Here is a 64,872-nt window from a genome sequence, read left to right as displayed (position 1 = left end):
GCCTCTTGCCCGGTTGAATGAGACGTCGTGGGAGTTTCCGTCGCAGAAACCCTGTCCTGTATCGTCCCCGGCCACGCTCTTCTCCGGCACATCACCCTGCTCTGTAAATCCCACCCGGTTCATCCAGCCACATCCCCTTACCACCATTATATTATCTGGTAAGGAGGTTTTGGAAGGTTCTCTCAGAAAATGAAGGAGACGTGTTCTGCAGTGACGTGTCCCCATAGCACTGCGCCATGAGCTCTGCAGGCAGCGATCGTGGGGAGGGAGGTATCTCCGAAGCAGGACGTTCGCCTTCAGTGTGGGCTCAGTTTCTTGCTCTGACACAGATTTCTTCATCACCTTAAAGTGAGACTAAGAGTCCAGCCTTCCTGCCTGGAGGGACGATGGGGAGCATAACTATGTTTCAGGTTGGAAAATGGTCTTCAGATAAAGGGCAAATCAGCCCATATGATACAGACCACGTGGCAGAAATGGTCTGCTCTCTCCCTCTTAGCACTGCCAGGGATCCCAGGCTAAATGCAGGAGCCCGAGTATCCATAATGCCATTCCCAGTTATAAAGAAGGAAGCTGTAAATGGAGGAGGGCAGGGAGGGGAACAGGCAGTACAAACCCACTTTTGACGGCTCGCTGTAGAGCCTCAGCCTTTGCGTTGTCATGACAAGCCTTGGAGTAACCAGGAGCTCGGTTCAGATGCTGAATTTTGGGGTTGTGTTTCAGTAGCAGCAGCAAAGTGATCTCTGGTGGTTAGGGGAGGAACGGGATCCGGATCAGAAAGCCCTGCTGAAGGGTCACAGGGTTGTATATAAAGGTCCGGCCCAGGAGACCGGAAGATGGTTTTGCATTTATTAGTCATTTAAAAAATAATGCTGGTTCTGTAGCAAAAGCTGTATCCTCATTCTCAGCTGTTGTCTGTTGCTTGCTTGGGGAGGATCAGTGTATTCCTGGGAGGGCTTGGAGGGGTATTGGCTGCACAGAGACACAACCAGGCTCTAACCAAAGAAGGGCAGATCGTGGCTCCTGAGGCACAGAGGGGCTGGCGGGGAAGATGCCAAGTGCTTTCAAATCCCACCAGGTGCTCGGTGAGTCATGGGTCCTGGAGAAGACAGTCTGTGTGGTTACACGATCAAAAGCTCTATGGGAAGTGTGGGCATATGGAAGGAAAGCTCAAGTCTTTCTGGTGTCTGAACTTTTCAGTGCTCAGCTTTCCAATTGTAGGACTCTCTTAATGCAGGGAATTATGGAGGCAAAACAAACAGCCTCAAAACTTCTAAAGATTTTTTTTTTAAAGGAAAAAGAGGGGAAAAAATCCCCTGAAATCTCTGGCATGTGGTGTCAAATTGATCCCACGTAGACCGTTGGCAAGGTTGGGAGTTTTTAATCTATTGCACAGACTTTGGCCACTTGAGCTCATGGAGAGACTCAGAGCTTGGTGAACGTCTCTGCCCTAGGTGGACCAGCTGTACAGAGGCCTAAGCCAACTCTTCTACCAGGGTTTAGCTGCGTCTGCCAACAGCAGAGTATCAACGGTCAGAAATCAGGTCTCTGCCCAGATCTGGAAGGGAGTGGGGATGAACAGCCAGTGCATCTGCCCGTCCCTTCCTCTCTGTCCTACCTTAGTTCTCCAGATGTGTCTGATATGGAGGTCAGGGGTAGCCAAAACCCTCAGACCCCACACTAAACCCATAGCAGGTCTATCATTTAGTCCTTCCCTAGCCCAAGCCTCAGGGCTTCATGTCTAGTTCTGGCCAAGGAACACCACCAAGCAAATCCTTCTGCTTGGCCAGAGACCATCAGGAGCCCCAACCCCTTCCTGGTCCTGGACAGGAATGTCTCCCAGCCCCCAGCAGTGAGACTGGGCCAACCCCACTCAATTCCAGCCCCTGGGGCTGTCCCTGGGTCAGTCCCTTCCAGCACAAGCCTGGGACTTCTTTCCACCCCCCTGAAAGCTCGTTACCAAATCAGTGTGTGTATGAGACGTGAAGCCATTAAAACAGAGACGAATATCGCCCCTGGGCTTGGCAAAATTTATCTTCAGCTCGGAGGATCAGGTGGAATATGCATGTCCAATCCTCTTTTTAGCATTTCCTAAACATGGCTTTCAAACAAGGGCCCCTAAATACACATTTTAAACAAAGACACTAATTTCTGTTGAAATGCTGTCCTCAGCTGTGATAATCGGAGGCGCCGGAACAAGGTGAGCAGCCGTCTGGCAGCCCTCCCCGCCGAGGAACCGCACTACGTGACACGGGAAAGCTCATCTCCTCCCTCTAATTAAGCTGCGTGTGGACTCCCTGACAGCAAAGTGGCATCCAGCAGCTCAAGAGCCCAAGATTTATTCGGGTTTTCTGGTGTTTTCATGGGGTTTCTCTTCCCTTCATGATTTACAAGGTACTCCACTCCTTTAGCGTGTGCCTTAGCCTGTCTCCCGGTAGGTGCCATGGAGCAAGGTCACACGTGATTTATATAAAATTATGTGTTTTATATGTTTCAGTAAGTCCAAGGCTTCTCCATCACTCCGTTGTGCCTCATCTCCAAATTCACCACAGATTTCTGTTCCGGTTCCCCGAGTTACAGGTTCAGGGACTAAAGGGATAATTATTACTGGGCCCCATTAGGAAAAAGAAAAAAAATCTGTAAGATTTTTGGCCATAGGTGATTATAGTTTCCGCAGCTGAATAAATCAGTGTCCCATAACTGACAGGGGATAATGGATTTAATAAATAGCTATGATTAAGTCTGATGTTATTTTTAAATAATTTCAAAAACTGTTACTCTAATCCCTCCGTGGCTGGCAGAAAGGATGCTGCTTAGAAGTTAAAATTAGCTCCTTAACGTTCAGCCTGGTGTGGAGTTACAGGCGCTCCAGGGTTGTGCTGGTTTTTCTGGGGCATCCGCTTACACCGGCTGCCTAATGGACATTCGCAGCTGCCTTTGGCAAGTGGGAAAGGGCTCCCGCTGCTCACCCTCTTGGCTCTTCTCCTTCCCGGGGCTCAGGGACCTCGGTGGGAGCTCCCACCGACTCCGGCCCAGCTGATGGGATAACCAGTTGGTGTTACACCTCGTGGTGTTATCCACTTTACAAGCTGCCTTCCCACACAGCAATTCCCTTCTCCTTAATTCCCAGGGAATTCCCAGCTCTGCCAGGCCTCTATCAATAAATATAGATCTCTTCTGTGTAATAGCAATGTGACTTTTTTTTTTCTTTTTTTACTTTTTTTCAGCACCTACGTTTCTGAGTGATGCCATTTCTTGGCTGGAAAAAGGCACTGCAGAACACTTTGCCTTGAGAAGCCCCACACAGAGGGACAAGTTTTCTTCTCCGCGTAACCTCGCAGAAGTTTTAGGTACGAATAGTGTATTTGTGCACCCAAATAAAAACTCCTGGCAAACTGGGATGGCGGGAATGGAGATGTCCCACAGTGCAGCGGGCGACCACGGCAGAGTTGGTTTTTCTCAAACCCACTGTAACGGACCAAATTATCAGGTATTTGGGAGAAAATCAAGCTGCCTTTAAGACAGGCTTCCCTTCCCTTGGTGCCACCCCACCGCAGAGCCCTGGTACATCCCTGTACCGACCACAGGGACAAAGCACTGGACTGGGACCAGTTTGCCATAACTGCTGGCCGTGGGAGATGCGATGCCGTGCCACCACCAGCCCCCAGGGCCACCTCTCCTCCTTGTCTACCAGCTCTAACAATCCCATGGTTCCAGCAGGAGCTGTTTCAGTCAAATGGATGGAAAACCACGCTTGTTGCTTCATTTTTGTGGGTCGCTTTCCTTTTGAATGAGCTGCCTGGACTGAGGTGTCCCCACGGCTCCCCCGCTGCAGAGGAGCTGGGGGAGAAAAGCAGGACCGCTTTTGTGAGACCGCTGCACTAAATTAGGGGAAACAACAAGATGCACCTTGAGCCTCAGAAAATCCAGCTGTGGAGCTCGGCTCAGCAGTAAGACGGGGATCACAATAAATCCCTTCTCCTACTTTCTGCGTGTCCTGATTAGACAGACTGTAAGGGATGGGGGCTGTCACTCATTCTGTGCTTGTTTAGTGCCCGGCACAAGGAAGCTCTGACCTCGACACAAACCCGCGGCTGCTGCACGAACCACAGGATTGAGAGGAATCTCCTGGCCAGCGGTGGAGAGGTCACCGGCTGCCTGACGTTCTGCCTCCCCGGCAGGGGACGGTGCCAGCTGTGGAGTCAGCGCTGCCTCCCTCTGGGATCATTGACCAGGAGGATGCATCCCAACTGAAAAAGGAGGAATTCCCAGGCTCCGTCCCTGCCACACTTGGGAATTGCCCCGCATCCACCTCGGCAGCTGGGTCAGGAGCCCACATGGGTATTTCCTTGGTGTTGCTGTAACTAATAAGTAAAATTAATTTGTTGATGTTAACTTAATGGACTAGATTAGAGCTGATGGAGAAAAATCTGCTGGCTGGGAGTAGGTGTTCGGGGTGTTGGCAGGAATCCCTACCTTTGCTCGCTCTCTGCCAGGTGAGGTTTTCCTTTCAGCAAGGGATCGCTCAGACCAGCTGCTGTGGCCGCACAACGTCCCACGATGGAGCCCGGGGTGTCCCTGCCACCGTGGAGATCCACGTGCCAACGTCTTCCCTCACCAGTGCCTTTTTCCACATGCAGTGAGAGTAAACCTATTAAAGAAACATAGAAAAAAGAACCAGAGGAGGAAAAATCAGTGCATTTATCTCAAGGCTTAAAACTGGTATTTTTAAATCTGCCACCCATCACTGTCAAACAAACCCGCAGTGCCCCGGTGGGGGCGCGGGGTGAAGGGTGGCCGGGTGGCAGAGAGCAGCCACGAAAACCTCTAAACTGGAACCGCAGCTTTTCATACCTGTCACGATGCGGATTTTCAGCTTGAGCACACAAGGCTGAGCTCAGGGGACACTGTCATGTAGATTTAGGGTTTTATCTCCTTTCCTCTCCATTAGCTGTGATACCCTCTTATTATGCTGAAAACCGAAACGGTTGGGTTTTTTTCCCTCCAGCGGTTGTCTCCTTTCCCGTTGGGCAAATATCGATCTGCCCGTGTCCTCGGTGTGGGGTTGAAATGGGCTCTGCTTCATCCTCTGCCTGCTCCTGGGTCTGAGCGCCCGGCGGTGCCACCTCTCCTGCCATCGGTGACCGAGGCGAAAGGCCAAGGAGGGGGGTTGCTCATCAATTTGCACGTATTTCTCTCTCCTCATCCTCTCCCTCCCGGCACTGGCAGCCGGGATGAACAGGACGGGTCTGATTGTGCTTGGCGGGGGGAGAGGGAATGGAAAGGGCAGAGAGGGAAAGAGCAGCCCAGGATAAGGATAAACTCACAGCCTTGTTCCACATCCATATCCTGCAGCACCGGGGGCGAGAGAGCTCTCCAGGCAGAGGAGCTACTCCTGGGGGGGCCAGGGGGGGAACCCATGCCAGAGGCTGCCCCCGCTTATCTCAGGGCGTGATTTTAAGCCAATTTAATTAAATTGCTTGGCAAGGTTGTGAGAACTCATCTATTTCAGCTTGAGCCAGGCCTGTTTTGATTTAACATTGGCTGATTAGGAATTAGCTGAAACAAACCGCTCGGGAAACAAAATTAGAGGGTGCACACTAACTTTTGCACCAGATTAAGTTGAATTAAAAAGCAATTGAAATGTAATTTTCCTGTCTCAAGCAGCCAAGAAACAAGATAATGCAACCGGTGGCACTTGAAGCTTAAAAATCCAGCATCTGGGATTAGCACAACTGGCTTTTTAATGCCCACAAACACCAGATTTATCCGAAGGTCTTCTCTCAAACCTCCCCCCCCCCATCACCTTCCACACAAAGCTCCGCACAATTCATTTCATTTGCCTTGAAAGGGAGAATTGATATGACCCCGGGATTTGAATCCATGACTTAAAACAGCGTCTTTCCGTAGGTATTGTTTGGAATACGCTGGAATTATTTGTTCCCTGTAACTCATATAACTTGGTTTGAAATGCTTCCCCTCTCCAGGGCTGGCGGGGTATGTGTTCCTGGGCTGCTGGGGGTGCTGAGCCCAGCGGTGGGTGCTGCTCCCTCCTGCCCCCCAGCACCCCCATGCTCCCCGCGGCCAGCCCCGGCCCCCCCGCCCCGAATGACTTACTGCGCTTCCCGTCCCCCTCGCAGAAAAAGGCGTCAAGAAAATTAAAATCGGGTTTTAATTAAATATTTCAATAGCCGCTTTCCCCACCCACTTGGCAAACGCTGCTCCTCCCCTCCCCATCGGCTGGACCGGGCTGGCACCTCGGCACACACGGAGGGGTACGGAGCGGGTTTTAGGGGCTTTGCCCAACGGGGCGATGGCTTGGGGGGCTTGCAAGAACCAGTATGCCTGCAGGACTTGAGGGTCCCCAAAACTGCTCGCAGCACTATAGCCAAGCCCCATGGCTGGTAGTTATTTTGAGGGCAGGGATGTTGTGGTCCCCGTTGGCCGGAGCGGTGGCACGGGCAGGAGGACAAGCTGCACAAGCAGCCCGAGCATTGGCCTGTAACTGGTGTTGGGACACCATAAATGCAAATGTTCTCTTGACAAAAGCTGCTGGGGACTGTGACAGCCACATCACGCAGCTTGAGAAGAGCTGCCCAGTAGCTCCTGGCCAAAATCTAAAGGACTCATGAAAAGAACAGGTTCCTGCTGGGTTTCTCTCCATCCTACCTCCTGCCACAACCCCCAGGCTCCCACCTGTGTCAGCAGCTCAGTCCCTGCTGCTGCTCCACGTTCCTTAATCCTGTCTCAGGCCTCTTGCAACCTCCTCATGGCTGATTCCCCTCTGCTCCCACCTGGCTCCATGGTCCTGGTCCCCACTAACCACAGACAGCTGCTCTCCTGCCCTGCATCCCCACCCAGAAGGTCCTTCCTGCTATCTGAACAAAAAAGGGGCATCCCTAGACTGCCCATCCCCTGCACATGGTGGGGAGGCAGTGCCCAGACTGTCCCCCATGTCATGGGACGTTGTATGTGTGCAGGATGGCATCTCCCGTGAAGGGTCTGGCTACAAACATGGCCAAAGTGGACAAAGCATAAATGTGTGGAGGAGATGGGGGGTGAGCAGGGTGGCCCAGGCAGGAGAGCAGCTCGGGAGGGAAGGCACCACCATCCATTCTTCTCCAGGTGCATCCAGGTGGCCATAGCAAAGGAGCAGCTGGAGATAACGAGAGGCTGTCCTGGGAAGAGCCAATCATGGGGGGAGCAGGGGGGAGGATGTGGCTCCGTGGGGGCAATAAAAGAGGCAGTTGAGGGTGATGGGGTATGAGAGAGAGTTTGGGTGAGTAATTTTCCTCTTCCTTGGAGTGGTGAGGTCTTTTTCCACCCTACGATGAGTATGGGGCTGCTGGTTGGACTCCCCTGGCTGTTTGGGGCTGTGCAGGGTCTCCTGCTTGGCTGGTGTCAGTGTGGGGGTTGTGGCGTACCTCTGCTGAGGTGGGGGTGGAGGAACCTTCCCCAAAAAGAAGAGGTCTTTTGGGGTGTTTCCCCTCTGTTGGAAGGGGAAGCAGAGCAAGGGAGGCTGAAGCAGACCTTGAGGTTTGAGCGTAGGGTTTGATGTGTAATTGGCTTGAGTGAAGAGGGGGCTCATCATGGTCCCACTGTGGGCTGGGGGGGTCTGTAGCTTGGTGGCTGGCTGGTGTGTTGGGGTAAAGAGTTGATGGTGCCGGTATCTAGCTTTGCTTGCTGGGGCAGAAAATGGGGAGAGAGAGGACCAAAAAAAAGCCCACCAAAAGCTTAAACTTAGAAAGCTGGATTAAGGGGAGCTCTTGGAGGCTGATTGGAGCCACAGGAGTTGGCTGTGAGCCTGGAGAAAGGGTGAAGATGCAGCACCTGTGTGTGCTTAGGGATTTGTGAAGCCTTTGGTGGTGTCTGGGTGCTCTGAAAACACCTCCACTTCTGCTGGGTGGAAGCCCTGCTTTTTCTGACACAAACTGTCTGAAGGCCTGTGCTTGGTTCTAGTTGTGTATATGTCTGTGGTCCTTACTAAGAGAGGCTTAGGGCAGGTAAAAGTAATTTCTACTTAATGCTTTTCACCTGGGAATCCTTAAGAGTAGCTGGGTTTCCAAGGGGAACCTCTTTGCTTGGTTGAACTTGGTCACTTCATGCCACTGCATGTGGCTTTGGGTCTGTCCTACTGGGTGGGGGGGGGCCCTGGTGCAGGAAGCCAAGCTGGGCTGTGTGGTGGGGTGAGAGGGTTGGCTTGGCTGTGGCTACTTCTCCTTAAATCAGACCTTAAGCTGATGCTGTTGGAGGCAAGAGGCCTTGCTGGGCTTGGGCTGCGTGTCTGAGTAAACCCCAAAAGCCCTGGGATCAGAATTGGAGGAAGGTGGTGTCACTCTAGGGATGAGAAGTGGTGTGTCTGCCTTCCTTGTGGGGTTACAGCAGCAGCTGTAATTTTTGTAGCCTGGTATTAAGTGATAGTTTGTGGCTGCACTTAGTTTGGTGGCTCAGCTGCACTGTGTGAGGATCCTACCGAGCTCTGCTTAGGGCAGGGAACCTCCAACATCTCCTGTGCTGGGGAGTTGGGGGGAGAAAATGTATGGGACAGGCTGTTGGTGGGAGCGTGGGGGGATCCCAGACCCCTCTGTGGATGGAGGTGGATGTCACTAGTGCGGTTATGACCTGACACTGCTCTGTCCTGAACCCTAAAAGCCCGTGAAGGTTTTCAGCTGACACCTCTCTCAAACCTGCCAAGATGCCAGTCGTGAACAAGTGTGATAAGAGGATGAGGAAGTTCAAGAACAAGGGCAAGAACATGGACGTAAGTACTGATCTCCACCACCCGTCTGTGCTGTCCCCTCTGGACAGTGGCCCCCACTGGGCATTTGCTGGTTGGCAGGACCTGGTGTGAAGGCTTCTGAAGGCCAATTGCCCCCAAATCTACCTGTACGAGGGAACAAAGGCGGGGGAATGGCTCTGCCAGTGAGGATGCTTGAGATGTGGTGTGGGGCTGGCTGGGCTGCAAGGAACATGGTGGCACAGGCAAGGGGGACATGAGCTTTGAGTGGGTGACTCTGAGCTGTGCTGGGGGAGGGAGATGGTTCAGCGCCAGCCTGCTGAGCTCTCCACAGCATTTATCCCTGCGGAGCAGGGGCTGGGCTGGGCTGTCAGACCATGGGATCTGTCAGCTTGCTTTAAGCCAGTCGAGCTGATGAGGGTTTGCCTTTCAGGTTCAGCAAATCTACTTTTTAAAAGCACCCACTGGTTGCTGCTCTTCCAGCAGCCCGTGTCCTTGGGAGGCACTAAGTGAGAGGCTTTACTCTGTCCCATCTCCTACGAAACCCTCAGGCCAGAGCAAGGAGTTGCCCAAGAGCAGATGCTGGTGCTCTGTACTCCTCTTGTATGGAAACTTGGGGCAGAGGGTTGTAGAGCTGAGCTTCTTGGTGAAGTGGGTGATGCAGACACCAGTGGGATGGTGGCCTTCTCCCCTCCAGGCCCTGCGGAGGCAGAGAGTGGAGGTGACTGTCGAGCTGCGAAAGGCCAAGAAGGATGAGCAGATCCTGAAGCGCAGGAGTATCTCGTTCAGTTTGATGGATGAGAGTCTCTCTCCTGGAGAAGACAAAAGAAATGAGGTGAGTGCTGGGTGCTCTGCACCCAGGCAGGATCAGTGCTGCGGCTCTCGTCTACCTGGACCACTACCAAGCCCAGCTCAAGTGACCTGGGTTAAATAACCAGTGCCATTCCTGACGGCCGTGCCCAGTGTTGGGGAACGTTTGAGGCTGCCTTGCCCTTTTTTCTGTGGTGTTTTGCATGGAGATGATGTCCCGTGTGGCTTCCCTCGATGGCAGGTAGAACAGGCTGGTGCTCCAGCTCGCTGGGAGCTGGCGAAGCTCCTGTCTGGTTCCTTGCAGGGTGAGGGGTAATTACCGAGCTCCTAGGCCCATTGTGGTGTGTCAGTGACTCTTTCCGTGCTTGATTATAAGGATTAGTTGCCTGGAAGGCTTTTGTGGATTCTCTTCCTCTGCCTCATCTCGAAACTGCGTTGCATAAAGAACAGACATTGCTTAGATATGAAGTGGTGACTGACTCGGGTCTAGACGGCTGATTGACTGCAGAGATTAAACCGGAGGGAGTCCTGGCTTGCCATCTGACTCTGAGTCATCCCCTGTGACACAGATTGTCCCGCTGTCCTTGGAGAAAATCGCCGAAGCTGTGAATGGGAGCAACACCAAGCTGCAGCTGCAGGCGACGCAGGCCACCAGGTATGCTGCCCGGCCGCCCTGCGCTGGGAGGGAGGTGGCTGGCGGAGCCGCGGTGGGTCCTGTCAGCAGAAGGCATTTCTTCCTGTTTGAAGAGCTTCTCTGGAGACATGACAAAGGGGGGAAGGAGCTTGGTAACCTGAAATGCCCTGAGGAACCTCAGCTGGTGCCTGTTTTGTGCCCTGTGTGCCTTGCTTGGCTCCATCTGCAGGGACCTGTGTGGTTGAACCTCACCAAGGGGTTGGCTGCGGCTCCTGGAGCTGCCACCCTGGCTGTGCCTGTGCTGGGGCAGGGACCATGCTTGGCTCCCACCACCTGGTGAGGTGGCTGGGGAAGAAACCAAGTGCCAAAGGCTTGGGCAGGACAAGGGTTGGAAAGCCTGGGTCTGTAAGGGTCACTGCTGAGCAGGGCTGTCCCCACCTGGGTGGGTGCAGCAGGGATGTCTCCTGAGGGTCCAGGAGAGGCTGAGTTGCTGCTGGTGCTCCTTTGGCTGGCTTGAGCTGCCAGATCAGTGACCTGCCCCTGTGCCAGGGGACCAGTGATGTTCCCGATGGCTCTGAGGGTGGTTCAGACATCCTGCTGTTGCTTCAGCATCTTCTTAGATATGTCTTCTGCAGGATCTTGTCTATGACAACTCCTCTGCCAGAGGGTTTGCTGACATAGGATGCTGAACTAGCATCTCTAACAGGTCCCGATTCCCTCACAGGCCACAGCCTTTACCTGGCCACAGGTTTATGGTGTATCATGGCTTCTTATGGTGGGCTGTGCTGTGTCTTCTCCTGCAGAAGAATACTGTCCAGGCAGAAGGACCCCCCTATCAATCAGATCATCGAGCTGGGGATCATCCCCAGGCTGGTTGAATTCCTGACCCGCGCTGACAATGCTGCTCTGCAGTTCGAAGCAGCCTGGGCACTGACTAACATCGCCTCTGGCACCTCCGACCACACCAAGGCTGTAGTGGAGGCAGATGCCATCCCAGCCTTAATCTCCCTCCTGTCTTCCCCGCACATGCACATCAGTGAGCAGTCTGTGTGGGCGCTGGGCAACATCGCAGGTGAGCAGAGGTCTCCAGGCTTGGGGGCATGTGGAGGGTTACTGCCCGAGCCAGTGCTGGAGGGCTAAAAATATTGATGTTCCTTGAGATAGACTTGTCTCCTTGCAGCTTTGTCTCCAAGCTTCTGCCCCTACTGAAACCCTTCAGTCCCTTCGTGTGGCCTGGCAGCCTTTGAGACCCTCTGTTAGCTAGAGAATGGTTTGGGTGGGAAAGGACCTTTAAAGGCCCTCTAGTCCAATCCTCCTGTCAGAAGCAGGAACGTCTTCAACTAGATCAGATTGCTCAGAGCCCCATCCAGCCTGACCTTGAATGTTTCCAGGGATGGGGCATCCACCACCTCTCTGGGCAAGCTGTGCCAGGGTTTCACCATTTTTTTTTTTAAAAAAAAAAAAAACAACAACAAACCAACCCTCTTCCTTATATCTAGTCTAAATCTCCCCTCTTAGTTGGTTCTGCAGGAGGATTTTGGCCAAAGCCAAGTGTGAGACTCTGTTGTGCTGGGATGATCTGACCCATAGCAGTGTCAATAGGGAGAACAGGACAGGCTGTGTCTGGTTAGCCTGGCACAAACTAGCCATGGTGGCACTCCAGTCTACCTGTTAAATCCTCCCCATCTGAAAATACTGAATGGTGTGTGGCTGGTAAGGGAGCCTGGTCACCCAGCCCTGGCCTGTGGCTGCAGGTCTGATTGCCGTTTGATGTTGACTCTTGTGACTCGGGCAGATGCACTAAACAACCCTTTTTCATCTGTACAGGTGATGGTCCTCTGTACAGAGATGTTCTTATCAATTGCGGTGTAATTCCTCCCTTGCTGGCTCTGGTGTCACCTGTAACTCCAGTAAATAATGTTCATTTTCTTGACTGAACAGCTCTTAATCACTTGGATTCTGGGTGAATGGTGGTCTATCATCTACCTTAAAACAACAGCTATTTGTATAATTGAACGAGACCTTGTCTTAAACTGTTTTTAATGACTCTGAGCTATATTCAAAGCTAGGGATGCCAAGCAGACATTGCACAAATCAATGTGATGTCTTCCAATCTTAGCTTTGCTATCCAGCTTTGACCATCTCAACCTAGGAATGGGATTAAACTGGCGCAAGACTTCCATATGCGCATGGAAGGGCTTGAACCAGGTCTTCAGGCTTCCTCCTGCTGCTCTTTGGCTATTACCTCTAAACTGCTGGATTTGTGCCTCGTCTCTGCCCTTCTGCGATGGTGCCTGCCCCACTGCTTTCTTGGTCTCTGGGAGAGAAGGATCTTCACTGAGAACCTCTCAGGGGTGGTGATGGTGGTACCACTGCCTCCTGGTTTCCTGTTCCTGGGTGTGGTGGAAGCTGCATGCTTTCTGTAGGCATAACTACAGCCTTTCAGGGCCCCAAGGTTTTCTGTGAGTTTATACTGCAAGATATTTATTTCTTTAAAAAAAAAAAAAGAGATATCTAACTTTTGTGGCTGCTCTGTTCCTAGCCCAGCTCACCCTTGTCTTTTCTTAGGGAGCCCTGTGGAAAAACATAACAAAACACTAGTTCATGGGTACGCACCCCTTGGTAGCTGCGATGGTTTGAATGTAGCTCCACTAATCTCCTGGGAGCATCCTTACTGGGATGAGCTGCCTGAGTGATGCAACTTAAATCAACTCCTCACAGTGCCCTGCTCTACAACAATGAGCTGCTAATATTTATTAATGCTAATATTTTAAAAAAACCAAAACAAATTCCTGCTCTTGTCCAAAGAATGGTCTGTAATTTGTCACAAGAAGTCAGCAAATAAGCTGTTTGGCACCTTTGTTAGTCATCATAGCTTGTCACACCACCAGAGGTGAAGTTATTGGAACTTAGTATTGGGGAGGGAGGGGGTGAATCTGTCTTAGTCACTTGCTTGTTTCATCTCCCTTCTTCAAATAAGCCTCAGCCCTTATTAAGAAGGCTGCTTCTGGCTACTTGATAACATCTCTGAGCCGCAGGGACCAGAAGCGGGGTGCTACCTCTTCCTCGCTCGTTGCCGCAGTGAGGATCTTACACCTCCATTGTGTTTCAGGTTGGGTTCCTGAGGAACATCACATGGACGCTGTCAAACCTCTGTAGGAACAAGAACCCCTACCCTCCCCTGAATGCAATGAAGAAGATGCTGCCGGTCCTCATCTGCCTCATTGAACACGAGGACAAGGAAATAATTTCTGACTCCTGCTGGGCTATTTCCTATCTGACGGATGGCTCCAACGATCGCATCCAAATTGTGGTGGATACAGGGATTCTCCCAAGGCTGGTGGAACTCATGGGCAGCCCGGAGTTGATCATTTTGGTAGGAAACAATCAGTAATCCCCAGCCTCTGGTCCCTTAACGTAAGAACATCTGAGAAGAGGGAAGGCACGTTTCGTTACTAATGTGGCTAGTGTGGTCTGCTGCCTCCTCAGACTGCAGGAGTACTTGGCTGTTGGTCAAGCCCCTGCTCTGTTCCAGCTCGCTGTGGCCGGCAGACTGGATAGAGACTGTAAAGCTACTTAGAACGTAACAGGAGGGCGATAGGTCTGTAAATACAACAGTAATCACCTATGATACCTTCCTTATTTGAAGGATCAGGCACTTAGTGGGGGATCTCGCTGGGCTTTCTGGTGTGTATCCCTTGAGGTAAGGATTCTCCTCATCTCCTTTAATCTCTGTCTAGACTCCAGCTCTCCGTGCTGTTGGGAATGTAGTCACGGGGACTGATGAGCAGACCCAGGCAGCTATCGATGCTGGCGTCTTGGCTGTCCTGCCCAGCCTCCTGCGACACACAAAGCCATCCATACAGAAGGAAGCTGCATGGGTGCTCAGCAACATTGCAGCAGGGCCTGGCCAGCAGATCCAACAACTCATCACCTGTGGGCTACTGCCACCTCTGGTGGAGCTGCTCGATAAGGTAAGGGATGAGTGTGGCGCTGCACAAGCGATGCTGAGGTTCATGAGGTCCATGATGTCTCCTTTGTGAAGCACTCAGCATGCACCCGAGAGCCACTTGAGCAGTCATTTGAAGCTGTTGAGATCCTTGGAACAGCCTTAGGTGCTCAGACTTCTCAGTATGGCTTGGGCCTGCTCTTGGCAGCTTTGTCAGGTGTCCACCCATCACTCAAAGTGCTAGGGAAGGTGTGTCGGTCCAAACTGCATACAAGGGAAATGGTTATACTCCCCTCGTGCTGATCTTAGAGGGATGCTAAAGCTTGGGAGTGCCTTCACTGTGTTGTTCTTCCAGGGGGACTTCAAAGCTCAGAAGGAGGCTGTGTGGGCAGTGGCCAACTTCACAACAGGAGGCACTGCAGAGCAGGTGGTAGAACTCGTCCAGTCTGGGGTCCTCAAACCTCTACTCAACCTGCTCTTGGCCAAAGACAGCAAAACTATCCTGATCATCCTGGATACCATTTCAAATCTCTTCTTGGTAAGTTCTCCTACAATCTCTTGCATCCTTTCCCCAGAAGAGCAGCAAGGTGTGAGTCATTGTGTAGTGAAAGCAGCTTCTACAGCAGCTACGGATCTTGCAGGAGTAAGAGTTAAACTTTATGTTGTTTGACTTGTTCTTGGACATCCTTGGGTTGCCCAAAGGGCTTGACAAGACTAAGTACCCAAAGCGTTCCTCTTCACCTCCTGTCATTTGTAGTCTCCTTCTGGAAAGGAGAAGAGGTTATGTGTCAATTCCCAAGCTGGACAGAGGTGAAGGTCTCTGTAGAAACGCAGCTGCAGAGAAATCAAGTGGTCCTGGGGGCATTTCAGCTCTGCTCCCTGCCAGCAGATGTCTATGTGCCTCTCACTTGAAGGCCTGTTCCTTGTAGCACTTTTGCACCAGTGAAATGGCTTTTGCAAATGAAATGGTGGGTGGCAGGTCACGCCTGCTGCTTCTCAGTGTGTGGCTGTGACCGGGTAGGGTTTGGCCAGCTTGTCTGGCTGGCAGTCAAGCCACTGTGCAGTAAGCCCAGCAGGGACTGGTGTTCCCCATGTGGAGTAGCCCTATCCCTGGGGTCAGGTAGGGACTGTGGTCCTTTGACTTGTAGATCAGGGCCTTACAGTGAAGGCTATCTTGGACCTATTGCTGATATAAGGTTACATTTTCCTGCTTGGTTATCTGGTGCTACAGACGGCTGAGAAGCTGGGAGAGACGGAAAGGTTGTGTCTGCTGGTGGAGGAGCTCGGTGGTCTGGAGAAAATTGAAGCCTTGCAAACCCACGACAACAACATGGTCTACCGAGCAGCACTGAGTATCATAGAGAAATACTTCTCTGGTGAGGTATGTGAGCTCTTGCTGTTCCTCCTCTGAAAATGTGAAGCTATTACACACTGGAATGAAGTGCAGACTTTAAGGATGCTGAAAGAGGGTTTTGGAAGAGACCTCTACATGACTAGAGTAGTCCTTGCATCTTGTTCCAGTTGCTTTTAAAGGTCTGTAAAAGCTCCAAGTTGTCAACTGATGAGTTGCACAAGAGATATGGATGCCTTGATAGCATCTTGCTGCTGGAATTTAAACTGGCATCAGCTGGAGTTACTGCAGTTGCTGATATGAATACCAAATGTGGAGAAGTTTCCTCCTTCAGAGCTGAGCTAGCTTGTCACTATGAATGGAAGCCTCCTACTCAGCTGATAACTGTGCTCAGGTTGCATTTGGATTACTTGACCCCCCTCATGCTAATGAACTTATGGAAAAAAGAGGATAGGACACCCGCTAGTTGTTCCCAGAGTCCCATGACTGTCACAGATGCCATGCTTGGTCCTAGCCTTAGTCTCGCAGATGGAGAAACATCAGGGGAGAGGCTTAGTGGTTTGGCAGGTCTCAGTGCTGAGGCTCGGTCTAGATGTGAACTGCAGCAGCAGGAAGCAAGTGTCTTAGCCCTTTGCCCGGAACAGTGTCTGCAGGATGTCCCTGTGAAAGGGTGTGGAGGAAGCTCTCCTCCACACCAGCACCTGCCTGAGGGGCTGGATGCTGGGGGAACATCTCTCCAGAGCAGTCCTGCCTTGGTGCTCTTCCAAGCAGGCTATTTAATTTGAATGAGTTCTGCCACTCCAGCCACTCCTTTCTTCTGTCTCTGGTGTCTGAGCCTTTGGACTCGGCTCCTTTTCGTGTGAGATGCCCAGGACACGACAGCTTTAGTGTGCTGTAAAGAACTGGAGAACTTGGTGCAGCCTCCAAGGGTCCTGTTAGAGTCAAGCTGATCTTAACAGCTTGTTCCAGCAGCAGAACTTTTAAAAACAGGAATAAACCAGCAAGCTGCTGTAAAAACCTTCAGGCAAACTCTGGCGTGAAAAGCTTGCGTTTATTAAGATGCAGCACCTTAACTGATGGCTGTCAACTTCCTCCCAGGAAAATCCAGACCTGCAGCCTGGGACTGGCCAAGATGGACTGTACGATTTCTCAGTGGAGAAGCAAGACTTCGACTTTTGAAGATGAAGCATTACACAGCTCCGAGCTGGTGCGTGAAGGTGTTCTGGTAGAGCTCAGGTCTCTAGACCAAGAGGAGCAAAAACACTGAATCTTTTTACTTCTGAAACTTGTCAATAAATTGCACTTCTGTCTTTGTACTTCTTGCCTTTGACTTTTTTTTTTTCTCATAAGCTGCTGTTGCAAACAGTATAGACTTTTTTTTCCCTCCATAGTGTCTAAGGCCCTGCAGAAATGTATTGGAGCTCCTGGGCGTGTTTTTGGGGTGGAAAAAGCAGTCAGAAACTTTCTGCTAGCTGTCTTAAGCTGCTGAAGAGCAGGGTCTTGCCACCAAATCCAGCTGGGTCTCAGGGCTGGTGCTGGACCTTCTAGGCTTGACCTGGAGTGGCTGAAGCAGCTCTGAAAAGCTGCTTAAAAGGTGTCTCACCCTTCTGTGGTTGAACACCCCTCCATGTGAAAGGAGATCCTTCTTGCAGAGAAGGAAATGGGCCAGGGGATGGTGGGTCACTCTTATCCCTGTGTATGGAAGTATCAGGATCTGGCCTTTTTGCAGGAAGGCGCTGTCAGAGGTGGTTATTGCCACGGGAGCTAATTCCCCTCCTGCTGCAGCTTCCCAGATGCTATCCATGTCTGGAGTCCATTGATCTGCCCCTTTAATATTGAGGACCTGTATTTCAGGTTTCCATTGCGTGTCACTGCCCCTTCCTGAGAGGAGTCCTCCCTCTGCCCAAGCCCTCCAGCTTCAGTCTCTAGCTGCAGGCTGAGAAGAAGGTGAGGATGGAGTCGATGTGGCTCTGGTGCCCTGTGCCCATCCCTGAAGCCATATGTACTGCTCTGCTCGTGGGTGCATCACACACATCATATGTAATGTGCAGCTGGACACTGCTCTATCTTTGTGGTTCTGATGGGTTGGGGAAGGTTCTGCTAGTTCCTTCAGTCCGCAGGGCTTGAAGCTATCTCAAGGGCTTTGCTCCATGCAAGATCGGGGTGGTAGCTTCCTCCCTCCTGCTGTGGTGGGGGTTTGACTCTTCAAAATAACCCTGGGTGGGTTCAGGGCTTTGCTTCCTTGGATGCAGTGGGAGCTGATGAGACAGATAAACTTAATCTGAAGGGAAAATCTTCTCTCCAGGAAGCAGAACCTCTTCCTCCACCCTGGATCTGTTCATCAGAGGATTTATGTGTTTCTCCTCTGGACCACCTAGGAGAAAAGGGAGTTAGGTAGTTAAAGTCTGGTTACACTCCATGCCCTACAAGGAGGTATGCAGCCCTGATGGAGCGTGCCAAAGCTGGGTATCGCTTATTTAACGTTAAAATGCTGGAGCTGATGAATTGCAAAGCGCTCCTTGGTTTTTATTTCTTGGATCCAAAGCCACGTACGTAAAACTGGGATAAAGCAACGCCTGAACACGTGGCTGAAAGAAGTGCCTGTGAAAATCCTTTGTCTGTGCCCGTGGGTTAACACAAAGGGCTCCGGCTCGGCTGCATGCACCCTCTCATCGGTGCTGCTGCTGCCAAGGCTGATGCAGCATCTGGAAGCGCTCAGATTTCACCAGGTAAAACGAATCTCAGGCAGGAGCTTCCTCAGTGTAAATGGAGATGCGGACCGGAGCTGGTGTCTGTGGTCCAGCCCGGAGCATCCCATGTGGCTTTTCCCACGGTCAGGCAGGATTGTCCCTTACAGGCAGTAGAGCTGCTGTTTGCTGATGCTCTGCTGACTTAAAGCAAACTAAAAAGAGAAAGGGCAGAACTATTTGACCTTTTTTTTTTTTTTTTTTCCTTCTTTCCTCTATGTGCCGGAGATGAGCCTGCGGTAGACGGTGTTAGGCAGAGCCCTGGGACCAAAGCTGCTCGCTTCCACCGTCGCATCCTTAAGCTGCAACAAAATAGTGTCCCTGTAGCCCTGAACGTGATGGAGAGAAAACCATGCCCTTTTTCTTAAGAGCGTTGGTGTGTGTCTACTGTCCTGTGCTGCGGGGCAAGCAAACTAGAGGAGGTGTTTGGAGTGGCCGGAGAACTGGGACCGGTGCCTGCCGGAATGGTGAGGCTGCTGCACGGAGGGCGTGTGAGCGACCTAAAGGCATCTGCTTCCCTGGTTAATTGGAGCTGCTCTCCTCTGATCACCAAGGGCCCTGGTTGTCCCACTCGAGGCGCAGGCACCAGTCACCGTTGGCGATTTAGTGTTCTATCCCAGGGGGTTTGGAACCACCAGCTTCGCCCCACGGGGTGGGATGGGGTAGCCGTGGGGACAAGGGGTCCGTGGGGACCAGCGAGGATGAGATGCTGCCGTGTCGCTTCCCCAGAGCAACTCAACCTCCCTCCAGAGACGGACAAAAAAAAGTCATTTTTCTAATTAAAGCGTCCTGTGTCCCGGTCCCAGAGGAGCGCGGCGATGGCTGCTCAGTCCCCATGGCACTGGAGAGCTGGAAAAGGCGCTGCCGGTGCCCGTGGTGGCCTGTTTGCCCCAAATTAGGATCCAATTAATTTATGCAGATGGGGCAGGGTCTCTCCTAAAGCGCTTTTATGCCTAATCGTTCGTTTCCTACCGCCACGGGCGCACCCCGCAGCCTCCCCGGCACCGCACGGACTCGTTACCCGGGTCTGGCTCTGCAGGAGCGGGTGGGAAGGGGGTGTCCCTGAGGCTGCACCCCGGAGCCTGCGGGAGCCGGTCCGGGGAGCTACCTGAGCCAAAACCCCGATGGTTGGTGAGAAGGAAGAGGGAGGGGGGTTTTAAGGCAGAATTTGGATGGTGAAAAGCACCGCCAGAGCCGCCAGGTCTTCTGCTGCGCCTGATGTTGGCCGTAAATCGTTGAGGCTTTCTCCTTTCCTCCACCTCTACTTTGCTTTCTCCCTGGAATTTATGAGGAAAAGCTTTTTCCTCCTCTCGCCCCTGGGAAGGGGTGGGCAGAGCAGAGAAATAAAAGCCAGGGATTTACTGCCTGTACCGGACCACGGGTACCCTCGGCACACGCCGGAGCAAACAGCTCGGGCTCAGCCGGTGGGTGACAAACGAGGCTGGTCCCAAGGGTTTGTCCCCGCACAGGGAGCCGGGAGGACGCTCCTGCCCTTGGAGGGGTTCAGGATTTGGGGATTTTTCCATCGGGATGTGATTTTTCTTTCTGGTGGGAGTGGGAGGGCTGGTTTATGGGATGCTGTGGGGGCTTTTTTGGCAGTTCGTAAATCAATCGTTGGGGTTGGGTCATGAGGTGGATGGAGGGATGGGGCACGGCGGAGCTGGGGGGCAGCAGCACCCGAAGTTAGTGGCTGTCAGCCTGCCAGGGGGGACGACGTGGGGACACGGGGATGTGGGGACCATTCAGGGCAGGTCCCAGACGCCCAGGGCTGTGGGTGCTGCTCCCAGACCCCACATGCTTGGTGCACACATGTTCACACGTGTCCCCTTGCCACCTTCCATGCCACCCTCCATGCTACAGCCACGTCACCCCTATGCCACCTTCCATGTCACCCCCAGGCACCCCTGTGCAGCCCTATACACCCTCCATGCCACCCCCCTGCCACCTTCACGCCACCCCCAAGAGGCCCTATTCACCCTCCATGCCACCCCCCTGCCACCCCAATGTCACCCCCATGCCGCTGCCCTGCCACCTCCATGCCACCCTCCATGTCACCCCTGAGAAGTCCTATTCACCCTCCATGCCATCCCTCTGCCACCCCAATGTCACCCCCATGCCACCCTCCATGCCACCCTGCATGTCACCCCCATGCCACCCTCCATGCCACCCCCCATGCCACCCCCCTGCCACCCCAATGTCACCCCCCTGCCACCCTCAAGAATTCCTATTCATCCCCCATGCCACTCTAATGTCACCCCCATGCCACCACGAAGAGGCCCTATTCACCCTCCATGCCACCCCCCCGCCACCACCACGTCACGCCCCTGCCACCCCGATGCCACTTCCCTGACACCCTCCATGTCACCCCCATGCCACCCCCGAGAAGTCCTATTCACCCTCTGTTCCACCCCCTGCCACCCTCATGTCACCCCCATGCCACCCCAATGTCGCCACCCCAATGTCACCCCCCCGCCACCCTCCGCCCCCCCCCCCGCCAGGTGGCGCTGTCTCCCCCACCCCTCCGCGCATGCGTCCCACCCACCCTCCGACCTTCCCATCATGGCGGCGCGCTGCCGCCGCGCCGCGCCGCGTGCTGACGTCACCATCACCGCCGGCGTACGCGGCGGAGGTGGGAGGGGGAGTTGGGGGGGGGGGCGTGGGCGTGGGCGTGGCCAACGCGCTCTCCGCGGCCGGGCCGGGCGGCGGCGGCGGCGGCTGCTGAAGCTGAGGCGATCGCGGCGGAGGCCGGGGTTGAAGGCGACGCAGAACGAGCGGGCGGGCCCGCATGGGGGGGTTCCGTGAGGCAGCCGGTTGATCTCGGCGCGGCTGCTATTGCTGCCGCCGCCACAACCACAACCACCACCAACCACCTACCGCCGGCGCGATGTCGAATCCCGGTACCCGCCGGAACGGCTCCAGCATCAAGATCCGCCTCACAGGTAACGGGGCGGCGGCAACGCCGTGTCCCCCACCCTGGGCCTTGGGGCCCGGCCTCCCCTCCCCTCACGCCGCCAGGCCGGGGAGGGGGCGTCCGCCCCCTCCCCGGCCTGGCGGCGTGAGGGGAGGGGAGGCCGGGCCCAAGCCGTTGAGGTGGGGGAGGCCGTGGGGCCGAGACGGCGGCGACTGAGCTCCGATCGTTACTTAACTTTTATCCGCCGTTTTCCCGGTCCCGCTTCCACCTCCGTGGCCCTCCGGAGCGTCTGTTAATTCTTATGTATTTATATTTTTTTTCCTGCCCCCCCCCCCCTCTTTTCCTCCCCCCCCCAGCCGGCTGACAGAATCGGGGGGGGGGGGGAGGGTGGGCTTTATGAGGGAGAAGAGGGGGTGCCCCTGTCTCCCCTCTTTCCTGCCCGCAGGTCATGGCACCCTGCTCCTTCCTGTGATCTCTTTTGCACCTTTCTCTATGGAGGGATCCCTGTGAGACCCCCCCCCCCGCGCCACCCTGCTCCTTCATGGGGTCCTTTTCTGCACCTTCCCTTTGTGTGTGTGGGGGGTTCCCTGTGACACCCTCCCCCAGCAGGCCAGGGCACCCTGCTTCTTCTTGGGGTCTCTTCTGAACCTTCCCCCATATGGAGGTCCTTGTGTGTCCCCCCGCCTTCCAGCAAGCCAGAGCGCCTTGCTCCTTACTGGGGTCTCTTCTGTACCTTCTCCACGGCTGGGGGTCCCTGTGACACCCCCCAGGGCAGGCCAGGACACCATCTCCCCAGGACACCCTGTCCCTTCCTGGGGTCTGTTCTGCACTTCCCTGGGAGGATTTCCAGGACCACCTTTCCTGCAGCCTTTCATAATCTGCCTTGCTCCGCTTTACTTAATAACCCCCTCCCAATCTCCCATGTGCCGAGGAGGATAAGGCGGTTGCTAATGAGAAAACGTGCATTTAGTTGCTTTTAGCTTTTTTTTTCTTTAGTGGGTTGGGTTTTTTTTCCTCCTTCCGTGCAACTTGCTGTTGCCTGGCAAATTGTGCATTAAACTTTTGAAGTTCCTTCCCCGAGCGAGAGGTGACACCAGAAACAGTGTGTGTCAGTCGTGCCTCTGCAAGGATGCACGTATGGATAAACCAATTTATGTTGCACCCTGAAAGATGTGGATTAAGTCTTCTGGAAGCTGCTCCGGTCAATGCCGAGACTGCTTCTTTAATGGGAAGAGACAGAGTTTCTGCTTCTGGAGACTGCTTTGTGAATTATTAATAAATAAGGTCCAATCCACTCTTCCAAAGGCAACAGGTGGATGCTTGGAAGTCTCTCGGGCTGAAGGAGCCACGGTGCTACTCTGAGTCGCTGGCATTGATCTATAGAGAGCTGTTTCTGGGGGTGCATAAAACATTGTCAGATAATGAGAAAACAGCGCTAGTTAAACTTCAGTTACAGATTAACTTGCTTCTGGCATATAAAGCAATCAATCAGAAGCAGCTCTTCAAAAAAAAAAATATCCCGGTTTTCTTCTAATCCTTTTTTTTTTTTTTTTTTTGATTCTGCACTGCTTGTTCTTTAGGAAGACCAAAGTTTGTGAGGATAATGTAAATCTGAAAATCCTTTTCTCGGACGTGAGAAGGCTGAAAATATTTTTAGGGTGTACGGATAACGTTTGATCTGAAATTAGTTTTGTGGTGATGTATACGAAATGTCAACTCAGTCATTATTGTGGCTTATTTTTGTGCAAGTCAGTCAATAAAAATGTTGTGAGTTAAGTAACTTCGGCCGTGGTCGTAGCCCTTCTTCTGAGCTGGAGGATATGCTTGAATAACAGACAGAAGCTGTTGGTTTTAATTTTAAAGGCTGAATGCTGCATCAAATGCTTTTTTCCTTTTAGCATGCACTAGTCTTCCCTCTTCCCTCCTGACAGAACATTTTCTGGAAGAGACTGAAGTTTCGGTTTGTTGAGCAACTTCATGGATTTTTTTTTAATTTTTTTTTTTTTTTACTTTCCTTTTTTAACTACATTGAAGAAATCTCCTGCTTGCTCAAACACATCTTCTGTTTTTACAAGCGAGAAACCTGGGTGGTGTGTGACAAAAAGTGCTGTATTTAATCAAAAAATAAATTGCTTTGGGAGAGGTTTAGCTTTAGAGCCGTTGGGCAATGCTGTATTCCTGGCTTCGCTGGAGACTGGAGTGCTGACTTACCTGGTTCAAAGAGCTGTAGCTGTGGCTTTTGTTTTCTCATCTGTTTTGTTACTGAGAGATCTGAGCAGATTTAAATCAAGACAGAGGACCTCTTCTGTTATGATTTACTACCTGCGTTGTGTTTCCTGTGATTAGAAACCATTTACGTTTTGCACTACTGAAAGTAGCTGTGTAAATACCACTTAGTCTGAAGGTGCCTGTGAGCGTTACTTTGTAAATGGGAAGCGAACAGTGGTAGAGTAATTCATGCTTTAATTTTAAAGACATGATTATTTTTTTCCTCTTATATTGGAAAAGCGTTTGTATTAGCAGCGTGTTGGGATTATTTGTGTGGATATATCTAAAAGCTCTGGATCCTCTGATGATTATCGGAAACGGTCTTCCAGCTTATACACAATGGTGTCAGCCCTATCCCGATACACATCATAATGAAGTAAAATGGCAAATAATGCATCCAGTTTAGAAATATTTAAAAAAAAAACCCAACAACATCAGTAAGTAAGTTGGCTGGCAGGTTAAAATGACTATGTGCTATGGACCTCAAACGTGCTAATCTCTCATCGTATCTCAGTTTCTCCAAAAGCCTGTTCCTCTCTTATTTCCATTGGAGCTTCCACCACTGCTGGTGATGTAGGAGCCAGAGATATTTGTGGCCTTGTCTCTTGGAGCGGTTCTAGGCAAAGTAAGGTAAACCATACTGTTAAGTCCATGGTCTGTTTGTGTCCATACTGTCATCAGGGTAGTGCAACGGTGGCGGAATTACCAAAGCAGGGATGGAAATTGATGCTGTGAGTGTGTGTGCTCAAAAAGTCGGGTCAGGATCTGCTGGGCCAGGGAGGAACACGACCCACGGGCCAGGGAGGAACACGACCCACAGGCCAGGGGACCTCCGCGGAGCACGTGTCCCTTTTTTACTGATGCGCTTCTCTGAAACCTTTGTTTGCTGCCGCAGTCGTGGTGGCTCCCTGGGGAAGTTCCAAAGGGTTCATCATCTCCAAGGTTTACACGCGTCTTGCTCATGCTGTTATATCACCCAGAAGTACTCGTGAAAACTGCAGTCTCATTGTGCTGGGTATCGGAGACGTTCCTGTTCCAGGTAGCTTGCAGGGGAAGGTTGCAGATGGAATTGGAAAGACTGTGAACAAGTGCACTAAACACATTAACTTTTCTACCAAAAAAAAAAGCTGCAAGTTGTGTTCTGGCTTCATCGGTGCTGGCTTTTTCAGCAGGGTCTCAGCTGAGGTGTTAAAAGCTGGCTGGGTTCTGGTACTGTTGTGGAACTGAAGAAAAATTGGGAAGGAAAAGGCATTAGTTTGAACTTCATGGAGAGGTTTGGAGAGTTTGGGAGTATAAAAACGTGTTCCTCCTTCCTTCCTCCTTGGAAGGTGCTGGGCAGCTGGCTGTCGGCGTTGGTGCAGTGTTGGAGGGAGGGTATAGATGAGAGCCCTCCTGGATGCGAGGGGAGAAAAGTGCAGTGTTGGAAGCATCGAGGAGGAGTGAGGAAGATGATGGGGAAGCGGGTGCATTCTGTGATGGAAGGGGAGGAGTCGGAGGGGGTTTGTAGGCCACAGGTTTGATTCCTGTAGGAAAGGTGATGGTGCTCAGCAGGGGCAAAGAAAGGGAAAGAGGAACGAGGTGATGCAGAGGAGTATCCTGAATGCCACTTTCAGTTCACTGCAGTCAGCACAGATTAGGGAAGTCCCATCTGCAAAACCTGGCCGCTTAGTAGCTGGTAAAGGGGTGGTTTTGGGTCTTTTTGCAGATGTGAATTTATAATTTAAGGAGTACATAAAAGAATACAATGACTTCAAGTAGAAAACGAAATATACGTTGCCTTAAGAGCAGTGTTCACATAGGACTATTACAAAGGCACAGGTTAAAATGTGTCACAAATGTCAGTATGTTTTGCTTCCCTTTCCTGACTAATGTCGTATCGATCGATGCAGCAAAGTTAACTGACTGATCAATGGCAACACTAATATTGGTGACCTGGACAGTTTTATGTCCCGTGTTCAGAAACAATGAATATCTGTGTAGGGATCTCTATATCGGACATCGTAAATACTCCATAGGCTGGCTGTAGTTTTATGGTCCTCCATTAGAAAATCTATGGGTTACAGGCTACCAGTATTCAGTATGGAGCCGGTTTCCTGCAACGGGGAGCGCGGCGGGGAAGCAGCAGTTTAGTACCTCCAGTTTATTTTGCGTGGCAGTCTGGGAGGATGTCGAAATCCGTGTCTCGTTCTTTTCTTCTGGTAAGGATTTTCTCGACTCCGCGTCTTGTGGGAACGTGTTGCCTGGTTGTGGTCGGAGCTGCTGGGCTGGAACGCGACGCCGAGCTTGGCCACAGATTTCCTGTGCGATGCCGAGCGAGGCGCTTAGCCTCCCTCTGCCTCTTCCCTATTTGTGTTGTGAAGAAGTAGCAGCGCTTTCGTGAAGGTAAATTTGTGCCTCTTAAGAGGCCCTTGGAGATGGGGATGGCAAAGAGGTTTGGGGCATATAACTAGAGGGGGGGGGGGGAAACCCAGAATAATCTTGCTTTCCTGGGGGGAAGTGCAGGGAGCAGCGGTTGCAGCCAGCCAGCTGGCATCTTTGGGCTGCCGGAGTGGGAATCCAAAGAGCAGCCTTTTCCTCTGGGCAGGCCATGGGTAGCGAGTCTCCCTTTTTTCTTTCTCCCAGTAAGTCAAAGCTGTGCCAGCACCATTGTCCTGGTAGAAGTAAATTACATCTCCAAAAGGAGTTTGTTTGACTGTCCCCCTCAGGAAAGGAAAGTAGAAACAATAACTACATTATTCCTAACTCGAAACTTTCTTTTTTGGGATTGAATGTCTTCATATAAAGAAATGCAGTTTGGGCTGTGGTTGTGCAGTTACTTAATTATTTCTTCCTTTCAATTCCATACTGCCCGCCAGTCCAAGACCAGTTTTCTCATCCCTTTCCGTAAATGGCTTTATCACATTCCTAAAATTTCGTAGGGTCGTACTTTCTCTTTGCGTTGCAAAATTAAGCATCAGTCCAGGGGTAACATAAGCAGTGCTTCCAGTTTCTCGGCGTGGAAGTCCATTTTACGCCAGGACATTACGTGTGATGGGTGGCTGCCCTCTTACCAACTCAGAAACTGCTAAAACTGCCACCGTAAATCAGAATAAATGAGCCCCCTCGGATGTTTCTGTGGCCGGAGCTGTGCTCGGTGGGGGGGGGACCGAATGAAGAAGTAACTGGGTGGAAATACCGCCCGTGTGTGTGTGTGTGTGTGTTTGGAAAGTTTACCTGGATCGCTGCCCAGCGTTAAGCAAGTCCAGTTGAGACGCTTAACGTTGGATTAATCTGGTTAGATTACTGGCTGCTATTTATGGTTCTAGAGTTAACTACTCGCTGGGCTGCCTCGTTGCTCGGGGCGGCGTTGGTTGAGGTGGCCTGATAGGGCAGAGCAGTTCGCAGAAGACGCGGTTACATCTGTTGGTGTAATATCCTTGTGAAGTTCAGGTACGTACACAGCAGAGCAGCTCATTTAAGACTTGAGTGAAGAGAATATTAAAAAAAAAAAAAAAAAAAAGGCTAGAAGAGACAGTTCCGTGTGCAATGTTTTTCCCTAAATTAGGAATTGAATCTTTTTTGTTATGTTTTTCCATTATGATTCCTCTGGAAATGGTTAAAATATTACTGTGAAAAGGACCAAATTCTGGAATAACACTGAAAGCTTTTACCTGTATTAGTGCTTTCACATTTTTCATGAAAACTGAAGCTGATTTATTCTCCCAGAGCGAAACAAACATGCATTACCCTGTTACTGAAAGCTGTTTGGTTTTTCCTACACCGGCAGTTGTGAGGGGAGAAAGGAGTCGGTGAGATCTTGAGCCTCGAGATACTTGTTGACAGCCACCACGTTGTTTCTCCTGTTGGGGATCCATTTAGGTTTTAGGGCACGTGTCTGTGCTAGGGTCCTCAAAGCTCTTGCCAACACCAAGATGCCTCCTCTGTTGATGGTGAGGACACCACTACAGCTGATGATCCACTTCCAGTGTTTTTTACCTTGATATCACCTCACCTTCTTTAGCACATAGACTGGAAAGCCTGAAGTTAAGGATGCAGGTAGTCGACGTGGACCACTGGTGTTATGGCTGGCAGTGAGGAAGCTGTGCTGCTCTCGGACCACGGTGTTTCAGGTGCTTGCAAATGAGTTCCTGCAGATATCGCTGCAATAACGTTAAGATGTTATCTCCTTGCTGGTCTGCTGGCCCCCATTGCCAAAAAATTTGTCACTCACCGTGAGAAAACTGGTGGAAGAAAACCTGTGCTCGTGCTTCAGCTGCTCCAGTGCAAATTCAGCTTCTCCCTGTAAGTCTAGCCCAAGAATTCAGGCTAAGATGCTGGGCTTTGAAAAGCTGAGGGATGTGCACGTGTTGCCTTCTGTTAGGAGGAGTTGACTTTGGGAGGAAAAACAGAAAAGAGAGAGTAGAGATTTCTTAAACCAAGCACAAAGCTTTGCTAGAGCATGTTTATTAGTATATATCAATTGATAAAAGATTTATTGAAGTATTAATGTAATACAAGAAGAAACCTGCACACGTTTGCTAAAGAGGAGTCAGTAGGTCCATAACAGGTTAAAATGCTACTTGCTTATAAACTTTGTTTCACATCTCTTTGGAGGGAAATTCAGTAATTTCTGAGAGGGGATCCCTGGGGATATTTTTCCTCTATTTTTTCCATTTCTCTCTTTCTTTGGAAAGCCGTAAAAACATAATGGGAGGACAGAGCAAAAATGTTGAAAGTTTTTCTTTCAAATATTCTCTTATGAACCGGGAACTACGTTGGGAATACGTGGGGGTATGGGAGCTGGATGATAAATTTGACGATACTCTAGTTGAATTGGCAGAATAAGCACGCATGCTGTTTTAGAAAGAATCTCTCCACAGGGCTGTAATAGCTTGATGCCTTCCTCTTCAGTAAGTCATTTCTGTCAAGTTAAAGGCCAAAATTCAAACTGGCTTGTTGTCAAGGACACTAAGCACAGCAGGCAAAAATCCCCAAGGCTACCCAATTCACGGCATAGATAGATAAAGCTGGCAGAGCTTGGTTTACTCTTCCTCCCCTCCCCCTTGAAAAATCCTCTTCCCTGGGTTTGGGTTTTTTTTGTTGGTTTTTTTTTTTTTGAGGATATGGACACTATTCTGCATACTAACACAATTGAGCAGAAAGTATTTCAATGGAAGGTTTGTTCATCTGCTTGTGGGTAAAACAATCCATTATTGTTTGGGGGTAACGCTAAAATAATGCACAATCCTCCCACCCCCCCCAGTGACGTCGTGGTGCTGGAGGATGCTCTGCACTTCCAGCTGTGCTCACCTCCTTCCAGCTGTGCTCACCTCCGCCACAGCTGGAGGGAATTGTCACTGGCAGAGGGACCTGCTCCAGAATCCCCTCCCGGTGAGCACCAGCCCTTTACCTTGGCTGTTGTGCGATGAAGCAGTTCAAATGGCTTAAGCTCATAATCCTAAATTGTGCTGTTATGACCATAGGAAATGATGGAAAATTCTGCGGAATTAGGTGTTTGTAATAGCTTTCTGTTTTACACTTTGGTTCCCGATTCTCTCGTAAGAATATACAGCAGCCCATTTAGGAATAAAGGGCAATGTTAAACCACACTATTAACTTCAAGTGTTATTGACCACTAGAATACTCCAGGAATATTATGTGTCCCTGAATGTCCTCACTAATGTGCAGTTTTAGCCATGGTTGGTTTTTTTTTTTTTTTTGAATGGTAGATGTTTCTTTGCCAATTGATTATGAAGAAGCCCTGCTGAAGAAAATAGAATTTGATTCTCTTTCTTTCACAGATAACACGTTACCTTTCTCTTGCAGCAGATTTTGCTTTTACTGGTGACCAGCAGTAGGTAAAGAAATATTTTTCGATAGGATGCAGTCTTTTTTTCCTCAAGTTGATGAGGTCTTTCTCAATAAATTTTATTATTTGGCGTAAAATGGCATTTTTTGTATGAGTGAATTAGGAGGAATAGCGTTTTCTTTGACCTTTCAATATGTTTGCATTTTTGTCTTCCGTAAAAATCTGCCTATTTCTCTAATGATTAGACCAAAATAAAATGCATATGTGTTTATCAACTTAAAGTTTCCATCTCTTGCTTACTTCACAAAAAGGCAAATTAAATTTGCATTTGTTAAAATCTATCCTTCTAATTAATCTCCATAATTTCCAGGACGCTATATTAAAAGCTCTCCTTTGTGTTTTTCTCCTTAAAATAAAGGTTAAAAGCCCACTGAAGATAGTTGCCTTTTTGTTTATTTTGAATTCAAGGCAAGCGCTCACATCAGTCTGAACTCTCTTTTTCGTGGTCTTGACTTTTCTTCCTCACACCCCAAATGTGGTGTGTTTTGTATCCCCAAAGTAAACTGGACGTTACAGTTGAGAAATCAATTCCTGTGGTCAGTATTTTTACATCTTTTGGTACACGGGGTGTATGACCCAAAAAGTTTCTTGAAAAGGAAACATCTTTTGAAATGCATGTGCTCCATTTTCCTGAAGAGCAAAAGCAAAAAAAAAAAAAAAGTCCAGACTACATATGAAAATTAATTAATTGAGTGCATGGATTGTGCTTTTGCTTTAATATGTATTTCTTTTTGACTACACAAGAGCAGAATTTAGAAAAGCAAGGAATTTCAATTTGATTCAGACTGGCAGTGATTGATGTACTTCCAGGAGAAGCCTTGTTCCTTATCCTTTGCAGCTGGTGTGGTTTGATGTTTTTACCTGGGCAGACATCTTTATAAGCACGTGGGAACTTCGGTTTAAATTCAGAATTAAAATGCAGAGGTGTCCTATTCTACAAGTGTAAGTCTAATTAGTGGATACCTCGTTGTTGAAAAAGGCTTCTTTAGCATTAATGGAAAGAGAATCCGTTAGATTTGGTAAACTTTGGGTTCAGAATTGAGTAGGTGAATGTAAGCTAAAGGTCTGATGTCAGCCGTTGAAAGAAAAATTGGGTGAATTTTCTGGGGTCTTGAAATTATAGTTACTTCAGCGTTACACAGTAGTAGAAATTCCAAGCAGTATCTCTTAGCTCTTTCTTAAAAATGTCTGTAGACAGGTAACCATCAAGCTAAGTACTATGATGGACATGTTGATATTTCATTTGTCTGTAAATATCCTATTAAACAACAGGTCAGAGAGAACAGAAATGGTTTGGTGCAAAAGAAAAAAAAATAAATAAAAATGTCTGAAGTGTTGGTGCTTTTGGATTTTGCAGAGAACTTCTGTGTGTCTATTTTTTCATCTCCCAGCTATTTCTTACATGGAGCAGGTTTTATGCTGTGATCTGCTGATGCATTTAATCCACTCCTGAAATTGTTTTTAACTGGAGTGAAAATACTTCTGTTGGGGTCCCCCTTCCACAGCTGAGTGCCGAAGTAAGGTGAGATAAGGTTACAAGGTGTACGTGAAGTTCAGGAGCTCGTAGGTGCCAATGAGTGATCCACCAGCCCATGAATATATTGGAGTCAGAAAAGTGGTCCAAATTATGAATTTACTCTTTGAGGTTGGTGGTTGTGTGATGTAGCCAAGTGAAACTCTGCCCTTGCACCTTTTCCAAGAGATCCTATAATTCATTAAATGATCCACCATTAAATTTGCTACTGTAAAAGTGCAGGCTATAGCAATAAACCTCTGACTCTTTATAAGACTGACTTCTGCGTGTTGTGCAATAATTACCTAAAATATAGTATGCTGCATGTACAGCTAATACAGCAGAACAGGAGCACCTACATCTTTTATTCCTTCTTCCCAAGATTTTTAGGGAATTGACTGTTAATAGACTTTTTTTCACGACTTATTAATTAGATGTGTCTGTACCAGCACAGGTCTGAGAGTCAGTCGGCCAGACTGACACCAACACGCAGCCTCTCCGTCTACTTAGGGTAATGTAATCACTTCCAACAATTGCGCTGTCACCAGCTCTTATTAGTAGTGCTTTTACCTGGTCTAGTAGGAGATTTAGGCAAACAAAAGAACCATGTAAACAGGCGCTTTTCTGCGTTGTGTTCTTCAGTTTGAAATGAAATACCTTCTCGGTGTGAGAAGGGTCTGTCTGGTAACAGGATAAATAGCACTTCAGTTTAATCCAACAGCCTGGCTTGGGTTTGCAGTCGCAAGTGATTGTTTTGTTCAATCACAGAAGTAATTTGCCTTGTCTACAAATAATGTTTTGATAAACTTCAATAGAAATTAGCAAGTCAGCCATCAAATGGGATTTATAAAAAGTTGCTTGGGAAAATGTGTTGTAAGTAGTCTGCAATTCAAGGCATTTCCTTCGCAGGATGCTTATCAAGTCTGCATGTGCTACTTCCAAAATGAACTAGAGCGTAGATGAGAACTATTTTTGATAGAAGGAAGAAAAAAAAAAAAAAAAAAAAAGGAAAATAAAGCCCAGTTGGAAAGTAGTACCAGTTTTTCTTTTTTTTTTATCATTGCCTTAGGATGTAAATCCTACAAGTGTGCCGAGAGAAAACAGGCTTTGAAACACCAGAAGGAATCAGATTAATCTGTGATGTTTGAGACGGTGCTGGTAGTGTAAACGTGATTGAAATAGTCATTGGAGGAGCGGTGAGAGAATCATAGAATGGTTTGGGTTGGAAGGGGCTTTAAAGATCATTGAGTTCCAACCCCCTGCCCTGGGCAGGGACACCTCCCACCAGACCACGTTGCTCCAAGCCCCATCCAGCCTGGCCTTGAACGCTTCCAGGGATGGGGCATCCACAGCTTCTCTGGGCAACCTGTTCCAGTGCCTCACCACCCTCCCAGCAAAGAATTTCTTTCTAGTATCTAATCTAAATCTCCTCTCTTTCAATTTAAAACTATTACCCCTCATCCTATCACTACATTCCTTGATCAAATGTCCCCTCAATGTACCAGAAGCCTCTGGATAAAATGACTTCTCTTTGATAGTCCATATATACTGAGTAAAGACTAACTGTACCTCCTATTTCTGTGATGTTTCTTCACCAGGGTGGTTGTATCAGTTTTAAGGATGGTCCTGCTTCCAGATGCCGATGTAGAGCATTTTTTGCTGGGTTTTTTTTAATGAAAACGGCAACCAAAGCCTTGTGCAGGAGGTCCTGGTCATGGCTGCCAGCCTCTTGTGGGGTGGTGGAATTAAGGTCTTGAAAGACCAAGGGGAAAAGGATCCACCAAATATTTTTGCGGGGATCTTCTAGATTAGAAAGCTGATATTAATCCATTTTCTAGGCTTTTGAGGTTTCACAAATCGGCAGTGAAACCTGGCACGTGGAAGCTGTCTACAGATTTTGGGAGACGGCACTGCCTTAGTTTCACCATCAAGTTGGTGGGTAAACTTCAGGGACGAGCTTAATCTTCTACAATCTCTTCAGAGACTGAAAAATGACCAGGCTGAAAATGGGATCGTACCTGTCATTCTCCTCTCACTGATTTTTGGCCTTTCATCTGATTTCAGTCAAATTTGATAAGGGCAGAGATGTTCTGTGTACTGGGTCTCCAAGACTCGTAGGGATGAGTAGCTTGGTGGAACGAATTCCCTCTCCCGTGGTACACCAGAAGCGGTGAGGAGGGGTCCCTGGTCCCAGTCCAGCCGTGTGAACAGGAGATGTGGAAGGAGCAACCTGGGAGAGTGGGAGAGGAGCTCTGAGGTAGGAAGGAGAGAGAAATCCATGTATTAAGTCCACCACACCTCTGCAGGTAAATCATGAATTAAACTCCTAAGTGAACAACTGGACTGAGTGTTTGGTTTTTTCTTCCCCCGAGAAGTTAACAACATTCTTCAAGGGAAACATCCAGATGACTTTATTAAGCACCTGTAATAACACTCTCTATACGTTTGTTTTGACTTAGGGGGTTTTGTTTTGCTTTTTAACCCAGATGAAATTGTGCGTTAATTCTTTACACAAAGATTCATCTGCCTCCTTGTGAGCCTGTCGCTCACAGCATCAGCCGATGCATCAACCTCCTACTGGCATTTTTTAATTAAAAGAGCAGCACTATCACTTCAAATTAGTGCCACACAGCTTATTTTAGTAAGGAGTGAAATAGTGTTTAAAGGTTGTTCTCTTATGAAAATTCTTTATTACATTATGCTGTCTTTTGATTCTATCTAGTAGTTTGTCATTCAGTGCTTGGACAATATCAGATTCCAAGGTGTGCGAGTTCTCTCAGTGATAGGAATGCAAATAAAAGGCTTGCATTTAATATCTCAACTATTTGATAAATAGGAATCACCTTCTCAAAAACAAACAAACATCACATTATGCTGTGGTTCCCACAAAGCAGCATTAGCCTGTTTTCGAGCGCGTTCTCTGTGTCGAGAAGGTAGTGGAGAAACAGATATTTCTGGGAGCTTCTGTGTCATGAACTGCGAAGAGATGTTTTTTGTAATCCCGTTCAGTGAAGTTGTTAGGCCTCTGTTATACTAAATTGCTGCGAGAGGAAGTAATCCATGGAGTGAGAGCTAGCCCTAGTGAGAATTTTCCTCATACGGCGTTACATTTTATCTGGAATATTAGCACTCTTAACCATCCGTGCAAAATGTAATGTATTGAATCTATTTAATAAATTTAAAATGGAAGGCAAGCGTCTTAGGCTTTGATTGAACCAGCTGTCCTCGTGTATTTTTTTTTTTTAAGATATTAAGTTTTGGACTTTGGATGTGTTCATACGTGGTTTGATAAAGAACTTTTTGTTAAGGAGAACTTTCTTGGTATTTTTTGTTGCGGGACCCTGCAGCGAGTGGTGTCACTTGCATAAAATCCAATGTCTAAATATGAAAGATATACATTAAGGTCGTATAGGAAGAGGCATGATATCTTTTCATTCAAGCTCGGGTTTATTTATATAATACCTTTGATGGAGGTATCTCAAAGCAGTAGTGGCATTATAATTTATTGATGTAATGGACGCTGGCATTTTGTACAAGGCAAAGAGCAAACAGTTGCTGTTGCAGGCAAAGTGATGAATGTATAATGTTGAGAAAATCGTAACCAAACATCCTGGTCAGAATAATGCACTAAAATGTTTTCATCAAGATCCGAGCCGTTGTGACTGTGGATTCACTTGGGATTAGAAAGGGGGTTTCCTTTATTGAGTAGCTTGCAAATTGTTCTTAAAAAAATTGCCGCGGGGTGGGGGGGAGATCCACATATGTTGCTGTTGAGCCACTGACTTTGCTAAGCCAAACTGACTTTGAAATGAAAGCACTTATTTTTTTAATTTAAAAATAATCTACGTGCAGGCTGTATGTTATCTGGGTTTGGTCGAAACTATTTTTATTTTGCTCTCCGAATCCAGCCTGTAACTAAAACATTCCTGGCGTCTTTTGGCTGGAGATGTAGTCAAGGACTTTTTTTCATCCTGCTTTCAAGAAGGTGGTTCCAGCCTTTCTTGAAGCTGCTCCAAAGGAAATTTCCTTCCCTAGCGGGTCCAGTGACAGTAAGGGAAGTCACCGCTTACGGTCTAAAGCCGGAGTGACGTCCTCTCGCTGTTGTCGTGTCCCACCACGCTTAATCTGGAAACAAGTGGAAATACGTAACGTAGCGAGGTGTTACAAGATAAGGGTTGGAATCACGCTGTATCCGTGATGTTAGTTCTGCTTGAGCTCACGCGACTCAGGAGTTGGTTGTTAGCAGTATAATACGGATAAATGTTTTATGGGCGTGAAGGAGAGGGCCTGTGTCAATGTCCATCGGCCATAGACGCCCCCCTCCCCACCTCCCGACTAAATCGAAGGGTGTTTTTCGTCACGCATTGGTTTTTCTTGCTCAACCATAGATTGGCTCTGACCAGTCTGTTTGTTTTGTTGTTCATCCCTGGTGACTGTCAGTAGCGCTGGGCTGAATAAACAGAGACTATTGATCAAATTTGAAGTCATTAACTTGGCAGTTTAAATAGATGCTGTCCTATATAATTAGAACAAGGGAGTAACACATAGGCTGATACGGCTTTATTCTGAATAAAAGCCTTCTTTTCATGAAATCTTGTTTGGTGCTATTCAGCTCCCAGTTTTGTGCCTCCCGTAGGTCACGCGAGAATTAGACATTTTGTTTAAAATACCTAAAGAGACGAGGGTGGCTTTGCTTGTGTAAGAGAGTGATGACCCTGGTATAAAGTGGATCTGCTGAACTTTGATACTAATTGGAGACCGTGTTTGGGAGAAGGGGGTGCTAACGGGAGGTTGTTTATTAACCACCTGCAGGTAGAGGATGTTTTGGGGAGGAATGCTGCTCGGTGCTACCTTCCGTCTCCAAGCGAGCAGCGTTAATTCCGGCGCAGTTTTTGATTGTCCATCTCGCTGCTGCTCAGCTGAGAGGAACACCCGCCTGTTAGATCTGGGTGTTTATACTCAAACACGACGGGTGATTAATTATTTCTGAAAGAAGACGTTCCCTTTTAACAGCGGCTGTCGCGCGATGTGCTTGTCGTCAGCATTCTAAATCGCATTTTAGACGGAGCACGGCCGCGGAGAGACAGGGGAGTATTTTGCAGAACGCGTGCCGGCCTCATGGCAGACCCCTTCCAGACGACCGGCGGGGTGGTGTGAACGCCGCGGCCGTGGAACAGCGATAATCTCATTAATAGATGTGGATGGTGCGCCCGCAGACAGCCCCGGCGCTCCTGAGTCACACTGCGAGTCCCTGGAGAGCCTGGGAACCCAGCAGCAGGATGCTCCCGTACTGACCCACATTTCCTGGGGCAGAGCCGCGGCCACGTGCAGCTCGTTGCTTGGAAATCAGATGAGAACTGATGTAACTTGGTTCATCCAGCATTTGCCATGACCCCAGCCAAAGCCCTTGTGGGGATTTACCACTTGGGTGACTAACAGGCGATTAGGTGGCTTGTAGGGAGCGTGTGTATGTGCTTCTCGCAGACGGGACTTACTGTGTCACAACGGCAGCAACAAAAAAAGTCTCTTATGCATCATTCTCTCATTGCAGTTTTTAAATAGCGCTGGTTATTAAATCAGATTTTTTTTCTCTACGTAAAAGCTTTCATACTAATTCCTAGGCACATTTGTTACGTAGGGATGTTTATCCTAGAACAGCTGGACAAATGACCTATAGAAGGAAACAGTGATTCTGTACTGGGGTTAATAGAAAAAAAAAAAAGTAGGTAAATGAATGATAAAAATTTGGCTTCCAAAAGTTATTAATATCTCTGTAATTGCAGTCTTTTTTTGGAACAAGCCTTCTTCCTGCCCTGTTCTCCATCCTCCCTCTGCCACAACTTCCTTATTCCCGCACACACATTGCACCCCCCCCATCCTTCCCCATTCACCGGTGCCACCGCTGTCACCTCCCGCTCCCCACGCGCCCCTGCGAGGTCGGAGGGGCTGGCACGGGGCCCGGGCTAATAGCCCGAGAGGAGCTGATGGATGGGCAGGGATCCAGCATCGGCGCGGGTGCCCTTCGCAGCTACACCCCAGCGTTTGGGGCCTCCTGTGCTTTTTCACTTGTAAACAAGGAGGGTTTAAGCTGAGCACTCTGAATAAATGAAAAAAAAAACAAACCACAAAACCTGCCTAAAGAAAATGGAGAGCGATTTGTAACGTCTTGGGCGGATGTTGAAAGGGATTATAACAGGCTGAATAATTAAGAAACAAACTACTGAAGATTTTAGAGTCGATGCACTTTATTCAAAATCAGAAGTGATGCCAAGAATTTAATTTGGGCGAACACAGTTTTTCTTTCCTCTTCCTGAATTTAAACTTTGCGCCTTTATTTTAGCTTTTGTATTGGAAATGCCTAAAGGAATTTTCCCCTTTTTGTAGCCGAGCGCTTGATCAGTCTGAATTATTTTTTAAACTTTACCTGGTCACTCAAGGTGTCATTTTTCCAGTTTTTTGCGTGTGCCTCTTGAGTTGTCTGGAACCTGGTGGATATAATTTGAATGTGGAATGGTAATGAAGACGGACATGGACGTGTGGCTGTGTTTTGCCCCATGTCTCAGCACACGGAGTTGCTCCAACAGGCTCAGGGGTGGTGGCTCCATGGGCCGACCGTGGGGCGGCTGAGCCCGTCCCAACACCCAAGCGCTGCTCAGCCCGGCTGAATGGATTTAGGAAAAAATACCGGATCGTGCTTTATGTGAAACCCTGCTCTTTTCTCAACAGACGGTGTCAGCTGTGTGTGACGAATAAAACTACTCACCTCCTTTTTAGTACAGATTTGCTACAGCAAGGTATCCAGGTGGTATTTGGAACAGCTCTGGCCCTTTTTTTTTTTGGCGGTAATAGCTTTACTTGACTGAGTATTTTTAAATCAAATGCAGTCTTCCCATTTCAGTAATCTATACTGTCTGTTCTGTATTGACAGCGGCTGAAACCCAGCAAAAGAACGGAGGTTAAAACCGTTCACTAAACATTCCGTGTACGAGAGCTGGTAACAAGGTAATCATCAAGAAGAGAAGTCAGTAGAACGTTTTAATTCCATCTAGCTTGGGCAAATCCCACACTTTTTCCCCACAAGACACTAAAAGCACCTCAGTACTAAGATCCAAGTCAGGATCAAAACATCATTTATTACAGGCTATTAGGCTATGCCACTTCTTTCCAGCACCACGATGATCCGTACGTTCGTTATCCTCGGGTTGATAACGACAGCCCGGGGAGCTATGGGGAGGAAGAAGTACTTCTGAATGAATTCCAGCTGGTTCCATTTTTGCCCGTCCATTCGCTAAGTAGCCTGGAACAAAATGAACTCATTGCTCTAGGCTTTTGTACGCCGTTAACTCTTCACCGAATATTGACTTTCACCGCCCTGGTTTTTAAATCTGAGCTCGCTCTTGGTCTGTTCAGCAAGTACTGCCCCATCTCATCTGTTTGTTATCATGCTTTACCACAAAACCAGCAACAGATTTGCAAATAAGGACGGCAAAAGCTGTAAGAGCATGAAAAATTTTCTTTGGGAGCGAGGCCCACGGCTTTGAAAAGCTTTATATGACAAAACTTTGAGGCTTTTTCTGTTTCTATCCAAACATGCCAAAAAGCACTGGGCATACCTCACTTAAAATAAGAGCAGGGGAAACAACTAGATGTGCTAGAAATTAGGGAAAGTTTGTAAGTCATTAGTTAACCTGAGATATGTGCTTTTAAAGCAGTGATACGGGTACTGATGCCTTGCTTGAAAGAAAAAATGCTTTTTAGTTACTTGCAAAAAAAAATCTGGGGTGTTGACTGTACCTTTTGAAACGTCATCCAGTACCTGGAATCCAATTACTGGAATTTGTTCCAGTAATAGTTACTGAAGATGTTAGTGGCAAAGTCGGTGCTTGGTGAGTGTTATCCTTTGCAGTAGATTTCTAGCAACTGCTTGTCATAAGATTGTCCAGTTATTAAAGAAATGCAAAATGTGTCTGAGTTACACTAAACCAGTTTATGCCCAGTGCACTGTTTTTTCCTGAGGTTTGTTCTTTTTATGTATCTAATACGCTGTAGGCTAAATTTCTTTTTTCCTGTGGAACTTCTGTGTTTGAGATTCTTCACTTGAATGTTTCAGAACAAATGAAAAAATGTGGATTCTTGAATATTGTGACCATGGTGGTCATCGGCGTTTTATACATTTAACTGCAACTTCTAAAAATTACTCTGGCAAAAATTGTTCTTTCTTATTTTCAATGTTTTCTAATGTTTTGGGGTTTTTGTTTTTTTCTTCTTCTTCTGGCAAATCATTTCAACATCAGCAGCATCCTGTCACCTAAGCAATCCCCTTGCCAGCTGCTTGTTCTTGGTTCTCGACGCTGAGTTGAGGAGTCCTACTTTGACCGAAGCCAAACCTGTGTATTTAGTTTTAAGGCAATGTTCCATGTGAATTGTTTAACTAAAACTCTTCTGCTGATACATTTAAGCCCTCATGGGATGAACTAATAGTTTACATAGTTTACAACTTACACATAACTTAACGCCATTCATTTTTTAAATAACAATGTTCTTGCTTTTAAGCAAATCTACTCAGCGCTTGATGAAAACCAGACATTAATTTTGTACTGTTCATTAAAATACCCCCACTGGAAAATTTTGTTCCTATAAAGTTGATTTTTGTACCTTATTTAATCACAGTAAGATATCAAAGAAGCTAAATACTGTCTGGAAAAACAAATCTCAGTTCTTAAATTGAGATTGAGAATGCGTTAAATGGCATTTATTTTTCCTCCTTCACAATAGTGTTTAACATTCAAATTGTTTTGTTGAAACATTGACATTACCTGTATGTGAAGGGCTGTAAATACCAGCCCCTCTTTGGAGATAAAAACCATATGTTTTAGGTTTTAAACTGAAAAATATGCTTAATGTTATTAGCTTGGAAGTTTCAGAGAAATTCAGTATTTCTATTGAAATGTTGCTTGGCTGTATCTAGTCAAACTTTGGCAAGATTTTCAATACTGAGGTCTCTGCTTTCACAGGTTTTTCGTGTTTTGCAGTGGAAGGACAGTCTTTTTTTCTGCTTTTTGCAAAACAGGCAGATGATTTGAGGCAAGACAATATATATATGAAGAGAGCAGGAGATAATACTGGGTTGGAAGGTACAAAAGTCGTGGGTTCTGCTCCTGTCATTTCAAAAACGTTTTGCTCCATGGACAGGAGCCCAAGGCTGGGTCTGGTTTAATTGGTGTGATTGCTTGGGCTTTCCACTAATTCTAGGTGTATTGGTAACATCCGCAAATGCATCGCTTCTGGTTTGGGTCCCTTTTTCTGTACTTTTTCCTCTTTTATAAAGCAGCAGAGAGCAGTTGTGCAGGTTTTCCTCCCGGACTTAGGAAATTAATGTCTTGTAAAAGCTTTAAGTCCATTAATTGGACGGTGTTTTGTCGGGGGGTGTTAATACAGAAATGTACTGGTAACTTGAGCCTCGCAAACTGGTTATAAAGCATATAGTTGTAGCAGGGGCATGGGTAGCCCCATAGAGAATATCTGAGAAGAAGGGGAATCTAAATTTTGGTGTTTTATAGTGAACATAATATTTATTGGAAAAGCCTTTTATGTACTGAATTAGTAAGCAAATGATCAGCTGCACGGGAGAGTCCTTATAAGCTTCTTTTTGGTAATGAAAATAAGGTGTTTAACACTTTACACGTTTAACTTATGAAAGTGGAGATCAGAGGCATGTTAAATTAAACACACCTAAACGAAATGCTGACGGAGCAGCAGAACGTGCTGCGCGGGGGCTCTCCTTCTCCGTTAGAGCAGCGGCGGCTATTTAATATATCATTTCTGCCTAAGTCGTAGCTAGAGTGTTCGGGGGTGTGTGTGTGTGTGTGTGTGTGTCTATATTTGATGAGTAATTCACTGGTTTTTTTCTCGCATTTTCCAGAGAACCAAATCTATACGTCTGAAGATTCGAATGGTATTTCTAGACAGGACCTTTTCTTTACTGGGAGTACTGGAGAAGGGCTGGGTGTGAGCCTGATGCCCAGCTCTGCCCAGGACCTACTGTGAGCAACGTTGGGTTGAGTGTAGGGGCCTCTTCGGTATTGACGCTTGTAGAGAATTGAAAAAGGTGCTTCAAAAACTCCCAAGTGTTAAAAGTGCAAAATATTTTTGGCAATCTTTGTAAAATTCAGTTTGGAATCTGAGTTATGAGTGCATGTGGGTGGAGGAACATGTTTTTCATGCTTTAGGAATTTTTTTCCAGATGCTTTCTCAGCGCTTGGGTAACTATAAAAGCTAAGTATTAAGACTTCAGCATGGATTTATTCCTTAGCTTTAATGTAATTTAAGAAAATTGAGCCACATAGTTCCGTGGCGTGTTTTTAATTGTATTATGGGGATGATATCGCACGTCACACGTTGGTGTCTGTGTCAAAATGTGAACACGAGTACGTGCAAGATGAGCGCGAGCCGTGCAGATGAGCCTATCTCGATAGACACTACTTGCTTGAAAATATGAATTATTCAATGCAAGCGTGTGTGGTTGGAGATACAAGAGGTGTAAGGGAAGAAATCCAGAATTGTGTTGATCCTGGTAACAACAACTTGCACAATGGAATGTGGAGTAAATGTAAAATGCCGTTTTGTATTTCCAGGAGGAATTTTGTCATTGAAATTGTTATGTTTAGCAATCAGCTAAGAGATTGTATTTGCCCTGAGAGCGGGATATTATTCTGTGTGCTTTTAACAGAAATTTTGAGTTCTTTCCAGATATTTCTATTTCTTACTAGTGTATACAGGAGCTGACACTATGAGCTGAAGCCTGAGCGTACTCTTTGTTTTCGGAGAGTTGGGAGCCCATTTGTGGACACTTTAACAAAGGAAAAGCTCGACTGAATTGGGGAAATCTCTCTCTACAAAGTTATTATTCCACTTGGTTGTGGTTCTGGCAAATGTGTTGGTGGGGGTGGAGGACTGAGTTTTAAAAGCCATACAGTGGATATAATTTATTTTATATTCTGTCAATGTTTTCTCTGGTAAAGTTGTGTAATTGATAGGGTGTTTTTTGAGAACGGCTGTAAAATGGAGGTAATAATAACTGACTTCCCTCTTGAATTCCAGTTTTCTAAGAAAGTGGTTGAGCTTTGAACATGCTGGGAGAGAGTCTGCAAAGAAAAGGTATGAGGATGGGAGAGAAGATGCTTTAAGGGCATCTTCTTGATGGCTGAGGAGGCTTTACCAGTTACAGTCCCGCTCTTGTCCCGGTGTCTCTGCCGTATTTCTTACAGCTGAGCAGTCGCTGTAAGAACGGTTACCTGAGGGTGGTGAAGCAGCAGTTTATGAAAGGTTTGCCCTAAAAAATAAACTTTAAAAAAAAAAAAAAAAAAAGCCCCCGGAAGTACAATTTGAGTGAGAAATAGGAACTTCATGTCGCTGGAATTTGCCTCATGGGATACAGGGCGCATGAATTCCATGGGCAGCTTCGGAGCTGAGGCTGGGCTGAGGGCACGTCCGCAAGACTCAAGCAGTCAGGGACACTTGGGGTTTATGTCTGTCTCGGAAATAGGAGAACATAGAGAGTATGAGAAGGTTCTTGGCCTGGATTAGAGGAAGGCATAGCAAAGTCATAAGAAAACTGATGTAATAGCTAGGATTTAATGAAAGATTTAATCTGGGAGGTAGCCTTTGTATCAGGCATTTGTTATGGGTGAGCAGAGGGGGAAGAGGAGAAAGAAAAGTTAATATGAGGGATAATTGGATATGCTTTTTCCCACTTCTCCCATTTGTGTGCCTTTCTCTGGTTCTGTACATCAGCATTCATTCAGCTTCCTATTGATCTCCCCTTTTTTTTTACCCCTGCAAAGTTCTTCAACTAATTCCATAACTCTTGGTGTTTCTCCAAGTTTTACATCTCAATCGCTTCATTCTTAAACTTGCTTTACTGGTCCTGTGTTGCACACAGTCTTAGTTAACCGGGAATTTAATGAGTCTTATTCTTCCAATAGTCCTATCTTGGTTTTTGTAATGATTTATGATATTAAGGGCTAAATCGACCCTTGTTGGTGTGTGTTTATGAAGATTTACTGTTGGTCGGTGCCCAGGAGGATTTTTCAGTTTGAGTAATTCGTAGGAATCCTGGAGAAGAAACTCTTGTTTTGTCAACTTGGTATTGTTTGCGCTACGAGGACTGACTCTCTCGTTTGTGACGGGTTTCTGCTTAGGTAGGATGGAATTTTTGGTTCCTGGCTAAGTAGATACTTTAATGACATGTTAATGGACTAATAAAAATGGCTTTTTCTGGGTGTGTGGCTTTTTGAAGATCTCTTCAAAGTTGTCTAGTGTTTGCAACTGGCTGCGCGAAGCCAAGTTCAGCCCACGAGGAAAGCATGCCTTGAAAAGAGGCTTTGATTTTTACTGCAGCCTACACAAAAGGGCCACAAAAAGGCTTCATGTATCAAATCTAGCAACTCTTTGAGAACTGAGGGGTTTTTTTTAATGAAGCATTGCTTTAATCTGGTAGTCAAGGTCTGTTTTAGCATGAGTTCAGGCAGAGTTGGGGCATGATGGTGTGGGCTGGTCCTGCAGTCTGAGGGGTCTCGGGGGGGTTTCTTTGGTTGGTTTACGTGTCAGATTGCAAATCTCGTTGGCACCACCATGCCAAGATCGTTAGTGGAGGCCACTCAACGTACACGTCCATACAAAATTAGTTCTGTACAGCTAATTGGTTTATTTGGCAAACGTAACGGAAGACTACAGTTTTGTTTATCTTTTTCTGCGCGCTGCAATGATTCAGATTTGGGTACTGAGAAGTTAAAGCAGTCTGTGGATTTATGCGTTTCAGTCTCAAGCAGACAGAGAGAAAGACCAAAAGTATTCCTAAAGCAAACAAAAAAAGGACTAGAATAGAAACCTTGGCCTTTGCGGTGACAATTTAAACTCCAATTTGTGAATAAAGCGGTATGTTTTAGTTCAGTGATGTGACTAGCTATAAAAAAACTGCATTTTTACACACTTAGTGCCTTTGGCCATCTTTCCTTTCCCATTAAACACTTTTTCTTGTACCCTACCAAGCATAAATTATTGTCACCCTTAAAAAAAACAGAACACTGAAAACCTTCATGGATTGCTCAGTAGTAGAAATAAAACCACACATTTATCTTCAGTGAAGTCTCGTTTAAAGTTCTGTGCAGAGCAAAGGAACCGTGAGCGGAGTCATTTGGAAAGGCGCTTTGGAAGAGTGGCTTGTGGTATTCGGAGTATTTTCCACAAAATACGCTGAACCGTTTGGACGAGACGTGATTTCACATAACAGATTCAGCAAAGATTTTAATTGTGGGCCACAGCGCTTTGGGGTGTGAGAGCAGCGTGTGGTAAATAGCTGATGTTTGCTTTTTTCCTTTTTTTCTTTTTTTTCTGGTTTTTTGTTTGGGTTTTTTTTTTTTTTTTTCTGGAGGCTTTTTTTACACGTCAAGCACATTATTTTTGCCTTGCAGCCTTCTGAAAACTGGTTTGTTTTTTTTTTTTTTTCAGAATGGCAGGATTTTTGCTGTGGAAACCAGCCTGTGACCAGGGTGCACGGGGGCCTGTCCTGCTGCCGTGCAGTAGAGCTGGAGCAACTCTACCTCCAGCACAGGTTTCCAGCTTCACAAATCAAAAACTAGGCAGACTTTGAACCATTAGCAGAGATGTTTCCATTACTTGGATGCATCAAATTTGACCTGCTTTGCGGCCTTTTTTTATTTTTCAATGGTGTGCAGTAACTTTAGTTTCATTTTATGTCAAGATCTTTGTTGCTCTTTCCTCCGAAGCCTCATTATTCTTTTTTCCTTCTTGTTTATATCTTAAAGCAAACCAGCCTGTGATGCTTTTAATCATTATGCTACATATCTCTGATTAAAGATGGTCTACACAGAAGTAAATATTAAGTAAAGCCCCTTCTACGTCATCGGCCTGCTGGCCTGTGTTTATCTTCTGTCAGAGAGGAAAACGAATGTATCCCGGAATCTGGCTGCCTGTTTGTACAAGCACAAATGATTAACCTGGGATATCAAAGGGAAGGCCAGAGATGGCTGAAAGGCGTATTTGCCAGCATCGTTCGCTACGACTTTACCCCCCCACACACACACCCCCCTTTCCTAAGGAAGATGTGGACGTACTGCTGGTTTGTCTGGTCTTCAAAATGAACTTCAGTACTAAATTGAAGGCCGTCGTTAGCTCAGATCCTGTCCGAGTGTAAAAGTCCTTAATTTGAGCAAGGAGACTCTTACAGTAATTCACAAAGTGTGAATTATTGCAGTCCCAGGTGCAAATTTGCCTGCTGTTTTGCATCGGTACAGGCTGGGACCTACGGAATATTTTCATCGCTTACTCTTTTTTTTTCCCTTTCTTTCTTTTGTCTTTTTTTTTCCCCTAGGTCCCAAAACACAACTAACTAGTTTTTACACTGCGTGGCTGAAAACGGTTGTAGCATCTCAGTCCTGTGCAGCTGAAATCCTTTGCTGTGAGGGTGGTGAGACCCTGGCCCAGGTTGCCCAGAGAAGCTGTGGCTGCCCCATCCCTGGAGGGGTTCAAGGCCAGGTTGGATGGGGCTTTGAGCAACCTGGTCTGGTGGGAGGTGTCCCTGCCCAGGGCAGGGGGGTGGGACTGGATGGTCCTTAAGGTCCCTTCCAACCCAAACCATTCTGTGATTCTATGAAAGTCAGTGTGGCATCTCAGCGCCGTGCAATGGGATGGGGCGTGTTGTATGTGGATGAACCCGGCCTTGGTGCAGGGACAGTGGTGTGAGGACTCTCTTGCAGCCCAGCCACCATCCATCGAGCGAGGAGGAATGCACGGATGAAGGCTTTGATTTTTGTCGGCTGGGTCTGTTTACTCAGGGACATTTGAAACAGTTCCTCATACAGGAGGGTGAGGGATCCAGTCTTTCCCTGGCTGCATTCTTCTGGTCCTGCTGCAGAGACGGGTGTCTCGATGGCCAAGCAGCAGTTTTCTGATGCAATTCCCGGCCGCGTTGTTGAGCCGTCGGGGCCTCTCGGTGCTTTTCTTTCTACACCCGTCTGTAGCTCGCTCCTGCGGCACCTCCTGAACCACAGCAGATGATTCATTTCTGCTTTGGAAACAGGGTGGACAACTGGGGGCAGGCAGAGGAACCACTCCGCTCGCTCAAGTTACATCTGCATGGGAGCCATCCCCAGGGTGAATACTGACTTTGTGTAAGGCTCGTCCTTTCTTCACCTCCTGCCAAATAGGCTTTCACACCAGTGCTTTCCCCAGCTGGCTCGTTTGGCCTTTGAAATTATCTCAATAATGTCAGGTACTTAGAAAAACATTCCCATCCCTTTATAAATATTACAATCTAGATGTAAAGTCGTTGTTTCGGTGTTGTTTGGGATCCGTTGTATTAAAAGAAAATAAAATAGTTCTTCAGCGCCGTGCTGCAGCAATCCAGAGCGGGGTATAAACAAATACTGCGTCAAGCCGAAACAAGTCAGTTGACTTTGAGAAGGCAGAATGTAAATGCCCGAGTCAGGAGAATTAGTGCCTTTTGTAACGTTGCAAAAAATGCAGGGAGATTGCTCCTGCTGACAAGCCCTAAACCTTTCTTGCTTAAAAGAAAGAAAAACGAAAACAAAAAGAAACACAAAGCTCTTTGGAAAGAAGGAAAGTGGGCAAAGACGGAGTTTGGGCAAAGTCTCAGTTGCCTGGTTTGCAGGTAAGTATCTGTCCCATTCCCCTACACCGCCTCAGGCGGGGATAAAATTAATCACTTTTTAAGCCTTTGTAGCTAAACCTTCCCAGGTTTTGGGGGCTAAAAGTAGCAGCAGTCGGATCCTGCCGGCAGGTTTGCTGAAGTCCCGTTGGAGACAAGGCGTTTCAGAAGCAAACCTTGGCACGTCCCCAGCTTCGCAGAGCAGGGAGAGGCTGCTCCCCTGGCAGGGTTTCACCTCCAGGCCTCCCGGTGCCGACCTTTGTCACCCGTTTCTTTACCGGAATTTAGAAATCTATGACTTTTAAGTGATAGAGCACTCGAAAATATTTATTTTTTTTATTTTTTTTTTGCTCCAGTGGGTTTAATACGCAAATGGTGGAGCAGAGCCAATGGTCCATCTCGGGCAGCCCTGATTCTGAAGATTGCTCCATAAAGGTTTATTTGGGCTATTAGCCGCTGTGCCAATATTTTTCTTACAAGAAAGAGTAATGGTTTTTGCAACCTAAAATTGAGGGTTTCACAGGCTGCAACCGGAAAATTGGCAGCCGTGCTCATCTGCTGTAGACTGAAAGCCCATGGCAGAGGGAGAAGAGTTAAATGAAAAAATATCAAGAATAGCTTTAGAAATTTGCGCTGCTGGTTAGCGCCAGAAAGCACACCTGAAACATAGAATAAAGGTAATAATTACATAGTCAGCCTATGTGCAGATAGTTACAGATGGCAAACTCTTCCAGCTCAATAATATATTCTTAAAATTAGGGATGGGGGGAGGAAAAATAAGTTGATTTAAAAAAAAAAAAAAAAAAAAAGAAAAGGAAAAGCTCCACCACTCACAGGAACTTTAAAATTCCTTTTGGCCAGTACTAGAACATAGAAGTTCTGATTTTACCTGTCCTTATTCCCTGTTTTTCCTGTTGTTTTTTGCTCTGAAGCACTCACAACAGGAAGAGGAAATTAAAGGTTGCTCTGTCGTGCTTCCATAGAGCAGCGGATGGTGATGCTGTAATCCTGTTTTGTTTCAAATTGAATTGCCATAGTCCTGCAGACTTCTCTTTTTCAGTCAGTTTTTAAAAAATAAAAAATACAAGAGAAGCTTTCTCCGATTATGCAGTTTGCCAATGTAAGAAATAAGTAATTTTTAATCCATTCTAAAAATAGTTTCCTGGTTCGGCCGCTTTAATTATTACTAAGATGGAGGATTTGTGTATTTTTTTCCATGAACATCTGGGTTAAATACTGGACTTCTTTGGTCTGTTTGCTTGGCATGGGAGGTGAGACGGTTTTTATTCTGCTCGCCGTGTTAGGTGGAGAACATTGCTCTGGAGTTGAGAGGTGTAAAAATAAAATAAATGAATATTTCTTCCTGTATGTTTGCTACCGTGTCTTCACTTTCCCCAGTATAGAGTTAAGGTGAGACCGAGTGTAAATCGGGAGCAAGGTGAGACAGGGATGAGAAGGGGTCCCTGCCAGGGGACATGCCCATTTGAGCATCTTCTGAGCATTCTTTCTCACCCTGAAAGATCAGAACTGGGTGGAAAAGAGACTACCTACAAAATAGTTAGGTCTTACAGTCATCTTCCTCTCTTGGATCCTGGTTTTAGATAAGTTAGAGCTTTAATATTTTCATCTTTGGCGCTGTAGTTATTTTTCCTGGCCTGTTATAAGAGTTTAATGGATACTGAACAGCTTGGGTTGCTGAGATTGTGCTGAGCCGTCCTTATTGAAAAGCAAAATTAGGCTTGGAGCTGGTAATAGACTTAGTAGAAATGGAGATTGATGCAAGTTTCCTGATCTAATTTTTGCTTAAACTACTGGGCTGTTTTGTAGAATTGGAGAGAGGGAAACAATGTCTCATTTGTGGCCCTTTCAAAGGAAAACGTATTGAGGCCATTTTTTTTTTTTTCACTCTTTTTTTTTTTTTCCTCCTGAGTGAGGTCCTGTCGTACTTAACCACAAAACCTTTCTGCAGTTGCAAACTGCTTGTGCTGCTCCTGGGCGCCCATACCTCTCCCATAGCTCGTCTCACAATTTGTCACGTACCTTGTGTGTGCAAAGAGCAGGAGGTTGCCCTGTATTTGATGGGATTTAGCATCGAGGTCTCCTCCAGGCATCCCCAAACCATTCACGGTTCAGAAACTGTTCAGTCCTTGCTCTAAAATGGGTGGGTTCTGAAAGAACACAGCAAAATTCTGGTTTAGCATTTGTGTGAGCCTGCAGTGTAGAAAATCAGGAGGTTTTAACAGAAAGGGACGTTCATGAAATCTTCTGTATATTGTAACAATAGAACAAAAGCAAAGGCATTTTTTTCTTTATGTAAATACATATTCCAGTCACAGATAAAGCAAACAATTCTCACATTTAATAATTGGGTGGGTTTTTATGAATTATGATCGGGTAGTATTGTAACTGGTATGATTGCCAGAAAGGGGTTTTTTATGGTTTTAAGATTTCTTTCTCTGATATTTTGTTTTGCAGTATTATGTGCCAAGAACCTTGCAAAGAAAGATTTCTTCAGTAAGTATGCCCTAATTGTATAACTTTCTGCTCTTGATTAATCGGATTTATTTGTAGATTGTGCATTACTGTTGTGGCTCATCTGTGTTTGTCGTCTGTTCTGTGATTCCATTCTCGCAGTAACGTTCCATTTCTACATGAATAGACGTTACACTGAATTTTATTTAGATGGTGTAGACTTTAGGGTTGGAAAGACTGAGGACTCAAGAATTCTAGTTGAAAGTCTGGCTGATGAGACCACAAGGAGGTTGCTGCTCACAATTCCATGTGGGGGGGTACCCAGAGCATCCACCTCGAAGATGCTCTATCTGTAAAGCGTTCCAGGGACGAGTGAAGTACCCCAGTGCTGTAGGCTCAATGTTATGTTAAGGACTAAGTAAAAATGCCTACTTATCAGTATGCCTGGGTATACACTGTTAAATTAAGCTAGTTTAACCTTTTATTTTCTAAATTTCACAATTTATGGCAGATATCAATCTGTATGACAGAAGTACAATATTTAATTAGGAGCTCAATTCTCTGTTTTGGATTTACTAAAATAGTTTCAGGATAATGGCAACTTTCCGTTCTTGTGGGGGGAGGAGGGAACAAGCAGGAGCTCACGTTAGCATTATCTTGGAAGAAACAAGCCAAAAAGTATTATTTTTTTAATAGCACCTTTTCCCTTCTACAGGACTTCCTGACCCATTTGCAAAAATAGTTGTTGATGGGTCGGGTCAGTGCCATTCAACTGACACTGTGAAGAACACCTTGGACCCCAAATGGAACCAGCATTACGATCTGTGAGTCGTTTGTAAGGTCATAAGTGAAAAATATTCTGGAGATTTATCTAGTAAATGGAATGCAAGGGTTGGCACTGCAACTTCATTTTGCATTAGCGAGAAGAGTCACATTTGCTGAGGAGGACTGATTTTTTTTTGCAACAAGAAGTTACCTGTTAATAAAGGAGTGGTACTTTGCTTTTAGTTGTTTGAATTTGGAAATACCTGTGTGTCAGGTACAGCACAACCGCTTAGAGTCAGCTCTGCTGGAGCAGTGCAGTCCAGCTTTTGTAAAAGATTGTCCTTGTTGTAGTGATTTATTTTCTTCAAATTATTAGAAACATAAATTTTATAGTTTTGTACATTAATCAGCTTGATGTGTAGCTTTTAATGAGGCTGGCTGTAGCTAAATTCATGCTGCAGCAATATCAATTTAACATGCTGTGTGAAATCATAGAGCGGTAATTCATTAATAACACCATTTCAGGCTTAAGCACTTCTGTATTTATAATAAAGCAGCATGACCAATGTACTAAAATGGATCAGAATTTGTACCAAATAACATGTAAATTGTGTGGAGTAAAAAGAGGTTATTTTTTCTAAAATGACTCTTCTGATATGTATTTTTCTAGATATGTTGGGAAGACAGATTCCATAACCATCAGCGTATGGAACCATAAAAAAATCCACAAGAAACAGGGAGCTGGCTTCCTGGGGTGTGTCCGACTCCTCTCCAATGCCATCAGCAGGCTAAAAGATACTGGATGTAAGAGCAATTCCTCCCCGGCGCGATCAATACCCTTCCGTGCTTTGGATCTGGGCAGTGAATACTGTTCCCACCCAGCCCTTCCCAGTGTTTTGTTGATCTTTCCAATTCTCGTTTGCAGACCAGCGTTTGGATCTATGCAAACTAAATCCCACCGATACCGATGCTGTACGAGGCCAAATAGTGGGTAAGAACACTCTGGACTAAACTTTCATCTTCTTGGCTAAATACGCTACGTGGACAAATTCTGTATTAAAAAAGAAACCTGCAGTGGTTATTTGCTCCCTTCTCTGTTGTTTCTTCTGACTTTAATGGGATTAAATTGCATAACCTGAAATTTTTTGTTGTACTCCTACGTAGGAGTTTGTTTTCACTCAGTTGATAATGGGAAACAATATTAAACAGAGGGAAAGCATCTGGCAAGCTTTCCAACGCAGCTTGGGAAGGGTAGATGTTGTTGTGAAACTGATTGCGTTTGGACCAAGGGGGGCAGGCAACGAGAATCTTCTCTGGTAAAGAGGATCTGGAGGAGTTAAAAGAAATTTTGCAAATTGCTGCTTTAATACCTTTGACTCCTGTAACCCATTTCTAAATTTCAACGAGGCAGTGCTAGTTTTACGGCTAATTTGACCCGTTTTCCCACGTTTTGCTGCCCCCCAACCCAACCCGAGCTTTTCATTGATGTATAAAAATAGTAGGCAAACCCCAAATTCTCACCGTAACGGTGACATCTAGTGGTGAGGAATTTCTCGCCAGCTTGCCTTGCTGGATCCTCATGAAACACAGATGTAGAACCTGACATCTTTGATATTTACAGAAATAGACTCAGCTTAAGGTTTGATGTGGGTTTTCATCTCCATTTTTAGAAAATCAGTAATGCTTTAGGGTTACAGAAGGAGATTTGTAAGTGGTGTGCTCTTGTGTGTAGGATACAGTTTTCCGTAATATTTCACCCTGTATAAATGTGGGTTTGTTTGGCTTTGTGTTGTTTTTAAGGGAACAGTTATTCTTTTATTATTGATTGTGTTTCTTTTTTTTTCATTTCAGTCAGTTTACAGACACGGGACAGAATAGGTACAGGAGGTTCTGTAGTAGACTGTAGAGGGCTTTTGGAGAATGAAGGGTAAGGATTGTTTTCTTTACACTTAATTAGTAAAAATGGTTTATATGTGGAAAGAATGTAATTAACACTACCAATATTAAATATCAGTGCGACTAATACATTGTCTGGAAATATGTGCCAGGTAGTAAGGTTATAGCTGGAGAATTCCGTGAAGAAAATAAGCTAAACTTGATATTTTTTGTTACCAGTGCTTCTGGCATTTCCAAGAGAAATTTGCGGTGTAAAAATGTGAAGAAATTGGCATCTCTTGGGTTAAAAGTTGCAGCACTTGAAGTAATGGAGAGAGAGAGAGGGAGAGAGAACAGTTATTTCTGCATTCACTTCTCTTGTGATGGAAACTCTTGAAGTTTCCCCATTTTCAGAACGGTTTATGAAGATTCCGGACCGGGAAGGCCGCTGAGCTGTTTTATGGAGGAGCCAGCACCGTACACGGACACTACGGGGGCTGCCGGGGGAGGCAACTGTCGCTTCGTAGAGTCCCCCAGTCAAGATCAGAGGCTTCAGGCGCAGCGACTTCGGACTCCTGAAGTCAGAGGTCATGTACAGACACCTCAGAACAGACCTCACGGTCACCAGTCGCCTGACCTACCAGAAGGCTACGGTAAGAGTTTTCCATAAAATTGAAGTTTTCTGTAAAATTGAAGGTTGGTTGTTTTTTTTTTTTTTTTTTCAAAAGACTTCAGAGAAAAATGCTCCCATTTTAATATATACATGTGGTTTACCTGTCAGAACATGCAGCATCCCCATGCATCTCATGGTCTGCATTTTGGAAAAGGAACTAAGCAGTGGAGATGGGTGCTTGAGATTGGCTAATTAGCAGTTGGCTACGCCAGGATACACTGAGAGGTTGATGGTAAATTAAACATGAGTTTGCGGTACGATGCTGTTACAGAGAATTCACTGCTAATCTTGGCTGTGTATCTAGGGAGAACGAATGTAAAGAGCTCTTTAAACTAGAGCAGTAATGCTATTTTTTCCTTCCCCTTGGCATGTTGTGTAGGTGTGAGCCCACATTTGAGAAAAGATCAGGAAAATAGAAAAGCAACAAAGCAGCCAGTAGTACAGAAGATTAGGGAGGATAAGATTAAGGAGAATTTAAATCTCGGAAAAGAGCACACCAAATCTAGGAGTAAGGAAATCCAGTTTGGGGGCTTGGGTTGCCTCAAAATCTAAAAATAAAAATGGAAATTAAAACATACTGGTGTGTGGATTTGTGAGTTTCAAAAAGAACGCTGAAATGTGTAGTCAAAGTGAATTTGTCAAGACGGAGTTTAAAGACCAAACAGTCCATGGTGCAGGAGATCAGGTGGGATGGCTCAAGCACTTTCTCTCAGCTCTGACAGAAAGACAATGTGCCAATGGCTGTGAACAAACTGTTTCTTCTGATTTTTTTTCAGATTTGTAATTAAGAATAATCTTTCTTCCCTTTTTCATAGAGCAAAGAACAACGGTACAGGGACAGGTTTATTTTTTGCACACGCAGACTGGAGTTAGCACGTGGCATGACCCTAGGATACCAAGGTATGTCTTCAGAGTTATGAATTCAGGTTTTTTCATATATGTGACAATAAGCTGAATCTTTAAGAGCAAAAATCTATGAAATGGCCTGTCTAAATTTAAAAGGAGAGCTGTGAGCAGAGGATCTGCTTGGATTCCCTTAATTTTGGATATTTCTAGTTATCTTTTCACCAAACATTAAGGATTGCTCTTTTCGAAAGAAAGAATTATCTACTTGGGAATCATGTAAAACAAAAGGGGAAAAAAATACGTAATCCTTCAGGAACTCCATTCTGACGAATTCTTCCTAAAATGTCAGTGGGACTTTTGTTTTGTTTGTTTGATTCTCTTTTGTTGTTTTTTGGTGAAGCCACAGATTTCTGAATCTTACCTAATATTTATTTTTTTTAATGAAAACAGTAAAACAGTGTCTACTTTATTAAAGCCATTGTTTCTTGGGTATTCAACCTTGAACTTTTGCTCTAAATGGCACTCACTTATGTAAAACTGAAGCAGAGATTACTTGTCTTCTCTAAACTTGAAGTGGTGTTGGGGTTTTTTATGCTTTAGACCAATGATTTGCAGCTAGAAAATTTGAATCCTCCACATGATTAATGTAGTAAAGCCTCTTTAAACTTTAACCTGCAGTTAATCCCGGTCTTTGTGACTAAGGTCTGGTGCTTTTCCTTGAGGAGCTCTGGATCTGGGCTGTTGGGCCGGACCACCTGCACACCAGATTTCAGAGTGAAACACAAAGTTTGTGACTCTTCAGCTGCTGCCCTGGCTGGATAACGCATGAATGTGATACAGGATATTAGAAAAATGATATAAAGTAGTGTAGGCAAAAGTGTTGATAAAACCACAGTATATGGAAGGATATGAAAAATAAAGTCGAGAGAGAGAAAATAGCTGATGTTAGATTAGCAGGTATCGTTGGAAGAAGAAATGACAATGCTCATTCTTCACGTCACTCGTGTCAGGCCTGTGTGCCCAAAGCCCTGTCCCTTCTTCGAGTGATGCTGGTTGATCTAACAAAAGGCATCGCTGCTTCTCTCAACAAATCTTAGAGCCAGGTTTTCAGGACCAACGATGTCAGTGGAGACAGCAGTGTCTTGTGAGTCCCTGGTGGCTCTTGTTTTAGTTAAAGGTGGCTTTCTTACTACCAAGTCGTGGTGCAAAAACCTAACCTTGGCATTTAGCGCAGATGTAGGTTAAAACTTGGTGTAATCAGATCTCGCAAGTACTTTCAGATGCACAGCTGATTGAAACAAATGGCTACAACCATAATCTTCTTTAAGGAGCCTAACAAAGGCTTGTCTGTCTGCTCTGCCTGTGTATCTGTCCCCCGCTGGCTTATATTCACTGGGACATTAATGAAGGCCTTGGTGTACAAAGTGCTTCTACCTTTCTAAAGCCTCTCTGTTTACTCATTTATACTGATTTTGTTGGGTGTTTTAGGTAAGGAAATATACAGAGAGGTGTCTTCAACCCTGGATAACAGATGAATCCGTGCCAGCTGTCTAGAGAATACTTTACTTAACAATAGCTTTCCTGTCTAAAAATAATCTTCAGGTTTCCCTCCTTACTTTTTATGCCACTCTGAGGATTTTTGCTCCCTTAGGTGGCTGGGACTTTAAGTGTTTTCAATTTTCTAAGTGTAAATGCATCCTACGTATTGAATTCAAACACTACCTGAAAGTGCCTACCTTTAGCACCACTTAAAATAATACACAAAGTATATCTAGGATGGCAGGGGTGAATGTGTTGGTAAAGCCTTACTCTCAATGATTTATAAGTCAAATAGTCAGGATTCTAGCCTTGTCTAACTAAAGAGTTGGATTTTTTTTTTTTCTTTTAGGTGATTTTTAGTATTTGGCTGCCTTGGCCTCTTAACTTATTGGGTGTTTGGGGACAATGGTTGGTGCAGAGGCCTTTGCTTAATTGTTTAGTTTTCTGCACGTGGATCACGTTAGTGTTAATGGGAATTCTTGTGCGAAATTTTTGCTACGAAAGAATGTCTCTTCCTCCTTTTACAGCCTTCAGAAGCCCTGTCGTCACCTCAATGATGATGTTGCATATTGAAGTTATTTTTAAGCTGTGTATGGATTTGTTACTTTCAAAGCCTTTCAAAGACAGAAGGTGCTTTGCTGATTTACCTTTCTGTCTGTGCTGTGCATACACGGGGAGCTGCACTGCTCAGATTGAGGATTCTAAAAAGACAGCATTAAAATAGCTGTTCTGTCTTTCCTAAGACTTTTATAGCCTAAAACCACTGAGCACCAAATTCATTCTCCCTTCTACCCTGAGTGTAAATTGGTTTCATCTTAACTTCTGAAGTGCTTTAACATTTTGTTTGCTTTTCTTCTCAGAGACCTTAACAGTGTGAATTGTGATGAACTAGGACCTTTGCCTCCAGGTTGGGAAGTTAGAAGTACAGTTTCAGGAAGAATATATTTTGTAGATCATAACAACAGAACCACACAATTCACAGATCCGCGACTACATCACATCATGAAGTAAGAACCTTGCCTGATAAATGATTTGTGTCAAGTTCGGATTCTTAAACCTTTTATTTTTGTCCAATTTTAACCACAGTCTGGGAGTCAAGGGGGCTGAAAAGCTGCACGATAATGATGTTGGGGAACTGATGCAACCAGTGCTCTAGGCAGGGTCCAAGCGTTGGTCCTCAGGGCTGGTTTCATCTAATCTTTTTGCAGCTACTCTTCAAAAATGCTTTTACTGTACTTTGCAGTCATGTTTAAGGGAGGGCTCGCTTATTTCTCTAAGCTGGTTTGACAGAATTGCACCAAGCTGTGCTGGAGCGAATATGGAGTTCTGGAAACACTGGGATGTGGGATTGAGGGTCTGCCAGGCGGTTCCACAGCTCACGCCTCTCTGCTTCAGCAGTTCTAGCTCTGTGCCGGCCCTGGACTGGCTTCATGCTCCCGTGAGCTCCAGACAACAGGAATATAAATCCAGCTGGAGTCTGGTTGCCCAATGCTGTGCATGGCCGGCTCGGGTTTAGCAGGATTTAATAAGCTCAAGCTCTGCATCATGCAAAGGCAGCTGAACTGTTACAGAACTGACCCTGACCCTGGAAGCAGCCTGGCAGAACGGACAGCCTGTCAGTGCTGCTTGTGCCCATGATTAGGCTTTTTCCTGGACCTGAGTTTTCTGTGGCTGTGGAGTCCCTGTATCTAAAAGAATCATTGCTCCACAACCCAAATAAAGGATAGCTGGATAATAAAAGATAAGGATAGTTGGATGTACGATACAGAAAGCCAACCGTATCCTGGGCTGCATCAAAAGCCAGCGTGGCCAGCAGGTCGAGGGAGGTGACTTTGCCCCTCTGCTCCACTCTCGTGAGACTCTACCTGCAGTGCTGCCTCCAGCTCTGGGGCCACCAACATAAGAATGACATGGACCTGTTGTGGGGCCACAGGAGGCCACGAAGACGCTCAGAGGGCTGGAGCTCCTCTGCTGCAAGGACAGGCTGAGAGAGTTGGGGGTGTTCAGCCTGGAGAAGAGAAGGCTCTGGGGAGACCCTACAGTCCCTTCCAGTCCCTAAAGGGGCTCCAGGAAAGCCAGGGAGGGACTCTTGATCAGGGAGGGGAGCCATAGGACGAGGGAGAACGGTTTTAAACTGAAAGAGGGGGGATTTAGATTAGACATTAGGAAGAAATTCTTTACTGTGAGGGTGATGAGACACTCACCCAGGTTGCCCAGAGAAGCTGTGGATGCCCCATCCCTGGAAACATTCCAGGCAAGGCTGGATGGGGCTTTGAGCAACTTGATCTAATGGAAGATGTCCCTGCCCAGGGCAGGGGAGTTGGACTACATGGCCTTTAAAAGTCCCTTCCAACCCAAACTATTCTATGATTCTATGAAGCTGCAACTATTTTGGGCATGTACATCTTTCCCTTTTAATAACTACAGATGCAGTAATTTTACTGTGTTAAGAATCCCCAGCTTTAGTTTGCATGAAGCAGGAATAAAATTCATTGCAGTTGTTAGATAGTTCCATTTATAAAGCTGTTGTTTGTTCCATCGGAGGTATCTTTTTGTGTTGTACTCTTGGAAGTTGTCAGTGTATGGGAGAAATACCACACAAACTTTTTAATTACTGCTCAGGGAGCATTCAGTGATCATGCTCCACAGCCTTCCACAATGTATTGACACATAAAAACTGAGCTGAAAATCGCTGAAACTCTTAATTTTAAATATCTGTACTCCTTACATCCCTGCATGTAGGGTAACGACGCTATAGAAGTTACCCAGCTGAATAAACTTTTCACTCCAGGTTCCTCTTGGAGAAACTTAATCAGTTCTTCCATCATTGTTTTACGTATTCCTTATTGTTAATGTTCCAGAATAAATATTTTACTTTTCTTTCAAAGCCATCAATGCCAGCTTAAAGAGCCCAGCCAGCAGCCTTTGCCAGCTCCAAATGAGGGGTCGCTAGAAGACGGCGAGGAGTTGCCTGCACAAAGATATGAAAGAGACTTGGTACAAAAGTTGAAAGTTCTTAGACATGAGCTCTCTCTTCAGCAACCACAGGCTGGTCACTGTCGCATTGAAGTATCCAGAGAAGAAATATTTGAGGTATTTGATTGACTTTTTACTACTATTACCAGCTTTTGTCACTCAGTAGTTAAGTAAAACTGATCTTTGATTATAGAAGCTCTGTTTCATGAAAGAGGTAGTGAAATCCACCAAGTATTAACAGAGTTGTCACTGGAATTTGCTTTAGATGAGCACTGTAGCAGGATAATGTTTTCTGTAGTTGAGTAGTAATCTATGCAATAAGTAATGAATCTTAGTAGACTTAGACGTTTTATTTCTTTCCTATTATTGATTGTAAAAATCCACCTATAGGAATCCTACCGTCAGATAATGAAGATGAGGCCAAAGGACTTGAAAAAGAGGCTTATGGTGAAATTTCGCGGAGAGGAAGGCCTGGATTATGGAGGAGTAGCAAGGTGAGATGTGGGGGGTTGTCTGACACTTTTTAACTGTAAAATTGTCCTTAAAGTGACCCGTGGCTGATATCACTCCCTTTCAAATTATCTGTTAATGGTATATATAAATTATTTGTGATCTAGTTTATAGGTAATGGTTGTAGCTTCAGTGTTTTTATCATGGTAGATTGGGAAGCGGACACATGTGATTTAATAATTGTCCCACAATCCCCCCTGGTGTCAAAGACTCACGCTAAATGACTTGGTATGTCTTGTATTTGGGAACATTACTGGAATTAACACCAGACTGAGGTATTTCTGTTTCCCCTCTCCCCCGTAGGAACTCTGTTTTTGTCACCATTACCCACTGAGCGTAAAAGGCTTTTTTAGGATAGGTTATATCTTCTTGGAGAAAGCGCTGATCCCAACAACAGGCCCCAGCAAGATGATAGGGATTCCTTTTTCTTCCGTCTCAGCCACATTCAGGAGAGTCTTCTGATGTGTTGGAGCAGGAGTGGGAATGAACTAATCCTAAACAAAGGCTAAAATTTTAGAGAAGACTTGCCTCCCTCTTAACAAATAATAATAATCCCCTGTGGGTCACATCAGATCTGAAGTTCTGGAGTTGATTGTAACATCATTACCAAATTACTCATCTTTGCGGTGGCTCAGATGCATCCTGTCAATTCACTGAGAGATTTCTCAAACCCACAAAAGTTGCATCACCCGCTTAAGTGTCTTTCAGTAACCCATCGCTGGACAAAGGAACATTCTGAGCTGCTTCACCCGGGGCAACCTTGAGTGTCTCCGCTGTTGACATCGTATATCCCTGATGGCTTTCATAATTGCCCATTAGCTGCAACAGTCTCTTTCAGATCAGAGCTGCTCCAGCTTCTAAGCCTTAAAGTTGATAGTTCTTACAGAATATTTTGCACCTGGGATGGATGTCCAAATTTAATAATAAAGGGGTATTTGTCACGGTGAGTTGGGAGGTCAGAAGTAGCTTTAGTTCCATTGCGGTCCTTGTATGTTACTGAAGTGAGAGAGTTTACCAAATCCCTCCTCTTTTAATGCCTTTCGTCTCTGCCCCTTCTGGGCTCTCTGCTGAAAGCAGAGATTCTCTAGTCCATCAAGCATTTGCCGAAAACCAGCTTTTCTAAAGAGCTTCACTGATTGAGCTGATTTTAAACAACAGATTATTTTTTTTAAATATTTCTTTATACCATACAGGTTGCAGAGGAGCAGATCTTTTAGTCTCCAAATATCTGAACTCTCTACAAAGTCAAGAATTTTTTGAAATGGTTCTTGTTCAGACTCAATTTTTTGCTGGTGTTGTCTAACAGCTTGCTGTAGCTTCTCTGATTGATGTTAATCCCTTCAGTACTTCTAAACTAAAACAAATCTGCCCGTGAGTGAACTAAGATGCTTTGTTGGTTTCTCAGCATACCTTATTGGTCTGCAAAGAGAGGGCAGTATGAGGTGATCTGATTTTGAAATAAGCATTTCATAACTGATGACTAGTTTGATGATTCACAATTGTGTTCTCCAAAACATAAGTGGAAGTTGCACCCTTCTAAAATCTTCTAAAATATCTTTTCTTATTTTTTTTTTCTCCTCTTTTTTGGCAGAGAATGGTTGTATTTACTGTGCCATGAAATGTTGAATCCCTATTATGGACTCTTCCAGTACTCCACAGATAATATTTACATGCTGCAAATCAATCCAGACTCTTCTATCAATCCTGTAAGTATTAACTTGTGAGTGACATACCTGCTTCAACAGGGGTCTCCTGCAGTTTTTTGTCATGGAAGAAGAGCTACAACGAGAGCATAAACTGAAGAGTAAAGCAGAATAAGAATGTATTAATGAGTCTTATATTGATATAGTGTGAAGCAGAGGTTGTTTTTTTTCTGAAATGAAAAACATGAAGGAGGAGGGATCCTTTGATAAGTGTCTGATCTCTTTGAGACTCCTCAGCACTGACCTCAGCATGCATCATGGGATGCATGAGGATTCTGAGAAGATACACGGAGGTGAAATCCATCTTTACTGTGAATGCAGGTGGCTGCGTAAGCAGCGTTGCATCCTGGGGAGGGACTCTTTATCAGGGGGTGTAGCGATAGGACAAGGGATAATGGTTTTAAATTGAAAGAGGGGAGATTTAGATTAGATATTAGGAAGAAATTCTTCCCTCTGAGGGTGGTGAGACACTGGCCCAGGTTGCCCAGAGAAGCTGTGGCTGCCCCATCCTTGGAGGTGTTCAAGGTCAGGCTGGATGGGGCTTTGAGCAACCTGGTCTGATGGGAGGTGTCCCTGCCCACGGCAGGGGGGTTGGAACTGGGCGCTCTTTAAGGTCCCTTCCGACTCTAACCATTCTATGATTCTGTGATTCTAAATAGTGATCCCCCCATGACTGTAGGGGTTTCTATGCCTTGATTGCCCTTTCTCAATAAGCTGCTCCGCTTGCTTTTTTTTTTCTGTCTGGAGGATTTGTATCGATGCAGACCCTGCAAAGAGCAGCAATTCTGTATTAGTATAGAGGAATTTTTCTTGACGTGACATTTCCTGACATTTGCTCTGTAAGATGGGGAAGAGAGATTGGAAGAATCTCAACCGTAGGACGACTCGGTTTTCAAAAGTCAGTTTATAAGCAACGTAAAAGACATGAAGGAAGCGAGTACTTGGCCTGCTTCCTCAAGAGCAAAAGGACTTTGATGGTTAAACAAAGAATAAGCTGATTTGTTTGGAATTGTCATATTTTGGACTCTGGGGATTTTCTTTTCCCGAGTTTTGCCCTTTGAGAGGTCTCAAGGACTTTCATGCAATTTAGTAGTCGGGTAATGCAGAGAGACTTGTTTGAGACATTTAATCGTTAAATGCTTCTGTTGTTGGTTTTGTTATGAGGAAAAATGGTGGCTCCTCTTGCCCGGAGGGTTGCAGGAAACTTGCACTGACCATAAACCGATGGCGCAGATATAACCACAAGATGTCAGTGTCTTCCCACGGCCTGATTTTCTCTCCTCTCCCTGCAGGACCATTTGTCTTATTTCCATTTTGTTGGTCGGATAATGGGTTTGGCTGTGTTCCATGGACACTATATCAACGGGGGGTTCACGGTTCCCTTTTACAAACAGCTGCTGGGGAAGCCCATTCAGCTCTCCGATCTGGAATCTGTTGACCCAGAACTACACAAAAGTTTAGTTTGGATCTTGTAAGTACTGTATTTATCGATTGTCTCGCTGTAGAGAAGATGGGGTAGAGTATTGCAAACTCTGTGTTAGCTCTCCTTGCAGCAAAATAGGTACTAAATCATTAAACGTTGCATGGGTATGGTAGAATATCACAGGATCAAAATCCGACCTCAGGACAGAGTTCTGAGGGGAAGTAGAGCCTTGTTCAAAACAAAACCAACTTTGATTAAAATGGAAATAAATGGAATTAATTTGGGTTTCTGTATGCTTACGGTTCAGAACAAAATCCCAACATCCAGTGTAGCTTTGGGACTCTTCAGCACTGCTTTGCATTATCTCGATTTCTTTTCCTAAATGCTGTGTTGAATTTTGTATTTAAAGTTACTGATGTTGAATTTCACTGCCTGTGATCTCTTCCGTGCTTCACACTCATACATGACAGCAGATCAGATTATTCTTGTATATATATGTGTGTGTGTGGTTTTGTGTTTATATAGGGTTTTATTAATTACCCTGAGTACTACTAGAATTAGACGGATGACTCATATCTAATCAAGTTCTTCAGCATGCATTAAGCTGTATAGAAATTGGGATTGTGGCAATATTCCTCCAGTGGTGTGAAATGTGGATGACTAGTTACTAGGTTTATTCTGAAGACTAATTAGCATTCAAATAACAAACTGTCAGCATCACCACTGAGAGTTATCAAAATACCAAAAATACTGGGTTCACCCTCTGTCTTTCCCTTGCCAGAGAGAACGATATCACCCCGGTTCTGGACCATACGTTTTGTGTGGAACACAACGCTTTTGGGAGGATTTTACAGCATGAACTCAAACCAAATGGCAGGAATATTCCAGTGACAGAAGAGAACAAGAAAGAATATGTCAGGTATTGCAAAACAAAAACATATCCTATAGATGCAGTGGAAAGAAGGTAGTAAACAGATGGGGTTTTTTATATAGTGAAACTAATGAAATAAATATTTTGGGGGGAAATACCTGAGTGGTAAATAACATGAGTGTTTTCACACAATGCGCTATTGTAAGACCTGAGAAGATGAAGCTGTGATTTGTACTTTGGTTTTTCTGTTGATGGTGCAATAATTAATTGTTGATGGAAAAAGGAACTGATAAGCACTTCTTTCATAATACAAAATGTGTGTGTTAAAACAAGTTCCTCTGTAAAACTAGGATTTTTCCAGCACTGCTATAAAAAGCCCAGTCCTGTCTAGCTCATCATCCCTGACTTTTTCTTTTCACCCCCCCAGGTTGTATGTAAACTGGCGATTTATGAGAGGAATAGAGGCACAGTTCCTGGCTCTGCAGAAAGGTTTTAATGAGCTTATTCCACAGCATCTCCTTAAGCCTTTCGACCAGAAGGAACTTGAGGTATCTGTTTTATCCACATGGAATATTGTTTTGTAATTTGTTTGATCCACAATCAAGCAGTGATTTAAAAAAAAAAAATAACAGAGGAACAAAAAACAAACCCACAAACCTTATTCCAATTTATGTGCCAGAAAGCTGTGTATTTGTTTAACCAAACCCTTTTTGGTTTATTCTAGACATTCTTTGGGCTCACACTATTGAGAGGGCTACTTAAACAGGGAAAGACAAACACACCGTGTTGTCTACCCAAGGGCTAACGCTCAAAGCAGGTGGTCTGGGCAGGAGGGAGCTCTGCAGGTGTGAGGAAGTGTTGGCAAGACCTAACGTGTTCATCTGCCCCAGAGCTTGTTTTCTTCAGTAGCTGTTTTCATGCCTGGCTGTTTCTATATGCACACAGGGCATGGTTTGCAGGTACTAAACTAGAAGTGTAGAGCATATAGAAAAGAAAGGAATGTCTTCTCATTTAGTCCTGAGGTGCAGAATAATTCCTGTTACAGTATATTATTATTAAAATAATTCCTGTTACAGCAATTTTTCCTCTGTTTTTGCCTTTTTAAAAAAAAAAAAAAGGCAACCTGTGGAATATCGGCCATTTGTGGTATTGGAAGCACTAGCTTTGTGCTAGTCGTTTGTGCATACTGATTAATCCCATGAAGTTATTGCATTCCATTTGTGAGCTGCTTGAAAAGGCAGATTAAAACTCCATTAAATATTTCAATGCTGTCTGCGTCACAACAGTCACAACTGTCCTAATAATGTAAATGAGTGTAAGCGGGTGCTGTCTCGGTGGCACAAAAAGGCAGCTGCTACATGGTCGCTCTCAGAAATGTGATCCTCAATATGGAATATTATGGGAAATTTAGAATATGACGCACTTTTTGTTTTGAGGGATGAGGTTTTCTCTGTGCCATTTGTTTGTCGTTGCCAGGGGAGGTGGTTAGATTCATGGCCAGCAGTGACTTCCTTTTACAGTATTTTGCAACCTGGTGTCATCTGGCAAAGAGATTGAAGTAATGTGTCTGGTCTGTGTCAGGGCCTCGCACAAACGGCATCAGAAAACAGATGCAAAGTTTCTCTAGTTTGTTGTAGAACAACAAACCGACCGGGGCGTTACCATAAACTGAGCAGGATTCTGTCGTAGTTGGTATTGGCACCTCTAGGACAAACCTGCACCAGGACACGGATGCTGTGGAGCACAGTAGATTGCGTGGCTTCTTCCAAATCTGTGCTGTGCCCTCATAAAGACATACTGTACTTCTCAGGTAGGGTAGATTTAACAAAGCAGGTCTTGAATGGGCTTCTGACCCCCATTTCTTGTGAAAATTCTTGTTCTGGTAGGTGTACTCCTTGGCCAGTTTCACTGCAGTTTAACTGGAGAGGTTTAGTGCCTGTTCCAAATTGGTTTGTGGCATTACCGTGCACCAAGAAGGGGGCTCAAGTGTGTAAAGAATGCTTAGCTTTGTGAAATAGTTAGATTTATGTTTTTATAGCTGCAAACCTGAAATAACTCTGAATGTTAAAGCGTTTTCTCATCCTTTAACAGTTAATCATAGGAGGCCTGGATAAGATAGACCTGAACGACTGGAAGTCAAACACGCGTCTAAAGCACTGCATGGCAGACAGCAATATCGTGAAGTGGTTCTGGCAAGCAGTGGAAACGTTTGATGAGGAAAGAAGGGCAAGGCTGCTGCAGTTCGTGACGGGCTCGACGCGTGTCCCACTTCAAGGTTTCAAGGCTTTACAAGGTGACTGATGTGGAGGACGAGTTAAATCTGGGGGGTGGGAGAAAGAGATAAAAATCGTGTGGGATTTACTTGTAAAACGCCAGCGTATTACTGGATAACTCAAGCACTTACAAACTTTGATCCCAAGAGCAGTTTTACATTTGTCAGTAGCTCTGCTGATGGCGAACACTTCAGCCATTGCTGATAGCGATACAAGCTGGTAGATCTGTCATCCTCTAGCACTTTGGTGTCAATATTTGCTTATCAGTCTCCTGCAACTCTGTGGCTTGATGTTAAAATCACTGCATGCAAGCACACACCTGATTATGGACTGACGGAACAACTCTTTTACTTGAAAATTGTATTCCCTTCATTTTTTGGCAACAAACCATTAGAGTTTAAAACAGGTTCCTGAAAATTGCAGGTTTTGTCATCAGAAAAGGTGGCAGTGTCTGTTGTCGTGATTTAACCTCAGCTGGCAACTAAGACCATGC

The 64,872-nt window shown here is 45.9% G+C and overlaps 2 protein-coding genes across 2 annotated transcripts in view; both read left to right on the top strand.

Moving 5' to 3' along the window:
- The first annotated feature begins 8,692 nt into the window (after positions 1 to 8,692).
- On the top strand, positions 8,693 to 16,657 carry KPNA7 (karyopherin subunit alpha 7). Its single transcript, XM_074158246.1, has 10 exons — positions 8,693 to 8,758; positions 9,432 to 9,569; positions 10,114 to 10,199; positions 10,982 to 11,250; positions 12,006 to 12,088; positions 13,291 to 13,554; positions 13,919 to 14,152; positions 14,483 to 14,665; positions 15,359 to 15,508; positions 16,577 to 16,657. Exons 1-10 carry the CDS (start codon positions 8,693 to 8,695, stop codon positions 16,655 to 16,657), a joined length of 1,554 nt encoding a protein of 517 aa, XP_074014347.1.
- Positions 16,658 to 41,271: 24,614 nt separating this feature from the next.
- SMURF1 (SMAD specific E3 ubiquitin protein ligase 1) overlaps positions 41,272 to 64,872 on the top strand; it is a 25,406-nt gene continuing 1,805 nt past the window's right edge. Inside the window, exons 1-16 of the mRNA XM_074158223.1 lie at positions 41,272 to 41,368; positions 48,929 to 48,967; positions 49,641 to 49,749; positions 50,361 to 50,494; positions 50,616 to 50,681; positions 51,542 to 51,617; positions 51,965 to 52,218; positions 53,054 to 53,138; positions 55,484 to 55,630; positions 57,512 to 57,716; positions 57,990 to 58,093; positions 59,701 to 59,815; positions 61,105 to 61,283; positions 62,017 to 62,154; positions 62,534 to 62,654; positions 64,198 to 64,399. Of these exons, the coding sequence (XP_074014324.1) occupies positions 41,272 to 41,368; positions 48,929 to 48,967; positions 49,641 to 49,749; positions 50,361 to 50,494; positions 50,616 to 50,681; positions 51,542 to 51,617; positions 51,965 to 52,218; positions 53,054 to 53,138; positions 55,484 to 55,630; positions 57,512 to 57,716; positions 57,990 to 58,093; positions 59,701 to 59,815; positions 61,105 to 61,283; positions 62,017 to 62,154; positions 62,534 to 62,654; positions 64,198 to 64,399 (2,071 nt within the window). The remainder of the gene's footprint in view (positions 41,369 to 48,928; positions 48,968 to 49,640; positions 49,750 to 50,360; positions 50,495 to 50,615; positions 50,682 to 51,541; positions 51,618 to 51,964; positions 52,219 to 53,053; positions 53,139 to 55,483; positions 55,631 to 57,511; positions 57,717 to 57,989; positions 58,094 to 59,700; positions 59,816 to 61,104; positions 61,284 to 62,016; positions 62,155 to 62,533; positions 62,655 to 64,197; positions 64,400 to 64,872) is intronic.

Source organism: Numenius arquata, chromosome 14, assembly GCF_964106895.1.
Source record: "Numenius arquata chromosome 14, bNumArq3.hap1.1, whole genome shotgun sequence".
In the NCBI taxonomy this organism is placed as follows: Eukaryota; Metazoa; Chordata; class Aves; order Charadriiformes; family Scolopacidae; genus Numenius; species Numenius arquata.
This window is presented reverse-complemented; position numbering and strand designations above follow the sequence as displayed.

Coding starts and splice junctions, on each gene's coding strand:
- KPNA7 (XM_074158246.1), top strand. CDS start 8,693: ATGCCAGTCGTGAACAAGTGTGATAAGAGGATGAGGAAGTTCAAGAAC. Junction 10,200..10,981: donor CAGGCGACGCAGGCCACCAG/GTATGCTGCCCG, acceptor CTTCTCCTGCAG/AAGAATACTGTCCAGGCAGA. Junction 15,509..16,576: donor AGAAATACTTCTCTGGTGAG/GTATGTGAGCTC, acceptor ACTTCCTCCCAG/GAAAATCCAGACCTGCAGCC.